General features: G+C 38.5%; 6 protein-coding genes across 6 annotated transcripts; 2 read left to right on the top strand and 4 right to left on the bottom strand.

The window, feature by feature from the left end:
* Positions 1–2,621: 2,621 nt before the first annotated feature.
* Positions 2,622–8,877, bottom strand: LOC145493129 (uncharacterized). Its single transcript, XM_081472527.1, has 4 exons — positions 8,257–8,877; positions 5,124–5,162; positions 4,565–4,661; positions 2,622–3,911 (listed from the first exon to the last, which is right to left on the bottom strand). The coding sequence occupies exons 1-4, from the start codon at positions 8,324–8,326 to the stop codon at positions 3,479–3,481; spliced, it is 639 nt and encodes a 212-aa protein (XP_081328653.1). The 5' UTR covers positions 8,327–8,877; the 3' UTR covers positions 2,622–3,478.
* A 2,478-nt stretch (positions 8,878–11,355) lies between these two features.
* LOC145491888 (uncharacterized) lies at positions 11,356–34,928 on the bottom strand. The gene is made up of 7 exons (XM_081471171.1): positions 34,691–34,928; positions 25,666–25,784; positions 24,507–24,536; positions 23,846–23,951; positions 13,495–13,588; positions 11,780–12,019; positions 11,356–11,578 (listed from the first exon to the last, which is right to left on the bottom strand). Exons 2-6 carry the CDS (start codon positions 25,742–25,744, stop codon positions 11,795–11,797), a joined length of 534 nt encoding a protein of 177 aa, XP_081327297.1. The 5' UTR covers positions 25,745–25,784; positions 34,691–34,928; the 3' UTR covers positions 11,356–11,578; positions 11,780–11,794.
* Positions 25,778–34,534, bottom strand: LOC145491887 (uncharacterized). Its single transcript, XM_081471170.1, has 6 exons — positions 34,460–34,534; positions 33,295–33,324; positions 32,646–32,751; positions 29,677–29,782; positions 28,076–28,315; positions 25,778–27,862 (listed from the first exon to the last, which is right to left on the bottom strand). The coding sequence occupies exons 1-5, from the start codon at positions 34,530–34,532 to the stop codon at positions 28,091–28,093; spliced, it is 540 nt and encodes a 179-aa protein (XP_081327296.1). The 5' UTR covers positions 34,533–34,534; the 3' UTR covers positions 25,778–27,862; positions 28,076–28,090.
* A 1,571-nt stretch (positions 34,929–36,499) lies between the features above and the next one.
* On the top strand, positions 36,500–42,820 carry LOC145493202 (uncharacterized). The gene is made up of 6 exons (XM_081472618.1): positions 36,500–36,936; positions 37,035–37,120; positions 37,922–37,951; positions 38,809–38,914; positions 39,932–40,100; positions 41,865–42,820. The coding sequence occupies exons 2-6, from the start codon at positions 37,045–37,047 to the stop codon at positions 42,096–42,098; spliced, it is 615 nt and encodes a 204-aa protein (XP_081328744.1). The 5' UTR covers positions 36,500–36,936; positions 37,035–37,044; the 3' UTR covers positions 42,099–42,820.
* A 2,657-nt stretch (positions 42,821–45,477) lies between these two features.
* LOC145492928 (uncharacterized) lies at positions 45,478–50,890 on the top strand. Its single transcript, XM_081472304.1, has 4 exons — positions 45,478–46,156; positions 47,517–47,565; positions 48,163–48,292; positions 49,499–50,890. The coding sequence occupies exons 2-4, from the start codon at positions 47,523–47,525 to the stop codon at positions 49,917–49,919; spliced, it is 594 nt and encodes a 197-aa protein (XP_081328430.1). The 5' UTR covers positions 45,478–46,156; positions 47,517–47,522; the 3' UTR covers positions 49,920–50,890.
* Positions 50,891–50,978: 88 nt separating this feature from the next.
* LOC145492927 (methyltransferase-like protein 27) lies at positions 50,979–52,997 on the bottom strand. Its single transcript, XM_081472303.1, has 2 exons — positions 52,830–52,997; positions 50,979–51,767 (listed from the first exon to the last, which is right to left on the bottom strand). The coding sequence occupies exons 1-2, from the start codon at positions 52,917–52,919 to the stop codon at positions 51,213–51,215; spliced, it is 645 nt and encodes a 214-aa protein (XP_081328429.1). The 5' UTR covers positions 52,920–52,997; the 3' UTR covers positions 50,979–51,212.
* Between the last annotated feature and the right edge of the window lie 7,951 nt (positions 52,998–60,948).

The raw sequence follows: 60,948 nt of genomic DNA, 5'->3' as shown, positions 1-60,948 counted from the left end.
ATATGTACTGACACGACAGGCGGCCCTGGCTCAGAAAACTGTCTACGTGACTTGAATATAAATGTCTGAAAGAATTGGAAAAAAAAAAAAAAAAACTACCTTGCCAACTCACCTTATGTTTGTCCCGTGTTATTTTAATGTCTCTGTGTTTCAAAATGACAGTTACACTTCCAGAATGCATGGCTTTAATTGATTTCAGAAACTTAGGACATTAAAACAAGACGGAACAAACATAGATTACTCGTTTTATTATATGACTGAGAAATTACTTCATTGTGACTGGCTGGGAGCAGGCCAATTTATCGTTAATTCTTAATTTGAACTGCAGTGCAAATTAACGCGCGTGCATTCGCAATTTTCTCAGTCATATAAGAAACGAGTAATCGTATGAAAGCTCGACGATCAATTCAGGTTTTACACTACTCGTGATATATGAAAATTCTCTCGAATTGCACTCGGCTAAAGGCTCCTGCAGTTTTGAGAGAATTTTCAAATATCACGAGTAGTGTAAAACCTGAATTGATCGAGCTTTCATACGATTATTCTTTTCCAGTATTTATTCTATTCCGCATCTTAAGTGCTTTCTCATACATTACGTCCCGATCAACTCAAAATTAGAAAACTGGTTACGTAGCCGCATGGACAATTTAAACGATATTATGGTGTATGCTAAACTAAAACAACAGTTAAGAATAAATTAGAGCTTACGATTATATTACTGTAATTCTATTTTTAATAACACAGCACTTCGGTAAAGTAGCATTAGAAGCATTGTCAAGTGCTTGTTTTCGAAGGTCAAGTTTGTTACTTGATATCTAGGAACAGGTGGTACGTATGATTAAAATTAATTTACTATAGATGGAACACACGGTAGCAGGCAGTACTGTCGAAACATGTATTTACCATGTGGCACTAAATTTTTCCGGGTTCTAATTTTTGCAATTCTTGCGGCTTTTTTGATGATCCGCAAAAAAAAGTTCCTGCAAAAAATAATTCCCGCCAAAATATACTCCACTGGCAAAATTATACATACAAACCTCACATGGAGCTTGTTGCTGCCATTTATTTAAAACGTCTCTTTCGTTCAGAAACAAAACCATAAAACGAGAAATAAAACGTTCAGAAATAAAAAAAAAAAGGTTTACCCGAAAGGATCGTCTGAAGGTACTCCATTGAGAAGAGCATTCTACATTTCCGCATAAGAACATGGCGTAATTGTGATAGCGTGACACTGATTACTAAATTACTACATCTCCACATATGGAGGTATATCTATGACAAAATTCAGTACTCGGTAATTGATATCAAATTATCCAAATTGTACATGCATCAATCAAAAGCCGAATGGCAACTAGCCGATTCTACAAATGGTCATTACGCAAACAGGCATCACGCTAAAAGGCATCACGCTAAAAGGCATCGCGCTAAAAGGCATCACGCTAGAGGGCATCACGCTAAAAGGCATCACGCTAAAAGGCATCACGCTAAAAGGCATCATGCTAAAGGGCATCACGCTAAAAGGCATCATACCAAAAGGCATCACGCAAGAAGGCATCACGCTAAAAGGCATCACGCGAAAAGACATCACGCTAAAAGGCATCACGCGAAAAGGCATCACGCGAAAAGGCATCACGCAGAAAGGCATCATGCAAAAAGGTATCACGCGAAAAGGCATCACGCAAACAGGCATCACACAAAAAGGCCTAACGCTTCTGCTTGTCTCTCTACACGTAATCTCCCTCTCGCACCATGATAAAGGAGAGGTGTGGCTGCAGTAGTGAATTCATGTTCAGGAGGTTCTTGTAACTATCGCCAATGTCATACAAAGAACGCCCGGCAATTGTCCGCCATCTTGAAAAATACTCGCTGATCTCACCAATCGGAAAGAAATGCAATCGTTTTCGATTCCATTGCTCACTTGCTGTATGAACTCTCTCAAGGCACGCCTCCTGCACTGAATTGAGACCGCGAGGAGGCAGATACGGAATGTCTTGGTCAAAAACTCTTTGAGAAGGCTGTTATCTTACAAGACACGAGAAAGAAGAGTTAGCACCGGATTCCATATAATTTTTGTAACGGTGCCTTTCTGGGTGATGCCTTTTCGTGTGATGCCTTTAAGCGTGATGCCTTTTCGCTTGATACCTTTTTGCGTGATACCTTTAATTTCGATGCCTTTTCGCGTGATGCCCTTCAGTGTGATGCCTTTTCTCGTGATGCATTTAAGCGTGATGCCTTTTCGCGTGATGCCCTTCAGCGTGATGCCTTTTACGCGTGATGCATTCAAGCGTGATGCCTTTTCGCGTGATGCTCTTCAGCGTGATGCCTTTTCAGTTTTGTGCAGCTTAATTAGAAAATGCGAAAACGTTGTAATAATAATTAAATACGACTTCCCGAAATTCGCAAAAATTAGTTCCAAGCAAGAAAAACCAGTCTTTTACAATGGCAAAAATTAGTTCCCGCAAAATGCCAAAAATCGCCGATTCGCGAAAATAAACTCCCGCAAAATGTTTTTGTTACACGGCAAAACTGTAAAGCCTTGTTCTTTTTTTAAAACAGATGGTAGCTTTAAACAAAGCAAATTTTTGATTATAATCGATGTAAGGAATTGTTACACAACGTACAGTTAAAAGTGCGGGGATAGGGAATAGGGGATTCTCGTTTGGAAGTTTCAATGGATATCATGCTCTCTCCTGCTCTCTCCTTCTACGACCCTTCTACATTTAAGCTCCAGAGTGTTTCTGTTTTATCTATTTTAATTTCGCCAAGTCTACTCCATGAGGGTCTTTATTTTTTACTTTTTTTACTTTAAAACTGCACTACAGTGTATAATTATTATTGTTATTGTTATTATTGTTATTGATATTATTATTGATATTATTATTATTATTATTAGCATTAGTATTATTATCATTATAAAGCGTCACGATTGCGAAAGCCCGGCCAACACGAGCAATTTTTATGTGACAATTCTTATTTGCTTGTGTAGACGAAGAAAATTGACAAATTTTTATGCGCATGGTAAATGTATTCGCTGAAAAGCTGGTGTGTTGGACGACTCATGACATAAAATGTGTGGCCACTAAGCAGCCCCGCCTTGTTTCTGCGTATATGTGCTGTCCAAAGACAGTGCTGGTGCACTGAACTTTGAACTGCTGACAGAAAAAAAAATTGCTGTCCCATTTACGCTACCAAAATGTCACATAAAAATTGTCATATAAAAATTGCTCGTGCAGACCAGGCTAAAACTTTATTTATATTATATATATGTACATACACTAGGAATTTACAGTGTATAAAATATCTTACATGATAACCAGTTAACATTTATGTTACATGATCGATTGAACCTTTATTTATCCATTCCTTTTTCTCGATGGCAAAGATCCGATCTTATGTAAATTTGTTCATAACTTCATAACTGTTTCTTTTATTAAGTCCCATTTTTACACCTGCTCCAAGAATGCGGCAACACCAATCTTCATTCTTGTGAACTTGTATGTACGCTCGACGGACCTATACTTAAATCAACTTCATTGTCGTTATTACAGTTCCCCGAAGGTGACGTAACATTTGCTCCCGTTTGCTCTTCAGCACTGCCATTACTGTCTTGCACAATTGCGTCCACACTGGAGTTTCTTATCTCTAACACATCTTCATCATCGAGGCTGTAATTTCGTGGTGTGTTCACAGTAGCGTTTGCTTCAATAATATTACTTCGACTCTCTGTGGAGGGGATTATTCTTGTATTTCTTATTTCCAGTATGACACCGTTATCAATAATCAAACTCTCTGGGGTTGTATTAGTGTTCTGTTGACTTTCACGCGCTTCATTCATCGCCATCTCGTAAGAAGGTAAGAAAGGAAACTGGTTCGCTAACTGAGATTCCGGGTCACTGCGGACAGACCGTGAGCTGAAAAGCAAGAAGTCAGAAAATTACTGGTAACTGAAGCGCAACGAAGATATCAGTTTAGCTCAAAAGTTTGAAGATTTAAATTTATTCTCATTTAACTATGCACTTCTGGAATGACGCAACAAAAGACACTGATATTCTCAGGGTGAGCGCGAGTGCTTTGTAATGGGGCTGATAATGGGATTTTTAAATTGTCCCTACAACTATTAAACCGTCCTCTACAAATAAAGAGTGATTTCCCATATCTTTTTTTTATGAAGTTGGTCATAATTTTGATCGGCGTTCTTTTCCAGTAAACTCCGGAAATATAGTGTCCTAGTTTCCATTAGATTTTATTTTGACCTTTCCTTGTGCGATGACATGGCAAACTCCTGTTTCGAACTCCACAACAACAACAACAACAACAACAACAACAACAACAACTGTAGCCGTCGCAGCGCAGTTTTATCTAAATCGGATTTGACATTACGAGGACTTTACATGAAGTATAAGGTATGTAAGAAACTTTGTAACCCGGATGTACGCACATGGTTTTGGTCGTGCAGGATTTTAGTTTTGAAAACCTGACTGGACTTGTGGAATAAATTATGGTACTAAAGTTATAAATGTTGTTGAGTTAAAGTATCGGCAACAAGAGTGTGAGAGATACTTACCCGAACACTGCGTCCCATCCTTTACATGCAAAGAACACAAAGACAAGAAACTGAATGGCGAAGACAACTCCTAGCACGATTACAATCGTAAAAGCAGCTGAAATTAAAAAAAAACAAAACAAAAAAAAATTCTTCCTTAAAAATTAATGTTAAAACTAGCGAAACAATTGGGCAGCACACTGCTGACATGTCATGCAAAAGATTGCATATTCTTTTAACGTTTTTTTGGCTTTTGAATACGAATACGTTAACATAGCAAAGGGGTCGTGGCAAGCGGGACGGCGGCTCGTCATCGCTACATTCTTCTTCCTTGACTCCACAGATCGTACCCTACTACAGTTGGAGAATTTCATTTTATGCCAAGAATTAACAGTACTCTTTTGTGACTATTTTCGGTTTTTAGTTTTTATGATTCACGTGTTGACTTTAAATTGATATATTGAGGTTAAATAGGATATTCAGGACTGTTAGTCAAGGATTGAGGCTGTAACCTTGTCTACAAATAACAGCTTAATACTACTAGTTAAATATAACATTTTCGGTCCAAATCTTGACTTACTGTTGTGCCCTTCTTTGCCATCTGAATGACTAACGTAATCTTAAACAAAAGAAAACGCATGGATCGTTACTAATGTATAAAAGGTATAAAAAAACCTCAAGCACTCTATAATTAGACCTGTGAATAAGTTTATTCTGACGTATTTTTAGTGCCATTGCGTTATGTCGTCATGATCATTCAAAGTACATGACACGGCTAGTTTTAGAGACATTGTCACAACTCAATGTTCATCGTAGAGGTTGGTACGAGATCTACAGATTCTGTGTCATTTTCAACAGGAGCGTATTCAAAGGAGAGTTTCTACAAATTAAAATTGAAAACTCGACTAGCGCAATGAGATATTGATACAGCAGACTAACGTGTAGCAGTGCGTCCTGAAATAGAAACTTACTAGCTTTCCTGCCGACCAACAACACGATGCCCCCCCCCCCACCCCCCGTGTCGCAGCGACATATATTTTAACTGGAAGGAAGAATTTCATCTCATGTTTTAAGGGCTGTTTTACTGACGAATTTCCGTCTTTTATTTCGTAAAAAGTGCTCAGTCGCGAGCCACAAAGGCTGCTTATTCCGAAAGTAACGAACGGTCATTGCATTCGGAAGTTTAGGGTACACTGTTTAGCAACAAATAAAGCAATGCCGGTCAGCAAAGTAGATGTTTGAGACGCCAGTGGCTTACTTTTAAGTCATATCAATTCAAAACGGCTCTTAATACATTTCGTATTTCTTTAAAGGTATCTTCAACCCACTAAGCCCGCCCAAGTTGATGATATTAGACAAGATATAAGGCTCAGTGTACGCACTGATTATCCACCGTTCTCCTATAGCTACCTAATTTCCATGGTGTATCGCTAAACTTGACTGCTTAATATATGAAATCCTATTCATAACAGAACTAAAAGCATCACTCAACTTGCAGTCTGAATCGATCCGCGCGAAGTTATTCACTGATGATTAGTACATTTTTAAATTTCGCGCATGTTGGATAGTCCAGTTCTTACCCTCTCTCTGTCACGCAACGCCACGCTCTCAGAGAGAGATACCCATGCGCAGACAATCCACCGTAGGAAAAAAGATGGCGGCTGAACAATTTACCACAATACCTTGCGAAGAGCGAACCTAACACAGCCTATAAGGCATAAAGAAAGCCACATTTTACAATATTTGTCCGTGTACTAAGGACATTGTGTAGCCTAGGTTCGAAGATTTTGTTACTTTTCTGTACGTTTTTATGAACGTTGTTAAGGTGTCCGTGCGCTAAGAACTATGGGTAAATGTACCAGTCGCACTCTTTTTTCCTACGGAGGATTGTCCCTAGACCCTCTCTCTCCGAGAGCGTAGTGTTGCGTGATAGAGAGAGGGCCAGAATTGGACTAGCATATTGGAATGCAATCCACTTCAAACTCAACTCTTACATAACAACTTCGACCTTGACATTAACGACCTCAGTCATGAGAATGGTGCTTGATGCCAGTCGAAACGTTGACTGAAATTTCTTTTAATCTCTCTCGTCATATGGCTAAATGCTAACAAATATTCAAATCCTCTGGCTAAAAGATTCTACTGGTCAAAATAACACAGGTATTTTGGAGAAGAAGGATGGAAGTATTCAAATTTGATTTTGTGACCAGATTTCAACAAATCAAATTGCCGTTATGGTTAAATTTTGGAAATGTAAGTAATCAGTTTTCTTTTTTGTCGAAAGAGTTCGTTGTCAGTTTTCTCCAGTTTTAGCGTTTTTTTTTCTTTCTATTATAAAAGAACAAAGCAAAGTTTTGAGCAAGCACTTAGCCAAAGTAATTAAAACAGATTACTGTACTCATCAGCCGGAATACTGCCCGGCTTAAATTCTTTTTGCCTTTTCCGTGCATTTCTTTCAATCTTAGTAATGAGAATTTAGGACAGATCAAGACAATACATCTTCTACTTCGCGACTGTTTCTTATTCGCGCCAGCCGTCTTTTGTCAATGTACTTAAAATGTAAGAAAAAAAAAGAAAAACTTAATTAAGAAAACGGTGGGATTGTAAAGCAATGTATTGATAATGTAAGGTAAAAAAAAAGTCAATTAAGATAACGGTGGGACTGTGAGGCTGGTGCAACTTGTGGTATTACAGTTACAGCTTGCGAACGCAGACAGATTTTCGTCTTCATGAAACAACAGACGAAAATCGTTCTGTATTCGCAACTTATATTGGTTACAATTCGTCTCATTATCTTGCTTGATCAATAGAGAAATGCCTGAAAATATTGTAAACATTGAATACTCAATTTGTAAATTGTGAGTTTTTTTTTTTAAACGTGCCTCGCAAGAGCGAATTAAAGACACCGTGTTTACGTTAGTTATCAGTCATCTTGTTAGAGCAGTATTGTAGATTATCACAGGGGATTTTTAGAACAAGGTCTGAATATTATTAAAATTTAACACTGAAATTGTAAACAGTTCAAAGCGCTGAAAGACACAGTGAAAATGACTACATCCATGTCAATAGTGGGTTTTTTAACGCGCTCTACGCGTGCGAATTAAAAAGACCGCGTTTTTCGTTAGTTATCAGTTGCCTGTTCCGGGCCAAGGTTGTGATTATGTGTCTTTTAAACCAAGTTGTACAGGGATTAAATTAGATCAGGACCATAGCTTGCATTGTTTCATCTATTGTTTTGTGAGCCAGAAACCGAGCTTGAAATCGTGTAAATAAGGCAGCCATTAACAAGCTAAAGCTCTAATTAGCATACCATCGATGAAATAAAAAAATAGGTTTCTAAGGCGCGAAACAATGTCCGCTCGTCGTTGCTCCCAGGAGGAGAGTAATTCAACAAGCACGCAATGGGGCAAACACGAAATAACAAGAAAATGTTTTTCAGCCCTCGAACACTTACAAACTTAAGAAACACGATTTATGTTCTAAAAGTTTTACAAGTGGCAGGTTGGCAATGAAATGAAAAGATACGTTATGTAATCGATCACACAGCTAGCATGTCCAAAATCACATGACTGAAACTAAAGTTTTTAGTTAAGAGGTTTTCTTAAGGATTTCCATGTGACATTCTTAAGTTGAAAATAAACTTCCGAAAATAAATTTCACATAAATGTTTGTCCGCAAAATAATGTAAACTGTGCTCTGATTTTCTGACTTACCTCCATGAGCCGTGGAACAGAATAACGCCAAAAACACGAACGTCCAACTTGCAATGACACCGAAGTTCATACTGAGCTCTTACCAAGAGAAAATGTTAACAGAAAACACCGTTGGCTACTGATATTAACGTAACACGAATGCTCTCAAGAACGAAGAGTTTGTACACATTTGAAGTCTTTGGAGGACTGTTATTGCGGCAGAAATGAATCAATATCACGGCTCGGTGCCTGGTCATGCAATATCGTCTGTTACATGTAAATTTCGAAACATCGTCTCGAGTTGGTTGTTGTGGCTACTGTGGAGCCCCTCGTAAAAACACGCAAATGTTTCGCGGGCACGTGTTTAATTTGCACGTGTTTTGAAGCCTATTTGTGTGAGATATTTCAAGCATGAATAGCTGTCATGCAATTATCAAACTACTCGGCTTGGAAATATCCTTCACTGTGTAAGATATTGCTCAGTTGCTGTCTGCGATTTCATCGGAGCTTGCGGTAGTTCACAATTTTCCTGAGTCATAATTCTACGTATGCACAAATTTCATTAGCCAATCAGGAGTCGAAATATAGGAAACGGTTTTTCCTGAAGTACTATAATAATTATCAGTCATTGTCAAGTGATTCCAATATAATTGCCTTTTCGTTTTCAGCAATCGTGCTTTAGACTAAATACATATAGAGTGGACTTGTTAGCTTGTGTGACGGATTAACACATTCTCTAATCTTGGTGTTGTCTTCCAATTCTACAGACACTGAAAATGACAGATAAGATACCTACAGCGCTGATTAATGCTTCCAAACATTGACGTCAATTTGTTTTGTAATTCAAATCTGCCTACAGATACAAAACCTCTTTATATATTCCAGTAGTTGCGTGGCTGGTCATAATGAAAGCGATTCTGTTGACATGCAATATCACTTTAAGTAGTACATAAAACTGTGGGAACGATCCGTCTCCGTGATCAAAATTTTAAAAAGGAGCTTAAAACATATCTAAAAGACGTTAAAACTGAATTTTCGACCGCCTTCTGCGGCGTTCTGCAGAGAAATGTACTCTGCAAGAGCCATGGAATGCAAATGTGTAGCTAAGACGACCTAAGACGTCATTGTTCGGTTGCCCCTTTAAGTAGCTAGTACTTTTCATTCTATGCGTGAGTCGGTTATGACCAGGCCTAGGAGATCTAGAGTCAGAGGGTTGGCAGACATTTTATATTGTCATGTCCGTGACCGTGATTTTTTTTTTCAAGGCTGCTCGTGTAGTTAACTAAGCACCTTATAGTTTGTCACTGTTGTTAGTGATGTTGACTCTTGATTTTAAGTATCATCCGATGATGTTGCTATTTTACGCTGAACTGCTTCGCGCATCAAATAATATAAGTGTAATTTCAATGTCAAGTGCGTGACCCCAAAAGTATCTCTTTGTTCTTTTCCTTCACCATATGTAACAAAAAGTTTCTTTTTTTATATCCATTTTATAACGCTAATGTAAGAATAGGTATAAAATTTCATGTTGCTAATGTTCATTCGAAAAAGACTGCAGAGATTGATACAATCCCATACTAAGGGACTGTGCAATAATTACCTGGGGGGGGGGGGGGAGGCTGGGAACTGGGTGAAATATGCCCCAAAACTAAGTCATACCCCCTATCATTAAGCAAAAGTTAATGTCAACCCCCCCCTCACATAATGATAATATTAAGGCTAGCCCTCCCCCCTTGAAAAAAGTCTCCTCCCATTGATTCCCTCATACCTAGTTTACTTGTTGGAGTTCTTCCTCCGGTACAAACATCACTTCAAATGACTCTTCGACGTAGGTCGAAGTGTCATTTGAAGAGTCATCAGAATCACTGGACTCTGAGCTTGTGTCGTGTTCGCATGAGTTGGGAGATTCCTCATCTTCTACAGCATCTCTGGCACTAAGGTTCTCGCGTGCGTGGGTAAGAACTCGATCAATCAACTCAGCCTTGCTTCCACTTATCTCAAGACCTTTTTGCTCTAGATACATTTTCAGCCGCTTGTTGGTAAGCGCTTTTACATCTTTTTCAATTGTCCAAGAAATAAGCCGAAGAGTGTTCTTTTCTCTTATTCTTTTTTTGGCAGTCCCTAACTTTTTGGCTTTAAATCAGCTCAACCCAAACAAAAGATGCGAAACAGGAATATAAACATAGAAGTTTAAATGCAATGGTAATATAGCAAGATCTTAACCACCCGGCAGATGCAACAAACGGCCAGTTTTCAGTGGCAAGTGAATATTTCTCATAAGTTTACTCTAAGCAGTCAATTTAATACGTACAGGCAACCTCAGTCAGAAATTACTTTTTTTAAACGGCGAGGCTTGCGTTTCCAGCTATTTAAGGACAGTTTTTATGCAATCCTGCTTTCAGATCACATCAGCGTAATCCCCAGGCAGGAGAGAAGTCCCTCACCCGGGGATAAAGCTGATCTAGGAGGCGAGGGGAGGGGGCCCGCAGGGGGGGAGGGGGGGAGAGATGACAGACATTTCAGGCTATCAGGTCGCAATGTTTGTTCATTATGCATGGTAGGTGGGTTGTAAATGGATGAAAATGATCCCTGGTAAAAGCAATCGGAGCAAAACTAGTTCCGCCATCAAATAACGTACTACATAAGCTGAAATTGTTACTGTACCAAAGTTAGAACCAATCAATCATAGTTGTTTTACCCCTTGACTTTTACATGTGCATCGTTCCCTGGAGGGGGGGGGGGGGCACTCCCATATGAAATGGTCGGGGATGCTCGTCGTTTCGCTTAGGGTATAAATCAAGGATTCTGGTCTCACTCAGTTAGGGTGTTCATGATGAAACGTCACCATTTTTAGCCGTCGAAGTATATTTTAGGATTGAAATGGGAGAAATAATAAGAAAACGCTGTCCGTTCTGTAGTTGTAAGTGGTATACTTTACGACGTTCGAGCCACACAGTGATTGATTTGCTGGAGGGGTCTAAATACTGGTTAAATGGAAGTTGATTGTAGAGGAATACCAGAAAAATGGCAGCCTATTACCAATGAACAGAAAGGAAACTCTTTCGTTAAATGCTTTATTGTGCAAAATTGTGACTTGTACATAATACAATGTAAACATAACCTAAGGAAGGTCAGACATTACACCAAAAACTGAAGAAAATTCTGCTCTTAAAAAAACCTACATAAAAAAGTTATGCATTCAATGTTGAAAATCAATATGTTGCTTTGATTTAAAGTTTTCGTCCGCCAAAATTTTTCATTCTACAGTACTTGTCTCAAAGCAAATTGTGTAGCATTAAATGAAATACGCAAACATCCTTTATGTCAATGCAAAAGGAAAACCCTACAAATAAAAAAATAAAGATAGGTCCATCAATCAATCAATCAATCAATCAATCAATCAATCAATCAATCAATCAGCCAGCCAGCCAGCCAGCCAGCCAGTCAGTCAGTCAGTCAGTCAGTCAGTCAGTCAGTCAGTCAGTCGGTCAGTCAGTCAATTAATCAATCTGTTGGAATAAAAGTAGGCTTGCATCAAGTTTACCTTGCGAGAACCACTCTACATCGGCGTTTCACAGTCTTTAGCCACATCCAGCCCAGAATTCATGCTAGTACTTTGGTAAGCAGGATTTTGGAAGGAACTCAGGGGCCTGTTTTTGAGTTCTGTCTCGCTGGCGTCCTCTTGACCGTTCTCCTTACCCTGTTTGTCCTTGTTGTTGTTTTGTTTGCCACGTTCCTTGGTGTCGTCCAAAGACTGATTAAATCCATTGCTTGGCTCACTTAGCTGTGGAAGGCGAAAAGCGCAATTGAATAAGCCAATTCCGAGTTGCCTTAAGCCTCTCCAGCAAAGCGAGGCCAGATGTAACACCATTCATATCAAAATGAGTTAAATTTGCATGTGCAGCGTGAATGAAATCTCATTTCCATATGTAAGGATGGGCACCAAGACTCGCTTTGAGAAAGAGGCTAAAGGTAGTTCGGAAACAGCCTATTCTGTGACCTAGGTTAAATCTGCATAGGAACCAAGTGGCCCATCAGGCCGGAGCTTATCCCGGTTTCTGTAGCATGAAGCGACTAGGAGGACTAGGAGTATGTTTGCTGAGCACAGCCACTGACCACTTGTTTACATTTTGCCTCATTAGCATAGGAATTTGTCTAGGGAAGGCATCACGCTGGATATAAATTAACTACACAGAAGTAAAGAGCTTGTAGAATTTAGTACTTGGTGAAAATTTTAGCTTTCTCGGGGTAATATCGAAGGAAATGCCGGCTTTCAAAACCGGCAAAGCTGGGTAGCAAAAGTGCAAACGAGCACATATATTCTTTGAATTGTAAAAGTTTGAGCTTTAAAACCTGCGTCACACAGAAAGTATTTAATACATTGGGCTACATGTATATTACAAAAGACAGTTTGCGGAACTCATCTAAGATTTGTGCTGCTTTGTAGGCGACATTTGTAATTCATCAAACTGGTGTTTGAGCCTTTTGCGCACAAGAGTGCCAAAATACGACTTGAAATCAAGAAATCCCTGAAGTTTATCTTAAAAATACCGAGTAATATTTGCATGCGAAGTTCACCCGTCACTTAGAAAGGTGGATGTTGAAGTAATTTTTTTTTCATGTTGAAGTAACATTGCAGGAAATCATTTAGACATCAAGGCCATGCAGGGTGGGTGAAGAGGAACACTTGTTTAAGGCAATGCTTATCGCACGAACGGGGTCTCGGTTTCGGATTAATCACCACGTTTCAAATTCGAGCAAACTTACCAATGAAGCAATGAGGCAAGGATGACAAATTTATGAATGAAGTGTGTTTTGTTTAAGGTATTACTGATCGATGGGTGCCATAGACCTTATGCAAAAATTGCTGCCATTGATCTCTGTTGCGTGGTCAAGTTTCCTCAACCACGTATGATACAGCATCAAAAGAAATAAAATAATATAATTTCCAGAAAATGTAAGTGTTTTTACGTTAACGATGGCAAAGTTTTAAATCGTTTAAATTTAGGAAATTTGTATGAAAAAAATTACTCTGCTCTGACTAGCCTCGTTTTCATGTTTTTAACATAATGTATGTCCCTGTAATTTCCAGTCAGATAGGAATATGGCTTTAAAACAAAATTATATATTTCTGTTGACAAACACTTCTTCCCAGTGGCAAAAATTAATGGCAGCCATTTTTGCATTGGGCCTATTCCACTGAATTTATTGCATCATTTGCATGATATATGCGACATCTTGTAAGCCAAGCTATCTCACCTTGAGCTGTTCATACTGTGCCGGCATGTTCTCTCCATTCTGCTTGCCAGAATACATGCTCTCATATCTGACATCCATGTCCTCTGTAATTTCACTGGAAAATTTAACACATTTACAGACTTAATGAAATGTCCGTAGATCCTGAATTTACAGACTTTGGTACTTATTCTGCTTAAAAACAGTATGTCTGTAAATTTATTTTACAAACATTTTGTTTAGTTTTCAGTTCTGTTCATTTCAAAATGTTTGTAAAATGTTTCTAAATTGTAGCAGCTAGAGTAAGAGGATGGGACTCATAATTAACAGACTTAACAAAATCTTCTAAGAATGTTTGTAAATTTACCACTTACAAAGATTTTACAGGTTTAGCCTGATCATGTAAAATCTCTGTAAATTGACATACTCGGGGCACCATAAAATCTCTGTAAATTGACATACTCGGGGCACCATAAAATCTCTGCAAAATCTCTGTAAATTGATATACTCGGGGCACCATAAAATCTCTGTAAATTGACATCCTCGGGGCATCGTAAAATCTCTGCAAATTGACATACTCGGGGCATCATAAAATCTCTGCAAATTCTCTGTAAATCGACATTCTCGGGGCACCATAAAATCTCTGTAAATTGACATACTCGGGGCACCGTAAAATCTCTGTAAATTGACATACTCGGGGCATCATAAAATCTCTGCAAATTCTCTGTAAATCGACATACTCGGGGCGCCATAAAATCCCTGTAAATTGACATACTCGGGGCACGGTAAAATCGTTGTAAATTGACGTACTCGGGGCACCATAAAATCTCTGTAAATTGAGATACTCGGGGCACGGTAAAATCTCTGTAAATTGACATACTCGGGGCATCATAAAATCTCTGCAAATTCTCTGTAAATCGACATACTCGGGGCACCATAAAATCTCTGTAAATTGACATACTCGGGGCACCATAAAATCTCTGCAAAATCTTTGTAAATTGACATAATCGGGGCACCATAAAATCTCTGTAAATTGACATACTCGGGGCACCATAAAATCTCTGTAAATTGACATACTCGGGGCATCATAAAATCTCTGCAAATTCTCTGTAAATCGACATTCTCGGGGCACCATAAAATCTCTGTAAATTGACATAATCGGGGCACCATAAAATCTCTGTAAATTGACATACTCGGGGCACGGTAAAATCTTTGTAAATTGACATACTCGGGGCACCATAAAATCTCTGCAAAATCTTTGTAAATTGACATAATCGGGGCACCATAAAATCTCTGTAAATTGACATACTCGGGGCATCATAAAATCTCTGCAAATTCTCTGTAAATCGACATACTCGGGGCACCATAAAATCTCTGTAAATTGACATACTCGGGGCACCATAAAATCTCTGCAAAATCTCTGTAAATTGACATAATCGGAGCACCATAAAATCTCTATAAATTGACATACTCGGGGCATCAAAAAGAAAGCATATTTTGGTCCAGGGACTATGTAAATTCCCCTCCTTAAAATTCCGAAGCCAGGTATCATCAATCAACTACAAATCTGAGCGGACCAAACTCTGGTCAGTTGGGGTGCATCGCAAAGAACGGCGAGTGAAAAAATAGGGGAGAAGTGCGGCGAGAGAAAGCGAAAGAACGCCCTTGGGCAAACTTTACAAAAGGTCCTTCCTAAAGGGACCCGTAACATGACCGCCGGCTCGTGGATCTTAGTTGTCAGCAGATGTGTTGAGAAATAATTCTTGCCAAAACGACAAACGAACGCTAGATCGTTGACTGGAGATGCTCCTTGCGCGAAGGGTGCTAAAACTCGACAGGACGGTATCGACCGGCAAATCAAGACGTTCTTGCTCGAAGTAAAGCTACGGCAGTCTTCGACGAAAAATCGGGCAAAGATAAATGATTAAGTATGATAAATATGATATCCGTGAAAAGAAGCAACATACTGTACCTGTAAATAGTTGGAATCAAACAGCCGGGCCCTAATAACACAACATAAAGTACGCTTCATAAACACATTTGAAAGAAAGAAAGGTCCGGAGACCGAGGAGATAGCGGTAAATGTACAAATGTCACGGACCGTATTAGTCGTGTAGGTCCGTCAATCCCATTTTACACTGACCGCCATATCGCATTTCTCCTTTGCGTAAGTAACGCTCGAATGTTGACATATCCTGTCAAAATTAACCAATCAGAGGGTATACCAGAACGAAGGTTGATTAAGTTTTTAAATACAATCGGCCATATATCGATCAACTGACTAGTTTGATTTGCACGAATTTAAAGCTTATCTCAATTTGTTCAGTAATTTCCCAAAGCTTGCGACCACCCGGGTAATACGTAGCAAAATATGATTCATCTCACGAGAACTGTGAGATGGAAGGAAGTGCGGGCTCATTTTTCGGAACAGCGGCTAATGTGATAACCGAGTGTGTCACTGATGTTCTTACTACATCTTGGGGTCATCTTGTCATGTCTGGTGTGATCAATTCCTGAACAGATGCATGGCAACATGGAATCTATCTGTTTTATATAATAAAGAAACCAAAAAAAAAAAAAAAAAAATGTTGATGGTGTCATCTATTCTTGAAATGTAGGTCTGTCCTTCCTAATTGATCATAAGTAAGAATCAATATTATTGGAATGTGAGAATAATTTGAAAGATGATCTGCGATGTCACTTAATTGTATCCCTCAGCCAAATCAATATAATGGTATTGCTGTCAATTAAAATGTACCTTGCTCCATGCAAGATATTCGACAATTATCTAGACGACTAAATATTGTAAATAAAGTACTATACATATACATTTGGTCTTCAATACTGATTTAGAAAATTTAATGGATTGTTGGACTGGCCATCTGCACTGTTGAGCAGTTTGACAGTACATGCACTTGTCATTGTGATTTACATGCATCTTGTTTTGTTACGACTGTTGGGCATTTATGTAGCAGTAATAACACTGTTTTCTTTCTTTCTTTCTTTCTTTCTTTCTTTCTTTCAGTTGTAGAATGAAAGAGTAACATTACAAGAACTGTGAAAATACTATCAAGCTTCAGGAGGCTATTCCATTGTTGTAAATGTATATTATATTTATGTATGTGTATATAGCACTAATTGTATTTGACGTCACTACATGTGGATAGTTAGGAATAAATCATTTAATGAATGGTTAAGCATTAAGAAAGCTCCATTTGAGTCACTCAGATGACACAAATATTAAGCCAAATTATTTTTTTACATGTTAATTGAGTGTATGCACTGCACATATGTACAATCTGGAAGCATTTTCAATTTATGGTGGACCTTCCTAAATATGAAGAGCAAAGGGCCAGAGGTGAGTGTCCATATTATGGAGGTGTCCATATTATAGAGGTACAGATTATAATAATTCTAGTTTTTCTGGGACCAAATAAGCTGTCCTTATTGTGGAGGTGTCCGTAGTGAGAGGTTAAAGTGTATTTTACAGTTATGCAAACATGTTTTGCATCTGTTTCTGACCTACAGGTAGTTACAACCACTATTTTGACCCCCTTCTGAATTGTCACACACGCTGCAATTAAAAGGATCTTCTCCCTTAGCAACCATGAGCACCTTTGAGAAGTACCAGCTAATCTAATTGTTTATAAATTATTTTTAAGCTCTTGAAAGCAGCCATTAAAGGAGTGTGCAATATTTTCATCATTCAAATGAGAGATTTGCAGGTTTCAATCTGAAACTTGTACATGTAGTTACCTTACCTGTTAATCCAAGAATCTCTTCCATGTATCAAAGGCAATTATTTTCAGGATATTTACAACTGCTGGGAATACCGCAAATGAACATTTTCATGCCCCAGGCTTTTAACGCTAAAAACTCGCACAAGAGAGTGACCATTTACATGTACATGTCCCAGGCTTTATGCTAAACGTTCACATAAAAGACCAGGTTATATTGTTTTAATCCCTGGTTGTATATAAGAGCTCTTTTGTGAATTCTTGAGATGGCTGCAGGGAGAGCTTTGACAGTATTATTGATTGCTGATATCTTAGATTGAATTTTTCTTATTGCTATGATACATATATCTTGAGACAAGTGTTTTAAATCGGCTGTTATTAAGACTGTAGTGTCAACAATAGTAGTATTAGTAATGGTTTTGTACAGTAGTGTAAAAAAATGAACATCAAGGTGGACTTATTAGTTTAATAGATTATTTCTTTAGAGCAGTTTTCAATTGAGTGTCGAATTAAGTAATCAAAGAATACCTTTAGGTTTGGTTTTGGTTTTGGTTTAAGTATGATGAACGAGACTGGCCGTGTAGTCTAATTGGTAAGTAATTAGTTGTGTTTTGGTTTTACAACACTCAGTTGAAAACCGCTGTAATATACCAGGCGGTGTTGGACACGATTCACGTGACAGTATTCGACCAATCATATGTCGTCTCAGCCGGAGCAATGGCGGACACATTTTTCGTTGCGAACGGAGAGTAGGTTGTCATTTCTCGACCGATATCTGCATTCATCATGAGAATCAAACGAACCTTTTCTAGGAGCTGCTAGTGTAATATCTAGACCAGTTGTTTGCCAAGCCTCAAGTGCAGGTAAGCAATTTTTGCATCAGAACTAGTCAATGGAAATCATGCTATGTTGAAAACGTTTGTTTACCACACGCGCCTGACATGGATATTCGTTTGGTCGTTTGCAGGGTAACAGGGATCAGTATTGTGAATTTTTTTTTGCATGAAACTTTAGTTCGAGAGTTGAGCTTTAAGAAAAGTCCGGCGGGCCCAGGCGGGCCCCGGCAGGTATATTTTACAGGGTGCAGGGTGCAGGTTGCAGGTTGAAATTTAATTATAACTGAAAAACCGCTGGCACTAAAAATAATTGATAACCTATATACTCGTCGGGGGTTCTTACATAAAGTAGTTCGCCTCTTTCACGTAGTGAAAACGCGCTGTTATTAATATTTAGGCCTTCTTTGGCAATCTTCTAACTTGTTACGCCGTATACAGAAACTAGAGACTTCGTACGCTTCCCAACATGTTTGTGATCGCACTTGGTTTGAGCGATGTTCCCATGTCCATCGAAAACACGATCGATCCGCTATAAGTACTTATCGATCGACACGCAGAGACTGGTGAAATCTCTTCAAAGCCATCTGGATGGCCGCTCCACAGATGTCTCCATCGATTCCAGATTTGGCTCGAGTCTTCCCTCAACAACAGAAGATTGCCATCACAAATGAAGCAAATAAATAAAGAAATGAAATAATATAAGTCTTAAGACTTTAACCGACGGAATATACTGGCACAAGCTCAATGTGCTTTCATTTTGGTACTCACAGGGAAGAAACCAAATTCAGCAGATATTTCAGATGATATTTCAGATGTTTCTTCAAAAACAATAATTCATTGCAGGCTTAAAATCATTGAAATACACTCTCCTCCCATCGCTTCAGTCGGTTTGGCACTTACGTGGAAGCCACCTTTCTGAGCGACTGTAAACAGCGTTATGTAACAGTCACGGTAATTCTACCAACTGTACGTTCTTTCAAGTGCCAGCGGTTTTCCAGTTATAATTACATTTCAACCTACAACCTGCACCCTGCACCCTGCAAAATATACCTGCCGGGCGGGCCCCGCCGTTTTAACGGTCAAAATCGGACTTGAAGTTGGGGTATTTTCCTTGATGTGTCGGATGTTCGCGGTATTTCGCAGGAGTGATTGTGTGATTTCTACCCTTGGTATTTTGTGGCTCGGCTTGTTCCCTTTACATCTTAATGTTTTCTTGTTATGTTTTTTTTTTTTTGTAGTGCGTATGTCATCCGTTTGTTTGGCCGATGTTCAAGATTTTTGAATCCTGCTTTGGATGCTAGTCCATTAAAGATATCATCTCATTTACAGTGAATTTTCACTATCATGATCACTGCCTGTCTTGAATTGTTATCTCTAACAGAAATTTACTACTCTTGGATCGGATGTTATTGTTCAGTCGTCTGTGACTGATTATTTTTGATCTCCCACTTCTTTATGCTTGTTTTCCTTTGAATGTTGGTAGTAGTGGGAGACTATACATCAATAAATAATAAGTGTTTCAAGTGTATAGTTACGCATAATTGTCAACCCACCTGGAGCAGAACCAGCCAATGTGTTTGAAGCAAATGCTGAATTACCCACTGGTATTTTAAAAGACTATGGGCTTGGAATTAACTTTGCTATATTTCCTAAGAACTAAATTTATCCACTTACACTGTAGTGATCTAACAAGGAAAGCTACAGCATGCTGCTGTTTAGGATATCAAATTTAGAATGGAATAGACCAAAACAGAATACATAATGACATAATGCAAGTGACTACTTAGAAAGCTGCATGGCAATCCCAAGTTTTAAGAGCTACTGCAAGTGTTCAATATAGTGCATCTGCTTGTATCTTAAAAAATGTTGTTACAGTTTAGTTATCTCAGTGAAAGCATCTCACTATAGATGATCTAGGATACAGCTACATGCTAGATTATTCTGAATTCAGTTGGTCACAGTCATTACGAGTCAACACGAGGTAGTGCTGTGGAGACTGTTTTTGGCAAAATATTTAACAGCCAATGTAGGAAATGTTAATATTGGTACATGATCACTGTGTTGTTGACCACAGGACTTGCAGTAAATGATAAATTTTAAACTGATAGATATTTCAAATGACCTGCATAGCACTGTTCTGGGTAAGGAGCTCCCTTTAGTTTACACAAGTTACATTGAACCTTAAACTTCAGCACAGTTGTGATATGAGGACATGCAATTCAGTCATTGCTAATTGACCATGCCTATCATTCACAGTCTTCCAGTTTACTAATTTATAAGTGAACTTAATGTTGGCTGCTGTTTCCAGAATATGGTTTTTGTGCTATTTTGCTGGTTTTTTTGTTGTGCTTGTCAGTACTTTGCAAATATTCAGTTTAAAAAACATACTTAGGAATTGAATTATTATTTTACAAGTAAATGTAAATCATTGTTTTTTTTTTCACATCTTCCATCTGCAATTTTAGTTGCAACCACTTTAAATAGCATGAGGTATATTATTTGTCCAAAGCATTCATTTCATGTAACTCAACCGAGTCTTCTTTCCATTGAGCCTGATTTCCCTTTTACATGGCCCCACATGTACTGAGAACCCAAGAATGGACACTTGGAGCAGATACAAGTTACATCCAACACCTAAGCACTAGGCAAAGAGAAATCTCAAACTCTCATCAGTTTGAACATTGATATTGCTAGTGGCAATGTCTGAGGCAAAGTCATTTGTAGACCTTTTACTTTAAACACATTCAAGAAGTTGAACAAGACCAAAATCGTGTTATCCCATTGTCTACAAAATAGATCCACACAGTACATATTTAATCTTGGATTTGTAAGTTGAACAAGAATTTGCTGGAAGTGTGACCTGGTACACGGGACGAATACAAATATTTTTTACCACTTACATTGAAGCAAAACATACTCTACTTCTCCCATTAAGCTTCTAGTTTTTTAATTCCATTTATTGCAAATTATTTTTGTTATTTTGAAAGAGCCATAGCTCATTAGCAAGTTGTTTATGGTTCCTTTTGGTTAATAAGGAAATACAGCGGGACTCGATTAATCAAGTTTTCAAGGACAAAACATTGCTTTGATTTCAAATTATTCAACCCTTTTCTTCGTAGGTTTTACTTCTCAGCTCTCTTATCGTCGAACGAAAACCAAATATCTCTCAACAACCATGTTGTTGGCCTGCGATACACTGATACACTTCACACACACACAAGTCGAGATATCTAAGAAGGAAAGTGCCGAAGGTAGGTTCAATTCCGGCAAGTTAAGATCGAATTCGAAGAGGTCAGAAACGGAAATAATTTATCTTTCAACCGTAGAGATTCGACGAACCGCGAAGCTTCGATTCCTAAAATCATCTGTTTAGCACTGAAAATGGTGGCTTTGTAAATCGAGCAGAAGTCATCTAGAGCTATTACTTGGCCTGCGGAACACTTCATATGGATGTCATTCCAGATTTCTTTCAGCATCGGATGCGAACGAACCTCCTATAAGTCATATTTTCACATCACCATCAGCGCGTAGAGATGTTTGCCGTTCAGCGATCAGATGAAAATGAGCTCCAGGCAAAATTTCTCCCGGCATGCTTTGCGAGTCGTGTCCAACACCGCCTGCTAATATACCTTCATTTATGGAATGATATTACCAAATTACACTGCTGTCAATTATCTTAGGAACATCGAAGGAAACCAAAATTTTCTGAGAGTTAAAAGGTCACGCCACCAGTTTGATCCAGTTTGTTTGTGTTTATATCTTCTTTCTTAGTTTAGTTTTTAAATTTTATAGTCTAGTTTTTCAATTTTCAATTTTATAGTCTAGTTTTTGTACTTTTATTGAATAGATAATATATTTAAATTTTACATTTTAATTTTAGCAAACACGTTCACATTCAAACGAGCCCCAGGCTCACTGGTGAAATGTGTCTAAATAAAGTACTTACTCCCAAGGTCCTTTCATTTGTATGTCATAATTTTGATATGTGCAGCGTAAATCTCAATTGTTAGTTGCACAACTTTGAACTTCAGAATTTATTGGTTATTGAAAGGCACAAAGGTTATTTTATTTTGTGTAAACCTGCTACAGTCCTTATTTTGCTGTTTGTAAACCTCTCGTTGTAAGAAGTGTCATAAGATAATGTTCTGGTTCTCAATACCTTCCTATTTTATTTGCTGATTTTACAGACATTATGTGTACTTTTGTTTGACCTGCTGTGTAGTTTATTTGTCTACATTGTACTAAGATTTAACGCAATATTCTGTTTGCTTTTTACAGAGATTTTATTGAGATTATGTCTTACGGCTTTTGTAACCGTTCCTTTTGTACAGGCTGATTTTGCAGAGAAAATGTGGAAATTTTGCAGAGATTTACACCAATAAAATGCTTACATCTTACAGACATTATGTGTACTTTTGTGTGACATTGTGTGCAGTTTATTTGTGTAGATTTTAATAACACTTTATGATATTATTTTAACTTAAACTTTACAGACATAATACGAAGATTTTATGTTTTCGATTTTACAGAGATTTTTCTCCTGCCCTTTTTACAGAGAAAATGTGGACATTTTACAGAGATTTCTTTAAATGCCATAAAATCTCTAAATTTTACGAAACATTTACAAGAAAAATAGCAACATTTCGTGGACATTTTATGCGATCTGACCGCGAAACATGTACTAAAATTTACAGAGTTTTAACAGAGATTACAAAATCTCTGTAAGTGTGCAAATTTACAGACAATGAAATTTACAAAGGAAATGTTGACATTTTACAGAGTTTTAACGAAGTCTGTAAATGGCTCAAATTTTCCAGTGCTAAAGCGTAATCCCTTCTACCCCTGAAGACAGAAAAACTCTTTTGTCAATCAGGTTCTCGATAAAAAGGCTTGTAACACACGTTTCTGGCTAACTGATAGCTTAACCTTAGGACCTACAGGTAAACCCATAACCCCATCGTGCAGGGTACAGGGGAGGGAGGGAGGTTGGATGAAACCTCTCCTCTGGGATATGCAATGATGCTAAATAAATTTGTCACTAAATAGATAACTTTACCTCATTCATAGACAAGGAACAGCAAAAATTTATTTAGCAAGAGGCAGAAAGGTTGTAAGTTCAGTAGGGATTTTTGCGGAACCCATTTTATTCTGCTGCGAGAAATTCCATTTTTACAACAACAAAAATGTGGAGTAACACGTCCAGAAAATGAATTTAAGTATAATAGTACAGTGAGAAAAATTTTACCAGTAGTTATGAAGTTTCCATTGGTGTTTTTCGGGGTAAATAGTCGTGTATAGTTTGGGACGATCAGCTTAGCATTAACTTCCAAATTGTATGGGTGGTGATTTAAAAGAGATAACACCGTTTGGAAAAGGTTTAAGCATCTTGTGGTGTGTTATCGGAGCTCTCTGTTTCCTTCTTTCATTTAGTCTTTAGTATTCAGTCCCCTCGCCCTCGTCCTCTCGTCCCCTCTTACGTTTGAAAATAAAATAACAAATAAATCACTTTAATTAAGTATCGAAGTGTTTTAGCACAACTGTACTAATTGGGGACACTGAAACAAGTAAACATATATTTTTAACTGAAAAGAAACTTGTTAAAAATCCCAAGTGGTGGGAAGCTGACCAGTTGGCCATTTACAAAGCGTAGAGGAATGGAATCTGGGACCACCAAACACAAATCCATCTACTAGGCAGGGTGGAGGATTTGACCTCGGGACCTCCAGATCAAAAATAGAGCGCCTTGAACCACTAGGCCACTCTGCCTCCGTTTGGAAACACTTCAAACTATTTTACACATACCAGGATACACGTGTGCGTCTAAACATCATTAAGGCTGCCACAATGCTGACCAGCAGAAACACGCTACAGATCACCAGAAATGCAATGCTCAGACTCAACAACGTCTCTGTAAAACAAATTTAAAAAATGAAGAAATAGTCATACGAAGTCCTGCAGTAAAATAAAAGAAAGAAAAGTGACCTTGTAATTGGTAATATTTAGACAGGGATAGAGTTCATTTAGACTTGCCGTATGTCGACCTCATGAGTTTCAGGGTAGAATATCTAAGCGAGAGAAGCGAGCTGCGAGGTTTTAGGCCGCGAAGGACTTTTCTGAAAGGATAGAGCTCGTGTTCATAGCGGAGTGCTCGTTTTAGGAAAAAGTACAAAGGCTTCTTTTTTGTTTGTCTACTTTTCTTTGAGTCCCAAATAAGGTGTCTATTTCTCATAAGCCGTTCCTTGTTGCCAGCCTTTGAATACTGATTTCTCTGCCTGCTGGTATACCCTTCGCTAAATTTTGAGTACCAGTTTTAAAAATTAGTCGGTGAGACGTTGAGATTTTCGAGGCAAAATGTTTTACAGGCTGCACAGTATGGAGACCTTGGGAAACAGAGTGGATGCTGACTTCATTTTTGTTCACTAGTGCGGTGGAGAAACACAATAAAAGTTAGAGTGAGACCTACCATCTTCTTCTTTTCCGATGATGTACCGACCTTCAGTAAGAAAACAACAAGTCATTGTATTAGCCACTTACAGTATAAGAAATACACGAGCAGGAATTTTTTGGAATAGACGACATGGACTAACTGAGTTATAACGTGGCAGGAATACAGCTAGAATACATAGACTACACGTCAGTTGCTAGTTTTACTTTCATTATCTCACAGAGAACATGAAAGGACACTGAGCTGGAATTTCAAAGCATGAAGGAGTTTTACTGATTTTGGCAAGAATAATTGGCTGGCCTGTCAGTGCAATACTAAAGTAACAAAATTGGCAAGCATAACTGCCTGTTATGAGCGTCCGTACAGAACTTTCTAACAATATAGAAAATAGTTGCCTTGTAAAGACCTGTACACAGGTACGAACTGTTCGAACTGCTTTTTTTCTTTCAGACAGAGTTTTTCCCAATAAGCTAGTATAAACGACAACTGATGTTAGATTCGCTTTGCATGTCGGCCACGCAGCACATGGACATCGGCGGAAATATTCTCATGCTGATATAGATACAGCTATTTAAAAATTTAGCTTCGGTGTTGTTTTGCATGTTTCGAACTGTCAACTTCTTAGAAAGCGACAAAAATTACAATTCATCATCTTATGAGGAAAAGGTGTTCTAGAACTGGAGATCTTTATTTGAGATAACCAATATTGACTGTAGTGGAAACTTATCAGGATATTTGTGAGGCAGGTACAGAAGTTGAATAATTAAAATTATTCACATGTCGTTCCCCATGTTCTTGAATCCTTTGCCATTCTATTTAGGTCGGTGAGGATCCGAGTCTCTTTACCGCCTTCACGGAGGCGTTTGAAACCCTTTTTAGTGTTATCATACGATTATTATATATAGTATACACTGACAGTAATAAAAGGTTCGTTAGTTCTAAAGATTTAACTCGCCTTCTGACACTCGTTTTGCCCATGTTTTGTCTAATTACAGCGAAAGAACGATGAACCTATTGTGGTCAGTAATGTTTATTCATAAATGCCTGTCTGTAAAAGGAAAATGTCTGACTGATAAAGACACAAACTTCTGAATTCCCAAGTTGTTTAGCCGGAAGCTTACTTTTAAAGGTTTGTAAAACCTTGTTTAGAAGAAAGAAAACAACAAGAACCAAATACCTGCAAATACACTTGGAGCAAAAGATAAGGCTATAGCGACACAAAGTCCAACAGCTTTGAAGTTGATCTTCATGCCCATTGCGCTTGATGAGAGTTACTTGTCTTCGACAGCGGGATGCCTGAACGAAACAAGAAGTCACGAGGAAATAAATCTCTTATTCGAAGATAGTGTCGTCTTTTTTCCACAAACGTTTCTTAGGGGGAAAGAAACTCAAAGAAAGGAATAGATTGCTCTGAAACATTCAAACATTAGACAATATTCCTTTCTATGACATTGTTCCGATGAAGCGAGGGTCTTAGAAAAGCGCCAATAAATTTTCTGCGTAACTGGTTAAATTCCCTTGAGTACCAAGCTGTTTAGTCTGAACACGTGACAGATGAAGCATCAGAGAGATTTTTAACAGGTATTAAAACTAACAGAAAAGTTAATTTTGTTTTGTTTTATCTTTGATCCTTTTGCCTTGCATTTATGCTACCATTTAACAAATTGACGTCAGTTTTTCATGCATCTGTCCTGTTATTGATCATGAATTTCGTCATAACATTGTCAAAGTAGTTGTGGATCCATGACGCGATAGCAGAGTGGATTTGACAATGCTATGACGAAATTCATTGTCAATAACTGGACAGACGCATGAAAAACTGACGTCAATTTGTTTTTTACGATAACTTATATCAAATTGTCCGCTCTCGCTCGCTGACGCATCGCATAAGTTATAAATTCATGTGTCTGACTGCTTATTGACAATGAAAATTAGCCAGTGAGCGCGCGAGAATTCTGCAGTTATCGTAAAATATAAATGTGATGTTTGTTACAACTCAATATTGACTCAAAGCAGTTTACGGTCAAAACCTTTCAGTTTACTTTTTGAAGCTTCTGTCAAATTGACTCAACTTTCCAGGGTCCAATACAACAGGAAAAAAAAAATTGAAAAAATAAAGGTTTTTTAGCATTCCACTAAGCGTGGCTCTTCTATGCTAAGACCTATATATACAGTAATAAAAGAGGGGAACGCTTTGATATTTCCTGTTTGCTCGTAGAAGGATTATCTTTTAAACAGTTAGGTTAAATTTAAGTTTATGCATGACTTAAGTTCGCAATATTGGAAACAGCAGATAAACTGTAGCTGCTATTAACTTTTCTCCTTTCTACACATACGCTAAAATGGCATAAATTATCCGAAAAGCTATTGCATCTATCTAGAAGTCTAGTGTACAGAGCTTTTCCATTCAGGGGCCAACAGCCATAAAACTTTGTTGGAATAAGATTGTATTTGGTAAAGAGCTCAACACAAACAGGATTGATTTACTGGACACGAACATGGTCGCCATTTCGTCCTTTTGGTGCATCAATATGGCTGCTGGGACGTCATGTGAAAACGTTCTATTTTTATACATTGCTGATCTCTCCTTTTGTTTAGGAAGGTTTCTCGAGGGAGGAGAGGGATAGAACATGTCACATTCGCCTGCCAGCTAGGACAATCTGAAAGCATCCTCTCCCCACTCCTCTCAAAAAATCACCGGTCAAGAGTGGAATTACAAAAATGCCAGGTATTTTGAGAAACGAACAACAATATTATGTTAATAAAATGTTCTTAAACGGTTGAAACTCTTTATTCCTAATATCTTTCTGTTGACTCGTTGTTGAAACTGGCGAATATCTCGTATTTAATCCCTACATTCATGTATGATTTGTCTGTTTTTCCTTTTTTTTTTACTTCCAGTTGTTTAATTTTCTCTCATTCAATGTGGTTTAATTAGTCAATGTCCTTTCTGTAGTTGTAAGTGGTATACTTTACGACGCTCGAGCCACACACTGATTGATTTGCTCGAGGGGTTTAAATACTGGTTAAATGGAAGTTGATTGCAGAGGAATACCAGAAAAATGGCAGCCTATTACCAATGAACAGAAAGGAAACTCTTTCGTTAAATGCTTTATTGTGCAAAACTGTGACTTGTACATAGTAAACATAACCTAAGGAAGGTCAGACATCATACCAAAAACTGAAGAAAATTCTGCTCTTAAAAAAACTTACAAAAGAAAGTTATACATTCAATGTTGAAAATCAATATGTTGCTTTGATTTAAAGGTTTAGTCCGGCAGAATTTTTTATTCTACAGTACTTGTCTCAAAGCAAATTGTGTGGTATTAAATGAAATACGTAAACATCTTTTATGCCAATGCAAAAGGAAAACCCTGCAAATAAAAAAATAAAGATAAGTATATCAATTAGTCAATCAATCAATCAATCAATCAATCAATCAATCAATCAATCAATCAATCAATCAGCCAGCCAGCCAGCCAGTCAGCCAGTCAGTCAGTCAGTCAGTCAGTCAGTCAGTCAGTCAGTCAGTCAGTCAGTCAATTAATCAATCTGTTGGAATAAAAGTAGGGTTGCATCAAGTTTACCTTGCGAGAACCACTCTACATCGGCGTTTCACAGTCTTTAGCTACATCCAGCCCAGAATTCATGCTAGTACTTTGGTAAGCAGAATTCTGGAAGGAACTCAGTGGCCTGTTTTTGAGTTCTGTCTCGCTGGCGTCCTCTTGACCGTTCTCCTTACCCTGTTTGTCCTTGTTGTTGTTTTGTTTGCCACGTTCCTTGGTGTTGTCCAAAGACTGATAAAATCCATTACTTGGCTCACTTAGCTGTGGAAGGCGAAAAGTGCAATTGAATAAGCCAAATCCGAGTTGCCTTAAGCCTGTCCATCAAAGCGAGGCCAGATGCAACACCATTCATATTTACACATGTTTACATTTTGACTCATTAGCATGGGAATTTGCGTAGAGGAGGCATCATGCTGGATATAAATTAACCACACAGAAATAAAGAGCTTGCAGAATTTAGTAGTTGGAGAAAGTTTTTGCTTTCTCGGGGTAGTATCGAAGGAAATGCCGGCTTTCAAAACCGGCAAAGCTGGGTAGCAAAAGTTCAAACGAGTACATATATCCTTTGAATTGTAAATGTTTGAGCTTTAAAACCTGGGTCACACAGAAAGTATTTAATACATTGGGCTACATGTATATTACAAAAGACAGTTTGCGGGACTCCTCTAAGATTTGTACTGCTTTGTAGGCGACATTTGTAACTTATCAAACTAGTGTTTGAGCCTTTTGCGCACAAGAGTGCCAAAATACGACTTGAAATCAAGAAATCCCTGACGTTTATCTTAAAAATACTGAGTAATATTTGCATGCGAAGTTCGCCCGTCACTTAGAAAGGTGGATGTTGAAGTAATTTCTTTTCATGTTGAAGTAACATTGCAGGAAATCATTTAAACATCAAGGCCATGCAGATACGTTCTTCGAAAGAGTGACGGTAATCCGGGATACATTTGAGATCGGTCAACGTTAACCGAGTGTTTTCTTTCTTTCTTTATTTTGTGTTTATCTAATCCTAGATTAGCCTAACCTGAGGCCGCAGGTGAAGAAAAACACTTGTCTAAGGCAATGCTTAGCGCACGAACGGGGCCTCGGTTTCGGATTAATCACCACGTTTCAAATTCGAGCAAACTCACCAATGAAGCAATGAGGCAAGGATGACAAGTTTATGAATGAAGTGAGTTTTGTTTAAGGTATTACTGATCGATGGAGGCCATAGACCTTATGCAACAATTGCTGCCATTGATCTCTGTTACGTGGTAACGTTTCCTCAACCACGTATGATACAGCGTCAAAAGAAATGAAATAATATACTTTCCAGAAAATGTAAGTGTTTTTACGTTAACGATGGCAAAGTTTTAAAACATTTAAATTGAAGACATTTGTATGAAAAAAATTACTATGCTCTGACTAGCCTCGTTTTCATGTTTTTAACGTAATATATGTCCCTGTAATTTCCAGTCAGATAGGAATATGGCTTTAAAACAAAAATATATATTTCTGTTGACAAACACTTCTTCTCGGTGACAAAAATTAATGGCAGCCATTTTTGCATTGGGCCTATTCCACTGAATTTATTGCATCATTTGCATGATATAAGCGACATCTTGTAAGCCAAGCTATCTCACCTTGAGCTGTTCATACTGTGCCGGCATGTTCTCTCCATTCTGCTTGCCAGAATACATGCTTTCATACCTAACATCCAAGTCCTCTAAAGCGTAATCCATACTACCCCTGAAGACAGAAAAACTCTTTTGTCAATCAGGCTCTCGATAAAAAGGCTTGTAACACACGTTTCTGGCTAAATGATAGCTTAACCTTAGGACGTACGGGTAAACCCATAATCGGCTCATCGTGCAGGGTACGGGGGGTGGGGGAGGGAGGTTGAATGAAACCCCTCCTCTGGGATATGCAATTTCGCTAAATATATTTGTCGCTAAATAGATAAATTTCCCTTATTCATAGACAAGGAACAGCAAAAACTTATTTAGCAAGAGGCAGAAAGGTTGTAAGTTCAGTAGGGGTTTTTGCGGAACCCATTTTATTCTGCTGCGAGAAATTCCATTTTTACAACAACAAAAATGTGGAGCACGGTGATACTTCCAGAAAATGAATTTAAATATAATAGTACAGTGAGAAAAATTTGATCAGTCGGTATGAAGTTTCCATGGTTGTTTTTCGGGGTAAATAGTCGTGTATAGTTTGGGATGATCAGCTTAGCATTAACTTTCAAATTGTATGGGTGGTTATTTATAAGAGATTACACTTTGTTTGGAAAAGGTTTAAGGATCTTGTGGTGTGTTATCGGTGCTCTCTGCTTCTTTCTTTCATTTTTCTTTAGTATCCAGTCCCCTCGTCCCCTCTTACGTTTGAAAATAAAATAACAAAAAAAAACACTTTAATGAAGTATCGAAGTGTTTTAGCACAACTGAGGCCCCATTAGGGTTTTTAGGGATACGGGATATTTCGTGGAAAAATTATAGGGATATGGGATATTTAGAAAAGAGATAGTGGGATATCGAACGTCAAAGTTTCCTTTTTTGACAGAATAAAACAGGTTAATTGAACAATATGAAAGACGCCGCGAAAAGTAAAAAAAAGTACTTGCAAATGCGAATTAATGTATTTCCCCATGAAATATTGACAATGTTACCACTCCCCCCCCACCCCCGACATATTTTTACCCAGAAAAACCCTCCCCTCCCCCACCTGGCTTTCTTCAATTTCCCGCCACTTTTGACACTTTCACTCGTGGGCATCAACCTCACAGTTGGCCTTATCATTCGATCATGGCGGCGTTGAAAGTTGACAAAGTTCTTCACGAAGAAACTGCTTGTATTTACAAAGCAGACGAAAAGCCAGCAATGAAATGGTCATTTTTGACCAAAATCGAAAATCATCTTAAGTCAATGATCTTAAGCCAGCATTCCTTAACGTTCTTGACTTGTCTTCACTTACTACCCTTGTTGTGGAGAATCTTTTTGCTGAAATGCGAGAGGGAAATGACATGCCGTTGGTTCTGCAGTTCTCACACAGACTTTCTTCAACCTTGAGAGGACATTTGAAGCGAAGTACTCAGTGTGGCTTCAATTACTTTACTAGCTCCTCGTCGTATTACACTAAACAGAAGGGATTCCTCCCTTTTTCGAGGCTCCCTACAATGCCCAAGCCATCAACAAACAGTGCAGTCACCACCCAGCAGCTGGCAGAGATGAGAAAATGGCGGGAGGAATTTGGCCAGAGTGTACGACAAGTTACCGTGAGAAACAAGTCAACAAAGGATAACCCCGGCACCCTACCAATCAACTGTTATGTTGAAAAACCAACTCAGCCTCGACCTGTAGACTTTGCCCACTTAGAAACAACCAATCAACAAAGTCTGGCAGATTCTTCAGTTCCTCCATTATTTAAGAAGCAATCCTTTGTGATCATTAAGCCTGGTTATCAGTCAACGTTTCTACTCCAAGCCCATTTTACGTGGGTAGATGCACAAAGAACGTATCTTCTTCGGAAAGGCAGTTTGAAGTGGCTGTTTACACGAAAGAATTATTGTTACCCTTCCATTTTCATGATTCGCAAGTGCTTTACACAATAGATATGATTGGCATTTTAGCAGAAGTCTCGAGTCCTACTCTCGAAGACGACCTCGTTGTATTCAATGAAGAGGAATACTTCAATTATGTAGTTCAGTGCTAGGATTATGGAGATCCACTTACTGCCAGGGAGACTGCGGAAGAATTGTCTATTGAGGCTTCAGAAATGGAAGAGGGACAAATTCAGCAAGGAGCTAGGGCTTCAACCACAAGATCTGGGAGAAAGTCAAGGCGCCCAGAGGAAACAGCTTTCTTATTCTATGACTAAATAGCAACACTGAACATAGTTTACCCCCAGCAACTGCACCATTATTCTCCTCTGAGTAGAATACAGATTAATACAAGTACATGACGTAAAAACTTGATCGCCGTGCATCTACCCAGCTTGTCAGGTCAGGGAAATAGTTGTAGTGATACACAATACAAAATTGTGTTCTTGCTTCAGTTCAAAGACAATTCCCACCTTAAACAGGATGCTGCGTAAAAGCATTCCACCAAAAAAACATTGTAATCATCCTTCAAACCCTATTTGCACTCGATTTCTATTTTAAAGTATGAAACCGCACCCGAAAATGTGTTTTACATTATTTGGTAATCAGACTTATCACATGCAGTGACGTCATCAGTATTAACTTGAATTATAGGGATACAAACTACAGCAATTAATGGGATACGGGATATTTGGGACAAAAATTAATGGTATAAGGGATATTCAGACCCCCCCTAATGGGGCCTCACAACTGTACTAATTGGGGACACTGAAACAAGTAAACATATATTTTTAATTGAAAAGAAACTTGTTAAAAATCCTAACTGGTGGGAGGCTGACCAGCTGACTATTTACAAAGCGTAGAGGAATTGAATCTGGGACCACCAAACACAAGTCCATCTACTGGCAGGGTGGAGGATTTGACCTCGGGACCTCCAGACCAAAAATAGAGCACCTTAAACCACTAGGCCACTCTGCCTCCGTTTGGAAACACTTCAAACTATTCTACACATACCAAGATACACGTGTGCGTCTAAACATCATCAAGGTTGCCACAATGCTGACCAGCAGAAACAAGCTACAGATCATCAGAAATGCAATGCTCAGACTCAACAACGTCTCTGTAAAACAAATTTAAAAACTGAAGGAATAGTCATAAGAACAAAGTCCAGCAGTAAAATAAGAGAAGGAAAAGTGACCTTGTAATTGGTAATATTTAGACAGGGAAAGAGTTCACTTGCCGCAAGTCGACCTCATGAGTTTCAGGGTAGAATAGCTAAGCGAGAGAAGCGAGCTGAGAGGTTTTAGGCCGCGAAGGACTTTTCTGAAAGTCTAGAGTTCATGGTGGAGTGCTCGTTTTAGGAAAAATACAAAGCCTTTTTTGTTTGTCTACTTTTCTTTGAGTGCCAAATAAGGTGTCTATTTTTCATAAGCCGTTCCTTGTTGCCAGCCTTTGAATACTGATTCCTCTGCATGCTGGTATACCTTTTGCTAAATTTTGAGTACCAGTTTCAAAAATTAGTTGGTGAGGCATTGAGATTTTCGAGGCAAAATGTTTTACAGGCTGCACAGTATGGAGACCTTGGGAAACAGAGTGGATACTTGCTTCTTTTTTATGCACTAGTGCGATGGAGAAACACAATACAATTTAGAGTGGAACCTACCATCTTCTTCTTTTCCGATGATGTACCGACCTTCACAAAGAAAACAACAAGTCAATGATTAGCCACTTACAGTATAAGAAATACATGAGCTGGAATTTTTTGGAATAGACGTCATGGACTAACTGAGTAATAACGTGGCAGGAATACAGCTAGAATACATAGACTACACGTCAGTTGCAAGTTTTACTTTCATTATCTCACAGAGAACATGAAACGACACTGAGCTGGAATTTCAAAGCATGAAGGAGTTTTATGGTTTTGGCACGAACAGTCTGTAATGCTAAAGTAACAAAATTAGCGAATATCGAACTGCCTGTTGTGAGCGTTCGTACAGAACTGCCTACAAATAGGGAAAATCGTTGCCCTGGAAAGACATGTACACAGGTACAAACTGTTCGAACTGCTTTTTTTTCTTTCAGGCAGAGTTTTTACCAATAAGCTAGTATAACTGACAACTGATGTTAGATTTGGCTGGCATGTCGGCCACGCAACACATGGATATCGGTGGAAATTTTCTCATGCTGATATAGGTACAGCTATTTAAAAATTTAGCGACGGTGTTGTTTTGCACGTTTTGAACTGTCAACTCCTTAGAAAGCGACAAAAATTACAATTGATCATTTTATGAGAAAAAGGTGTTATAGAACTAGAGATCTTTATTTGAGATAATCAATATTGACTGTACTGGAAACTTATCAGGATATTTGTGAGGCAGGTAAAGAATTTGGATAAGAATAGCAAAAATTATTTATATTTCGTTCTCCATGTTCTTGAATCCGTTGCCATTCTATTTAGGTCGGTGAGGATCCAATTTGATCCGGTCCGAGTCTCTTTACTGCCTTCACGGAGGCGTTTGAAACCGTTTTTAGTGTTATCATACGATTATTATATATAATACACACTGACAGTAATAAAAGGTTCGTTAGTTCTAAAGATTTAACTCGCCTTCTGACACTCGTTTTGCCCATGTTTTGTCTAATTACAGCGAAAGAACGATGAACCTATTGTGGTCAGTAATGTTTATTCATAAATGCCTGTCTGTAAAAGGAAAATGTCTGACTGATAAAGAAACCAACTACTGAATTCCCAAGTTGTTCAATGAAGCTTACTTGTATAGGTTTGTAAAACCTTCTTTAGAAGAAAGAACACAACAAGAACCAAATACCTGCAAATACACTTGGAGCAAAAGATAAAGCTATAGCGACACAAAGTCCAACAGCTTCGAAGTTGATCTTCATTCCGCTTGATAAAAGTTAGTTGTCTTCGACAACGGGATGTCTGAACGAAACAAGAAGTCACGAGGAAATAAATCTCTTATTCGAAGATGGTGTCGTCTTTTTTCCACAAACGTTTCTTACGGGGGAAGAAAACTCAAAATAAGGAGTGGATTGCTCACAAACATTCAAACATTAGACAATATTCCTTTCTATGATATTGTTCCGATGAAGAGAGGGTCTTAAAAAAGCGCCAATAAATTTTCTGCATAACTGGTTAAATTCCCTTGAACACCAAGCTGTTTAGTCTGAACACGTACGCGACAGATGAAGCATCAGAGAGATATTTTGACAGGTATTGAAATTAACAGAAAAGTTAATTTTGTTTTGCTTTATCTTTGATCCTTTTGCCTTGCATTTATGCCACGATTTAACAAATTGACGTCAGTTTTTCATGCGTCTGTCCCGTTATTGATCATGAATTTCGTCATAACATTGTCAAAGTAGTTGTGGATCCATGACGCGATAGCAGAGTGGATTTGACAATGCCATGACGAAATTCATTGTCAATAACAGGAAAGACGCATAAAATAATGACGTCAATTTGTTTTTTACGATAACTTATATCAAATTGTCCGCTCTCGCTCTCTGACGCATCGCATAAATTATAATTTATGTGTCTGTCCGCTTATTGACAATGAAAATTAGGCAATGAGCACGCGAGAATTTCTGCAAGGACGTTTGTTAAAACTCAAAATTGAGTCAATACAGTTTACAGTCAAACCTTTCAGTTTACTTTTTGAAGCTTCTGTCAAATTGACTCGACTTCCCAGGGTTCAATACAACAGGAATGGACAATAAATGAAGAGAACGCTTTGATATTTCCTGTTTGCTCGTAGTATTATTATCTTTTATACAGTTAGGTTAAATTAAAGTTTATGCGTGACTTAATATTGGATATAGCAGATAAATTGATTGCTGCTATTGACTTCCCTCCTTTCTACACATGCGCTAAAATGACATAAATTATCTGAAAAGTTATTGCATCCATCTAGAATTCTAGTGTACAGAGCATTTCCACTTAGGGGTCAACAGCCATAAACATTTGTTGGAATAAGATTGTGTTTAGTATAGAGTTCAACTCAAACAGGAGTGGTTTACGACACCAACGTGGTCGCAGTTTCGTTCCTTTCGTACATCAATACGGCTGCTGTGACGTCATGTGAAACGTTCTATTTTTCATGAATTGCTGATCTCTTCTTTGGGTTAGGAAGGTTTCTTGAGGGAGGAGAGTGACAGAATATGTCACATTCGCCTGCCTGCTATGACAATCTGAAAGCACCCCCACCCCCATTCCCCTTAAAAAATCACCGGCCAAGAGTGGAATTACAAAAATGCCAGGCATTTTGAGAAACGAAAAATAATATTATATTAGTCCGTATATTAATAAAATGTTCTTAAACGATAGAAGTGTTTATTCATAACATCCTTCTGTTGACTCGTTGTTGTAACTCTGACCTAACTCTTTGAACATCTCATATTTAATCACTACATTCGTGCATGGATTGTCTGTTTTTCCTTTCTTTTTTTACTTCCAATTATTTAATTTTCTCTCATTCAATGAGGTTCAAGTCGTCATTGTCAGAAATGTGCCGAGTCTGCTCTGGTCTGAAATAGCTGGATATTAATTTTTTAGGGTGAGAGGTTGTATAAGTATGAGTTATTCGGATAGCTCCCGTTAGATTTGAAGAGGTTGACCACTTTAATTATCAAAGGTTGCGAAATCGTTACAACATGTATTTGTAGTTGTAGGAGGAATTTGTTGGCATTGAATCCTTGGTTTACATGGTGACAGGCCTATGTCACCGTCAAAGGAACTGTGTCAAGCTATAACAAGTCATTTTTTTGTCATTGGTATAAAATTCTCTCAAACTGTAAGGGAAACCATAAAACTAATGATTATAGTACGTGCTAAGGACTGCAAAATTTAATTGGTCTTTGTGGCAGAAAGACAACAAAGAAGCTACAATGAACCGAACATACAATAATGATTAGGAATGAGACGGTTTATGAACGACCGGACTTGAAAACATTGGCCACTGTTTTCAAAATAGCTCTTTTAATCTCACTCTGAGGGGGAACACCAAAGAAATCTGAAACAATTCATAGCGAGCTCGAACATTCTCGCCACCAACTCCGCTTGAATTCCCGGATTATGCCTTCATTATCTGCGCTTCATGGACCGCGAAAAATATGTAAAATCACATGAATTTCTTTTGTGTGGCCCACTGAATCTGTTGCCTTTTGGGATTAATTAACTCTCAAGGTACATGTTATTACAAGACATTTTTGTTTGTGTTATTTACAACAAGAATTTAAGCTTGCTTTCATGTCCTGTGGAGTTAACGGCTAGATAGCCATTCCAATCGTAAGTTTCGACGAAATCATCTTTTCCTCCGATTTAAGCTTCCATTCGAACAGGATCGGTTTTCACACCGCGTGTCTTTCATTCTTTTGATACTTCAGGCAAATTAAGATGAAGAAATTGTCTTTCGGAGTCATTTGGTTTGGTTTGTTGTGTAGTTTCTGGTTGCCCAGCGTTCAAGGAGCAGGTAAGTCTGTGGTCAGTTACTTAACTTGTAAAGCATTTTAAGGAACACACCACAAATGTGTAGTTTACACGTTTTACGACAAAGTCCTTGCCAACCCACAGAGAACATATATGTGCCAATATAGACGCCGTGTTGACGAATGTTTGCCGCATTTTCGATCACAATTTACATTTGTTCGCACGAACTTCCATTCCTTTGGAATAAAAACAATTATTCAAGCAGAAAATTCTCAGTTAACCTAAATCGCCTTCACTCCAAATGAAAAAAAAGATCGAATCATTGTGCCTTGATCCACGACACTAAATTTCTATCAGCTTCGCTGAAATATTATTGAAAAATTATTCCTCTGTAGCAAGAGGTAACTGGATTTTTAATGTGCTAATGCTTTTGTGTTTCAATGTACGACGGTGGATAGGTTAATCAGTAGAATGGTGAACTAAGCAAATCCAAACACTTTTTTACCTTGGAAAGTTACGGTGAGAGTGTATTTAAAATGCTCCAAACAGGAAGTATTGAAAGCTGCAGCTTTAGATATTCCTCGTTTTGTAGTTTTGTGTGCATGAATCCTTTAGAAACCACCATTATATCCTGATAGCAGCCTAATGGATGCAGAAATATTGAGCCATGTGTTGTATTCAGTAAGAGTCAAGAGTATATACAGTTGCTATTTGGTACAATCTAAGTACAATAACAGAGTTTTATTTCCAACCATTTATCAAGTCCTTAGCAAATTTGTCAAGTTCAATTTTTCCCGTTGTGTGTGATTAATATATATATATATATATTTATATCTCTTTGCAGGAGAGTACATCATAAACGAGGAATATGATGGTATGTTGAAAGAACAGAACAATTTTATTGAAAGTCCTCGCCTTTCGTTGAGTAATCGAACCCTGTATCGGGCCATGAATTCATGAGCTTTTTTAATTACGCAAAATTAGATCCACACTACTTCGGAGCCTACTATGAAACCAATTGGAAACTTGCGCGAGGTATATCTCTCGTATTTCATCTCAAAAAATTGAGGAAGAGTCATAACTAACGATAATTCGAAGATCGTTCATTAGCGAAAACTTGAGTTAAAACTTAAAGTCTTTATGTTATATATAATATTTCATGTTAACACGTGCCAAGTGTATATGCTGTATGAACCAACCACCTTTGTTCAAACTCCTAAGCTCCTGCCCTCAGAACGTGCAACTTCAGGAAAACGTGTAAACACTGTTGTATAAACCAGAAGTTTCTGGCTATATAATTTTGACAACACATGCCAAACTCCCAAGAACCCGATAATATTGTTTCTGCGATTTATGTACTTTTAAAACAACTAAATGGCTGAACACCTATTAACACGCTTTAAATGATTCAATGCCGCAAGTCATGCAATGCGGGTCTACCCAAACCTAGATTCATTATATGCCAGAACTAGCTACGGATTCAGGAAGTTGCTCTAGCTAAGCTGCATCTTCGTTTAGTGAAGTACGTCTACCAAGAAATGCATCTTTGTCATTTTACCTGGATGCTTATACTAACTAACCATTTATCTTTCAAATATCAAATATGAAATATCAAATTTGTAAATGCTTCTAACCGTAAATTCACACCAAACCAACATTGCTGAGACCCCTGATCACCCTCAAGAATAATAGCAATGTTAACTGGATTATCAATACACGTATTTTTTTCAGCCATCCTTGTAAGGTGTGCCATTGCATTCCTTGTGTTGGCAATAATCTTCTTGATTCTCTTGATTATAACGTCAGTGTGTGTCTACAGAAGAATCGACGAAGACAGGTGAGCCATCCAGAGTAGTGCAGTGATTGTTAATCGTTGCATGTTGCATTTTGAATGTTCAATGTTGCATTTTGCATGTTGAACGTCTATTGCATGTTGCATGTTAAATGCTTCATGTTGCACATTTGACTAATTCTGAGGCAGGGGCAGATTTAGGGGAAGGGTGGATTGTGTGGCTAGCCGACCCTTTTTGAAGAAGCAAAAAGTAAACGAATTGAAATAAATTGTGAATATTGTAGCAGAAATGAAGGGGAACACTCAGGACAGCTACCTCAATGTTATCTCTACTTTGTGGCATGCCTAGTATTTGTGGTTTAACAGTTCTAAATAAGGTTCCAATTCTCAAATTGAAACATTTTTGGGGCATGCCCCATTACTTCTACAATCCCAAGGCACCATCCAACACCACTTGACTGAGTGAAAAATCTTGGATCCGCCCCTGCAAGGTTTTAAACTCGCATAACAGCACTTTTTTTTTCTTTAGTCTTCTTAAAGATTGAACCATCCAGTAATGTTTCTGAAACTTCGTTCGAAACATCGGCGAAACTACAAAAACGTCATTATGCGGACGACCTCAGGCCATAGGACACTAATGGGTGATAATGTGTAATGGCTCAACTAATCAGATTGCAAAATTTGCACTAGTATACTGATAGAATTCTACTTAACAATTAGATTATGAGCTCGATATTTCTATCGCGTGATAGTTGACTCGGGCTGCACCCCCGTTAACTTTCACGCATAGAGATCGAGATCGAGAGAAAATGATCTAATTGTTGTAGTATAAATCTACTTGTCGTTCAACCCTTTATCTAAGACACCTCGAAAACGCAAAGAAGCGGCCGTCATTTTGTTAACACTCGCACACTGCTATGCTACTCACTATCTACAACAGAATAGATAGTGAGTAGCGTGGCCAATCAGTGAACGCCATTCGTGATAGAACGCTAGTAGATTTATACTTATAATAGATACTGTGATTGTGTAATTGTTTTTTTTGTTTGTCTACAATTTTAGGACGCTACAGAAGACATACCAAGTATCTTACCGCGAACGCGAAAGTGTTGGTGACATAAGCAGTCCCTTTTATGGACATAGCATTTACTCTCGCCGCACAACGAACTCCATTTACCTACCTGGGATTAATTCGGCTACAGTGATTGGCACAGATGGCAAGCCAGTGAAGGTAAAGACTTGTGTTTAGTTCATATTAGCGACATAACGACATAGATGACATAATGACATAATGACATAATAGATTGGATGAAGACATCAATGATCATCGCAGTAACATACACAACTTAAGCAGCTGTGAAATTCAAGTCTGTCACACACACACACACACAAAAAAAATTCAGGCTTCAGCGGGATTCGAAACCATGACCTCTGCGATACCGGTGAAGTGCTCTATCAACTGAGCTATCTTGCCAACTGGGAGCTAGTCACATCGTGAGTTCGTCATAATACCTGTAGATTGTGAGGAATACGAATGAATATATGAAAGATCATATACACTGCGATGATAAATGAAATCTTCATATTTTCCACCGCAGTTCACTTTGACAATTTTATGACGAAATTAATTGTTCCTGATAACAGGACAAACGCACGAAAAACTGACGTCTATTTGTCGTTATTTTTTTTTTGTAATATCAAGAAGGTGTCAGCATCGCATAAATTATTAATTCACGAGTCTGTCTGCCTACTGATAATGAAAATTAGCCAATGAGCGCGGGAGAATTTAGCAGTTGTTGTAAAATTGATTAAGGTCAGTTGTGTAATTTTTCTGCAACCCAACTGTGCGGTCTCTGCGTCCGAGAAACGTTACCTTTGTGAATTAGAGAGAATAACAACATCGTTCGACGATGTACATAGAGTGATCTGAATTAGCTTTGGTCAGTAGTGTAGCTACTGGCTAAAAAAATAAGAAAAAAAAATCGTTCTTCTTTCCTTGATGACTGAATTGCCTGTGCCGTTTATAACGGACTTAAGTAATAGCATTGGCCTGGTTTTAGTACACTCACTTCAAAACAACTCTAAGCCTATCCAAGAATTTTCAGCCATGCAAAATTGCTTGTACTATGTAAATCGATCTATTATTTACTCTTGAGGATTTTAATTTTCTATTCAGCTTACTGTTCATTGACTGTTTGCTGTATTTCCATCTCCGGTGATTGTTTCTGGCTAAAGAATAAGTGACGTCATACTAACGATAGAGCTCTGATACCAAAATAGTTTCTATTCAGCACTCGCCTTTCAACCTCATAGGCCTGGATTCAAATTTGCATAATCATCATCTTCTTGTTCATTATATTGTTGTTTTTGTTTTTCATCATCATCATCATCATCATCATCATCATCATCATCATCATCATCATCTCCTCCTCCTCCTCCTCCTTCTTCTTCTTCTTCACTCTTCATCCTGAGAAATCTACGTTTTTGTTGTTGTTTTTCATTATGTAGACGTAAACAAAATACTTCACTCAGAGGACAAAACTGAACAGAAACGACTCAACAAATTGATCAGTTAAGATAAAGACTCAACCTCTTTCCAATGGAACAAGGTTGATGAAGACGGTCTGCAGTAATATATAGACCATTGTTTCTTTCTCTCAACACCGCGTCGCAACCTTACCGTTTCGAGGTACATGGACATAGAGACAAAGACATAGCAATTTTTCTTGGAAATTCTGTCCAAGGGGGAAGAGGTGCACTGAGGTTAACGCCATGTGAAGCACCAACCCGTGAGACAAACCTAGAGCACAAAACCGGGGACTCCGTGCCCTACACTTTATGATAAGTGTGTGGGTTTCTTAACGTCCCCTGCTAACCATGTAACACTGAAGATGCAGGAGACGGGGCCCACGATTTATAGCCCTTAGCAGGAAACCACACATTTCTATTTTATATTTTACGTACAAATAAAGACATGTTTTTTTACACTTAACAGAATGCTGCTTATGAAAATGAAGCGGCAGTTATGGAAGTCGAGGTAAAAAGAGGTTCACCACCAACAGAAAAGGGTCAGAAGGATACCATGGTTAGCGAGAAAATGGCCAAATTGGAATCAACTTTCGACAACAGCGGATACGAGAGGGGAGAGAGGTCTGTGGACGACACCTCCCGCTCCAGCCGCACCTCCCGCTACACCACCACTACCATCAGTACTTCTAAACAGCTGTAGAATCAAGCACAAAGAAGCTCTGTGAAGCCCTATACTGGCAGCGCGTGTCATGTAAAGGCGTTTCTTTTGAAAAAAAAAAAACGGGCTTGGGGGAGGGACACAATAATGCTTCAGAAATGGAACGGAGTTATTGTGTATGTGATCCAGCTGGTTAATGTTGTTTTTCCAACTTTATTCCAAGTGATTGCACTTGTTACAATATATTAATATAAGAACACACATAACAAAAAAAGTAACAGCAAAGATTAAGCATGATGAACAGGTCAGACACATCACACTTAGTCAACTACAAATACATGCAATTATTTACCGGTTCAGGAATAGTCTTGGGTTACCTATTGGATAGAGATCTCGATGGGCTCCATACCCAATATTGTTCACCATGTAATAAACCATCACTGTGCCAAGCTTGGTGCTTTTACCACAAAACCCACAATTCTTATAAACCAGTGCGCGAATCTGCTGGATTATAAGGAAACAAGGCGCTTAATAGATTCGAGATTTAGTTATAAAGTGACGTTGGAGATGGGTAAATTACTTCATGGTCGGTGAGCGCGAATGATTTTTATTCACGAGTTGTGAAGAATCGGCAAACCAGCGAGTGAGCGCAGCGAACGAGTTACTGAGTTTACGATTCTTCACCACAAGCCACAAGGATATTCTCGATGATTTGTAAATTTATATTCTTTTAAACTGCAGGATACTGTTCTGAGTCCTGTTGTGTTATTGAGTCCTGTCGTATTATTCTTTTTTACGCCTTAACTTATAATGGAGTGGAATTTTTTTTCCATATACCCAATCGTACTCTTTTGGTAAGCTTTGGCAGCATATCAGGCAAGTTTGGTCAAGCCATGATTCCTATTTTGGCGAGACGTAGCCGATCCAAAACACCCATGGAGAGACCAAATGAGTCTGATATGCAGCCGAAGCGTACCAAAAAGGTGCGATTAGGTATTTACCATACCCAAATTCGGCCAGGTGACCATGACCTCGTGACTATATCAGGTCAGTGACTCGATATCGCAGGATATGCCGACAGTATACACAGCTTATGATTGGCTAGTTGAGAATTTGGGAACGGTAACAGCACACGCAAGCGCCCATACACGAGGCTTGTAGTAAACACCGGATCAATCGGTTAAGACATATGGCTGTATATTCCAGATTAAACGTACCCGTATTGCTTAAAAATTCAGTGGAAGTCTGAGTGTTTTCATTTTGTTAGATTGCGTTTACTGCAGTGAGCTGGCTTATTTAGACAGTTAAACATTTCGAAATTTCATCAACTAACAATTTAGAGCATTTCAAATGATCTGAGGAATAAGAACAAAAATGCGGTGTAGCACGAGAATTAACACTAATAACACGAACAGGCGACACGTCCTTTTGAAGAAAAAATGTCAAGTCTCATCACCTGGATAAATAAGCATTATGGTACGATCTCGTTTCTTATTAAAATCATACCCACTTTCATACCAAATTAAAGCGTGCACTATCCACAATTTAGTACTTACAGTAATATACAGGACCTCCCTTATGATGTAGGCTTGGGGGGAATGGTAACTACCAACATCAGAGTGAGGCTCGTAGGGGTCTCTGCGTAAAAATGGCCGACTTTATAATTATCGAGTTTATTTGCATATCAAGCGAAATCTCTTCATCAGTGATCAACGGACCTCATTCATGTCTTTCGTTGCACTTGTTTTGTGTCGATGTGGATAGCTGTTACTCAATCGGTTGTTGTTTTTTTTCGGGGGCATACTTTTTGTTTATAATATTCTAATTAACCACATTATGAGCTCGAAATTTCTATAAACTGAGTTGATGAGACCGAAGGCTGCATCTGCTATCACCTCATAGAAATCTCGACTCATAATATATTTTTTAGTAGAATTCTAACTGTGATGATTTCCGCTATAGCTATGGAAATCACGGGCGAAATGAATTGCATTTGAGACTTGCAGCTGCTGTAGAGTCTCAATAATTTTGAGATTCTAATCTTGTGTACCAGTGAATTTCCGCTTAATTTCAATCTTCCTAAAATTTGGAAAACAAGAAAACGTTGCCATTCTGTAAGCAACTGATTGATGGCTCGTAGTGTACGTTCATTGGCTCAGCCAATCAGATTGCAGTATTTACATTTGTATGCTAGATGAGTTCTGCTATTTTTGTTTTGTTCTGATAGACCGACATCTTTCATCCTTCATCTTTCTGTCGTCTTTCGCCATGAAAGCGTTCTTCTCTTACTTCATATATATTGATCGGGTTTCCTTCTCATGTTTCAAAAGTTGAAGGGGGCTCGGTAACATTTAGGCAGCGTCCACACTGCGCCGGAGAATTTGAAAACGCAGCTTTTTTTCTTCGGTTAGGCCTACCGTCCACTCTAATCCGTCACGAAAACGGAACTTTTCGAAAATTCCCTTCAAACCTGAGGAATTTGAAAATTCAGGCTTTGCGTTTTAGTGTGAACGGAAAACATTTTGAAAACGAAGCTTGTCGAAAACGATGACGTCACGATAATCATCCGATTTCCCTGCCCCAGTTTTCCTCAAACACAATCCGGTGATTGTTGTGTTTTTAAATTTCTCCGGCGTAGTGTGGACGCAGAACATTTGATGCGTTCTCCGGAGTGAAAATGCCGCTTTCAAATTTCTTGGGCGTAATGTGGAAGGGGCCTAATGTGGCACTGAAAATCGATCTTATACATGCATGCAGTTCATTTAAAAAAGTTCAACATGAATAAATATGAAATATTGAAAACTGTCAAAATATCAGTGTATTATGTAATAACCTAGCGCTGAAATAATTTATTCGTATTTGTTCCTCTCAATGTTTAGTCATAATAATATGAACTCAAAAAAAAAAAAAAAAATATATATATATGCGTGAGGAAAAAACGTTTAAATAAATCCTATATCGTCTAATAGCCTGGTAGCTGGCTATATAGGAGGTTTTCAAATTTATGGAGATCGTTTTTCTTCATTATTGACGTTATTGCAGGTACAAGTCAAACACTTTAATGGTCAATACACCCTGTATACTTCAATTAAAGTTATTATGCTACTTCAAAACAATTATCTGCGGAAAACGTATTGTTGACAGAAAAGCTATGCAAAGTTTGTCGCAACAGACGTGGCATTTTAATTAAACTTTGTGATGGGAATGCCGCAATTTTACGACAAATTATTTGAATTAAACCGAGAAAATAAGTAATGATGCTTCAAGGAACGTAGTTGATAGCACGCACGTAGAAAACTCGGACGATGGCCGACCAGCATAAAGACAATTCGTGTCTTTGTTCGGAAGCGGCCATATTTGGAACCTGTGGTCGTGTTCCATATTTGGAAAAATCACCTGCGGCTTTTTAAGTTGTTTTTGCTTTTGAACAACGCCGCACAGTAGTTTTCGCGTTTACAGAAAATAATTTCGTCTCATGAAAAAAAGCAATTGCTTTTGGCGTTTTCGAATCGTGTATTGGACCTTGAAGTATTGAGAAGTAGGCACGCGTTTCTGTGACGGTTACTACCGTTCCATCAGGCAAAAGAAAGTATTCCGTCATTTGTTTCGTTGTTCAGAGTTTATTCAATTACCACGCTCCCGAATGTCTTGGCACGAACTCAGTATTAGACAAATGTTATTCAGCGAGCGCGGTTGTTTAAATACAACAGGAATAATATGCTTTTAAATGATTTCAGATGAACTGCATTTGAACCGAACACTCGCGCGACGGAAAAAAAAAATCTTACTGGAATTGGGCTTTTCGTGGAGCCAGTTCGACAGTAAGGAATAATTCGACACAGGTTTTGTTGAATATAGCCAGGAAACGTGGGAACCGACCGTTGGTTTTTCTTGGATATTTTTGCTTGTGTTGTATTCAGCTGCTAAAATTTACAAACAAGGAAGTCCATTAGCGAATGTTACGACAGATCGTGTACGTTCGATTCCGCTCAGCTTCCCGAAGGAGAACTTCCCGCTTCGTTTTTGGAAGAAGACGAGAAAGGCAGCGAGGACATCGCATCACTATGTAATTTTCTCCACTGGGATTTAAAGCATTAAAGGTAAGTCGAATTTAACTTGCCACCGCTTCATTAAGAAAGTTCAGCGTCATAATATTACTAGCAATACTTGTGCATGATTCGCAAATGCCACATACATTTTTATTCTGCGAAACTGCAAAGCACATAACTGATGGAAAAGCTTATTTTACTATGCACGTGAGAATTATTTGTTACCTGCAATGATAGCGACTCTGTCATGTAAAGGACGTGGAGAAAATAATTAAGCAAAGTAAGTTGCCCGTTAATTTTAGAACATTTGTATGCGTGCAATTTAAACATATCATAACCAGTGTGGAAATCACCTCGTTAAATAACAAACGACTCTACCGTGTATATAGAAAGCAATAAAAAAAGACCTCACATAACTACATCGCTAATAAAACACGTCGTCAAACTTAAATTAGCTCATTTTCGATTCATTTAGTAACTAATGTAAGTTAAATATGTCGTGAAAGAACTGGTCCCTTTTTAATTAATTTCCAACGTCGAAACTGTGTTACACAGATCCTCGTTTTTCTCATATTCGAAATCAAAAACGTATTCGACGTTAAATTTACAAATATATGCGTTTAACCTCTAGCTTTAAAAGCTATCGATGTTTACGAAATCATTAGCAAATGTGTTTTGCATATTCTTAAGGAACCTGCCGGATGTTTCAGGCTGGATTTAGCATTAATTTTCCTTTTATTGAATTGTCTCCTTTGGCTCATAATTTCAGTCCGTGATCATCAAATGAATGTACATAGCAGAATGTACATAGAAGTAATTTCTCCTGCTTTAGCCCGGGAGAAACAAACTTCAACATAACATTTTTTTGCGACCATGCGTTTGATTATGCTACCGTGTTCATACTATGGCCTGTTGTTTAGTCGATAAAAAGTCTAAGTGAACCGCATCCAATAATATCCGTTTTTAGTAGCCGTTCTGACTTTCTGTACACATTGCCGACCTACAATGTTAGTTCGCAACCGATTTTTGGATAACCAGTTCATAGTTAGCCGAATACACAGTTCAACGTTTCACCAGTCAATCAGACATACCTTCCTTTTTTGCTCTGACTAAAACCCAGAAAACACCACCAATACGCGGTTTTATTATATGGTAAGGTGGTCGTGAGGTAACTACAAGCGCTATGATTGGTTCTTTCTTGGTCTAGATTTTGCCATACGGACCGTTTCCATGGAAATGGTTATAAGTCATGCATGTTCTGTTTTGTGCCATATAATAAATTACCTACTAACCTAGCTTGGTCGAGTCGTGCTGGGGAATCTTGGCCCTCGGTCGTTTTTGTACGGACCTTCGTTGCGCTCGGTCTGTGCTGACTATGATGTTTGATTAGGTGCTTGATCTTCTCTTGTAGGTTGGTATGGCCAATGAAACAACTATATCGCCAACAACGGAGGCAAAAGGTGACAATTTAGTTGTGTCAGCAGTTAAAAGACACTAAAGTAGGCTGCATAATGTTAACGTGTTTTAAATTTCCTTCTTTTACCCTAATATTAGCGACCCATCACCTCTTTTGAAATTAAAACGTTTGATCTGTGTGAGATGAATTATTTGAACGTACCGAGGCACTGTAGCTAGTTGTAAAGACAAGAATAGTAGATAACTGTTGAATTTTCATATTTACTTATTTGCTAGCTATAATATCCTCAGCTTAACTTTTGCTAGTTTAACAATGTTAATGAAATGGCTTGGTGGAAGATTGTAGGTTTCCATTTCAAGAGTTCAAGTTGATGGTAAATCAAGGAATTAGGTAGTAACAGATCGTATACGTTGCAATAGAGTGGTTTCAACACGGCTAACGGTTGCCTTGATCTTCGCGTTACTGATGCTCGCAACTTTGTTAAGAACTTTACGCGTGCAAGCCAAACCGTAACAAATGTTAGCGGTAATACACCCTGAAAGCCAAAGTGACTTTTATCCACAAACAGCATGGTATTCTCTTTGACTATTTCCGAACTGCTTGATGATCATGTTTGATTTTCGTTATTTTTATTCTGTAGACACAGACATTCCGTATTGGATGATCGTCATCTGGTGTGTGGCTGGAGTCCTTGTGGTCACTATGATAATAGTAGCTATTTACTACAGCTATGTCATTTGCTGCCAAAGAAGGAACCGCAAAAATAAAAGGTAAGATCGTATTTTCCCTTAATTACCATTTGGAAAAAAACAGGTCACTCGCTGAATCTTTTTATAAATTGATAACGCTTCGAAACTGCAGCAGAATTTTCTGGCGTTCGTTCTCAAACCACGCTCGCTGAATAACGCAGGGACTGATTGCACTAGAGTTCTTCGAAAACTATCACGTTTTTAATGTGACGTAAAGAAGGTGCATAAAACGTTGCTATGGAGACGGTAATCAGGCCGAAGCGAGTTGTTGAGCTCTGAACTGAAGAACATTTAACGGAAATTATGTAGTAGGCGTTCATTAAAACATCATCATCATTATCATCTGTCCTCGTAGCGCCATGGGCGCATAATTGAGTCTCTTTAAAGCTTGAACGTTCTTGTGCCACACCTTCCAGAGTTCGCCCTACGTCAGGTGTATGAATTTAAGTTGTTTCTCTGTCTTTAAAACATGATCGCAGGGATGATAGGTCTCATAACATTTTTGTGCAATGGGTCCGAGAATTAAAGCAACTTTCAGTTTCGCCTCTGGCGGACAGGGATCTGCTCTGGCGGACAGGTTTGACCAGACACCAGAGATGAGTCGTGACATCGTTATCTTCAAATGGATTACTATGGTTTGCTATTACTTAAACAGAGATTTTTAATACAGAAGAATCGAATCTCGAGGTACCCCATAGGCTTATCTCTAAATGTGCCCTTGTAATGGTAGTGAACTTCTGTTTATATTGAATTTTGTTTTTGTTCGGTGTGATTGGAAGGATGCTCACTGAAAAGGATTTTACAAATCGAAACATCACTGATCTATTAATTAGTATGAGACAAGACAGGATTTTTCGACCTGGGCAGTATATTCTTTCCCAGCCCTCCTTAACCTCACCTCTCCACCAACCATTCCCACCGCACCACCACTATCGTTTCTGACACCACATCCCCAGTATCACTACCATCACTGCACCACATCCCTAACACCTCTGCCATCACTGCACCACATCTCCAACATCACTACCATCATCATCACCGACCATCACCATCATTACCACCTCCACCGCCGCCACCGCCACCACCACCATAACTACCACCTCCAACGCCACCACTACCATCATCACCAAACTCACCGCCACCACCCCAACAATCAACGACAAAGGCAACGACAACAAGAGCATTTTAATTTTCCAATACTAATAAGGGTTCGCTGCTTTCTTTCAGGGCTTACGGTAACCATCGCGACCCAAGGCATCCAGTGGACCATTATCCACGAGGATATATAGAGCAATTGCACCACGGAGAGACGAACTCCAGAGCTATGTTCTCGCCATCGTTTGTCGATAATATGAGAATTCCACGAGCAATGGAAGTAAAGATAATAGAGTCCGTAAACAATCTGAACAATTCGCATCGCTGTCCGCCAAACAGCCCACCGTGTCATTCTCCTACTCGTCTCAGTCAAGATTTGTTAAGCGCAGACATGTTTTCCTTTCCCAAAGAGAGAATGCCGCCATCGAGACAACAGTCGTTTAGATATTCCAACATGAGCACGGAAGAGTCAAACGAGAGAATGCACAGAGAGAAGATGCTGGTTTCTGAGTTAAGAGAGAAATTACGGAATCAACATCAAATTAACGAGTAAAAAGATCAGGGAGGTAGGGAAAACATCACGCTGTACTCTTCGCCGCTTAGACAAACGGTTTTCAGCTCTCAAATGATTGAAATGATCCCGCTTAAACTGCTTGAAGTGGGACTTAGTTGAGAGGGTCTGTCTGGATCTTGTGGGCAAATCACTGGGGTTAAAAAAAAAAAACACTTCGTCCCCACTGACAGAGGGTGGTGTAGATAGTGTCCTTCACCTTCTAAACCGCCTGAACAAGTCGATCCACAGTGTTAGGAATCGTCTAGTAAGCGCGCTTTTAGTAAAACTCAATTCGTGTTTAAAGGAGGAACGAAATCATCAGAAAGAAAAGAATAATATTCTCTTCTCTGAAAACCTTAACAGCTTTTGAATTGATTAAGGTCAAATTTCATCGCCGGAAAATAGTGCAGTGCTTGTATCCCAAAGGTACAATTCCGCCATGAGAAATAAAGTAAACGTAACTACTGTTATATATCTGAGATCCCCACTAAAATATCCACTGGATACTTGCAGTGACATGCATTATGGCGGACAAAAAACAACAGCAGTGCCGTTGACGAGATACATGAATGAAAGCTTACATGCATGTAATAAGTATCTGTGTCAGGATTGAAGAGGATAGAAGAGGACTAAATAAATAAAAAGAATCAAGCCTGTTAAGATTGCGGGGACGATCAAAATCGTAAATTAGTCAGGCTAACTATTCCGAGATCTGTCATGAGTAATGTAGCGATTTTAGAGTCTCGCCAAGGTGACCTCAAGGAAAAACCTTCATTTGCAAGATTCCAAGCTGTCCCCGGGGTGCCCCCTCATTTTGCCTAAGTCGATGGGGTCCATGCAAGTAAACGACATGAAAATCTCGGAAGCTGCATTAAAAAAAAAAAAAAAAACCCTGAGCAGTGAGTACAGTCAGTCCTAAATGTAAAATTGAATGCAAACAGGATATGATTACCGGAATGATGGACTGGATCATTTCACTTCTGAGATTTTTGTCCCCAAGGTAACTACATTTTCCAAATCTACCATGTTCAGCTGGAGCAGTAAGAAAAATGCCGATGCTGATTAAAAGGATTTATTACTAAAGTATATTACCCTACATCGGAGTTAAATAAAAAAGAAGAAGAAGAAGTAAATCTGAAGATAGAATAATAAAGTTTGTTTAATAAAAGTTTTTATTCATGAAATCAACGTTGAAAGTTTTTCCTGGCTAGGGTTGATCCTGATTTGACCAAAATTCCACTTTGCCCTCCCTTATAACTTTGTACGTAGAACGAAAGAAAGAACCAGTAAGCCTTACAAAACTTGGTAAATGTACACAAAACATTTCATGCAGTCGCTCTTGCTATGGTACTGTTCCCTGCTCTGTGATACAAGCTTCCAGACTTTCTCGCGGCACAGTTGGTCCATTTTGTCTTGGTACCCGTACTCTGCTTCAAACATCACATCTTCCCTAATCGTGAAACAAACCAATCCACCCGACTTTACAACTCTCGCCATTTCGTCCATGGCCCCTTCAGCTTTCACGTGGTTTAACGTAAAAACACCAGCTGCAATGGTTGCGTCGTAGCAGTTGTCTTCCAGCTGTAAACGTCGATTGGGACCCAGTAAATCCACGTAACAATTCTTGTAAATTCCTTTCTTTTCCGCTTCTTTGAGAATATCTTCTGACGCATCTAAAGCATCAATGTTGGTGAACTTCCTCTTAACCAATGCTTCTGCAACCAGACCTGTTCCGGCACCAACATCAAGAATTCTTGAATCTTCAGAAAACTTAAATTGTTTTAGGGCGTTTGCTAATATTTTTGCGCTATTCTCGTGTCCAACGTACCCTCTGTTGACTTCTACATCCTGTCAAAAGAAAGCCGGAACATTAAAACTCCTACAATTTCCACAGGATATAAGCTTTTTTGAATAAAAGGTCCGAACGAATTCTAACATTTTGGGACATTAATGTTGTGTATTCGTTGCTGACCAGCATACACACATACTTTACATACATTGCCACATCTCGTACCGACGAAAATGGAATCTGAGAGACCACCAGCCCACCAAACTCACGCTCTGTAGGAAGTCGGCATGGGATTGCCATGAGCAGGGAGGCCTTGAATTTCTGATACCATATGAAAATTGACCTCTTTCTTGACTAACTATTACAGAAATGTACGTATTATAACGACCAACTCATGTGATGCCTTGTGTCATGCGAAACTATGATGTGCAAACCGTGATATACTGTGCGTGACAACCACAGATTGTTAACTTGCGTGACACAGGCCGCAAACCCAAGTCAAACCCATCATTTTATCCAGGTTTTATCAATGACAGGTCTATCAACGGTTTGAGATTTTTCAGTTATAGTAGTAATAATAATACTAGCCTGCGAGCAGGCTTTTCAGTGGGGAAGAAAGAGGCAAGAAGAACTGAGAATTCAGAATTTTAAGCGATGTAGGCAGGCTCTTCTTCCCCTTTCCTCTCTTTGGAAACGACACATGCCGGAATCGATACATCTTCCTTGACTTTGACAACATTAATCATGAAATAACAAAAACATGTTCTTGTTTACGATGGGATTGCGTTCATTAAATCAAACAATGAGAGAAAATCAGGCGAATATGTCATAAATATTGTTCACTGCAATGCAAATTAACACTAGTTAATGTCATCGTGAATCCATCCAACCGGTGAATAATGGCGAAATCGATTAAAAGGACAAAACAACGTTCATGAAACGCCATTCAAGGCAAAAACAAGAGGCAACGAAATTCTAAAAGTGTACAATTCGTGTAAAACAAGTCAAGATTACGTTTGTAGGTTATTTACCGCGAAGACGCCGCGATTCTAATAGTAGACTCATTTAAACAAGTACCGCATTGAAAATGTAAGCTTAATATAAGAAATGCTTTTGTTTACCTGGTCGTAATCTGGAGCTACCTCTTTGTAGAATTCCATGAGCTTGCCAAACGTTTCGTGTTTGTTATAACCACAGTTGTCTTTTTCCATCTTAGATATTAGGACGCTGATATGCACGACTACAGTTATTACACGACGAGTCGAACGACGTGGCAGAATATTAACCACTGCCGGTCGGGAACAATAACATTATTAACACATGTCCTGAATAGTGAAATACGATTGGATGCAAGAGAAATGATTGTCTACAGTAATAAAGGCAGTGTGGGTATTATCAAATTCACGCCGAAGCTGGCTGGGGATAAAAGTAAACACGATGAATCCAAATGTTGCTATTTTCATAACACATTGTGTAGACTGTGTACTCTGAGAAAAATCTCCTTGACATCACGCAAAAGAGCATTGCGTGACGCAACGTTCAAAATGTGAAAAGTGAATAAGGCATTACATAGATTATTTTCATAGAAATAACAGGACTTGGATCGTAACCTTAACAAGTGCAAAGATTTCAGAGTAGATGGAAAAGAAAAGCTGTCCAAATTGTAAATTTTGGAGTATTTCTGGTTAAAAAAACAACAACAACAACAACAAAAAACTGACATAGCGACATGTCACGTTTTAATCTTCATACCTCTCCATTTCGGTCTGAATAGGATATTTTTTTTATCTTTTTTTTTAAGGTTGGAAATTTAAATATACCCCCGTAAATAGTACCATCTGACTTCGTAGTCCGTTCTAGATAGCTTGGGATCTGCCAAACGAGAAATATTCAAGTATCCCATGATGCAACTCGGATCAACTTAATTATCAAGTCGAATAGACCTTTATATCTTGGGCGGTTTGTTGCCCTATTTCAGACCATGTGATGATACTCGCGTGTATATGAATAAATAATTTTAGGATGGATTAAAAAAAAGAAAGAAAAACAATTTTTTAGAGAATATCACGTGGTCTGTAATGGGAAAACAAACCTCCCTCTTTGGGATCTGCCGAGATAAAAAAAAAAAACGATTATTATTATTATTATCATCATCATCATCATCATTTGTTCACCATGATATTCAAGGGAAGGAATCAAGCAATAATCGCAGGCTCATTGAAAAGGAACAGCTTTGGTAGCTTTTCAAAGGAGCTCAGTCACGGCATTTTGAATTGTACAAAATTAGCTTTAAATTAAGGGACACCTGCAAATAGTAGTTTAAGATAGAAAAACACCAAAGAGATAATATCATAAAGGATCACGGAAGAATGGATAAGGATCGAGAAGATGGACACGGATTACAAATAAAGAACTTAGGCTTAACTTTTCAAGATGCACAAACCGCGACGTAGCTCCTTTGACATTGAATTTCAAACCCTAAGGCTGTTAACCAGTTGGTCCACGGCAACCTCGTTCCCATGGTCTTTCCAAGATGGCAGACACGGTGAGAATTTACACGGAGCCGACCTGGAACCGAGCTGAGGGGCCAATCACAAAAGCCCAAATTTACGCGAGGCCTGGAAGCCGGGTAGAAAGTAGCTAGCTACGGTAATTGTTTGTTGGATTAAGATTTTTAGCTAATTTATTAAACGTAGTAATTTTATGATCTACTGGTAAACAAAAAAGCGCTTATCACTTGCTAGAATTTTTTTCTGTATCATTAAATCATGGTAACGGCTTATTCATATGTCAGTCCTGAAAAAGATTTACTGTCTACACTTTTTATTGTTTCACGTACAATTTACATATTTTACATTGACTAAATAACATTACTTTACAAGAAAAAAGATGGAAAAAAACGAACACATATAGGTCAAAACCCTTTTTTAGCGTGCAACAAAAGCTCAAACACCTACTTTGAGCTGTTCCCCGAGCTACTAATTTGTCGATACCTTATATCGAGCCTTCAAAAGCCATGCCAGTTACAACGTGATTTCATTACATTTTTGTGTTACTGTTTATTGAGTACAGAATTATTACTCTTTGCGTTACTACTGTACTGGAAGGTTTTTCGTTTCCGTTAAATCTTGTTTCTGGCATAACATTTTGTGACGGTTTGTTCCTCGCGGGTGAAATTTTTTTTACCGAGCCACAACCAGTGAGAAAGGCTCCAAAGATCTCTGAAGTCTTACGTCATCAACATGATTTTCTCAGATTGGGATGCAATGCTTTCTCCCTCGCGGGGAAAATTAAGTGCGCAAACTTCTGGACTTCTATTCAGACACAGGCTTTAGCCATTCGACCGGTTTGATATGAAACTTAAAAGAAAGCGAACCCGGATGCTAATTAATTCGTGGTTTCTAAAATTAATTCATTGTCGCACAGGTCAAAAGCACATGAATTGATCGACCTCTACAGGCCACCGGTGAAAACAAAATCAATTCCACGAGGAAACTTTATGTCTTTTGATCTGTGGTCTGGGTGAGGCTGGTATCCGTGAATAATTAATGATACAACTGGTCGCTTCTGCCTTGCTGGTGCCTACTTGTTGACAAGCTATCAACTCCTCCAGCGTTCAATTAGGCAGGTTGGCAAAGCTTTCAAATAAGTACTTTGACCGGTACCCGGCACTGTTACTTTTCCGCTCTCTCGAAAAGCTGCAGATGTAGTCCTTACAGGCATCACGTGCGTTTCAAAGATTTCCTCGGTTTATCACGAAGAGATCTAGAATCGAAGCTGTTTCGCTGAAACTTTGGCTGAGATTTTATTTGTTTTAGCTGACTTCACTCATATTTTCCGCCGTGTGAAGTATTAAAGCGCAAACCTACCGTTACTCAGTTTTCATTTCTCTCCAGAATTTTAGTGTCTATTACTGTCGATCACCTTGGAGGTTATCGATATCTAAGACCTATGGAAGTCACTTCCTCAGTTTGAACACAGTTCGGCGGAAATTTCTTCGAATTATGGTTATTTTTTCACTAGTACAGGATTCGTGAATTTCTCCGTGATGTTTGACTTGCTTTCTCGATACCGTTGTTTAATTTTTAATGATACTGAAAAGACTGTTTGCCATTTAAGAAGAGTTTCTCGTGATGCCAAAGATATCCACGGTAGTTTTTCACTTACTAAGGAGTTTCAAAAGGGGCGGAAACATAAAGAAATTTCATCAGTCACTTGTGTGATTCTCTGTTCATTTAGCCAAGCATCTAGTCTGTTATTCTTTTGTAGCGAAAACCAAATTTTCCGAATGAGTCTGAGTGGTTGAAATCGCGGCCATGTTTAGTATAAAGTAATGAGGCCTTCGAGGGTTCTCATGTTTGTATTCTTAGCATTTCGTTCTAATGGTCCTCTGTTAAATATGATTGTCACGTGTTGATCAAACTAACCGGTTTTTAAAATCTTGACTGTTGGCAAGGTCGATGCAATGATTGGTCTCCCATTGTCACATGACAGTTTCACAGGACATTGTCTGCAGGCGCTGGGGATGACAATATTCAAATAAACGTTATTTTACTCGGCAGTACCATGTACAATGTCATGTATCTGGAAGGTCGTCCCAAATTTCTCAGCATTCTCTGGATTTTTGGAAACTTATTTACGAGATTCGCGATATTCTTTACAGTTTACTAATACATTAAGTCTAAATAAATGTCACGGAAACGCTATTGAGTCTCTCAATTACCCGTAATTTGTAGTCAGTTAGTCAGTCAGTCAGTCAATCAGTCAATCAGTCAGTCAGTCAGTCAGTCAGTCAATCAGTCAGTCAGTCAGTCAGTCAGTCAGTCAGTTAATCAGTCAGTCAGACAGGCAGGCAGGCAGTCAGTCAGTCAATCATTTATTTCTCTGCTGACGTAACTTCTAGCTAGGAGCTAAAAGGCTGGTTCAAAATATTCCACTATTTTGTAGCTGGAGGTCGCAATGGATTTCTTCAACTAGAGCCATTAAACGGCAAAGCGCGGAGAGGCGTTTCCTAGAGCGAATTAGCAACATTTGTTGCATGCTTTCTTCATCAAGAATAACCGAGGCCAAGAATTGCGAAATTTATTGCCGGAGTACTCTGCAAAAGGTTGCTCGGAAAAATGAATGTTCAAAACAATGCTTGGGTAATAGTCGAAGTTCATCTCTGCACTGTTTGGCGTAATTTTAATGAGTTTCAGTTTCATTTTATAGCTTAATCACATTTCTATGGCGAGACTTTTAAAACCAACACTAAATTTCTAATTCGATCGTGATGCGCGTTCATTTTTGAGCGATTTTTGTTCGAGTTTTTGGCAGTTCTTCCGTGTAACGTGAGTGAAAATAATAGTTTCACAGTGATTTTATTTACTAAATTGCTGGAAGTGTTTTGAGTGCTTTTACGTCCATAAAATGCTTTAACAAAATGCTGGCCTAATGAAAGAAAAGCTTTCGTAGGAAACCTGTTGATGCAGTTTAGCAGCCATTACAAATGGTGGAGCAAAGAAAGAAGCCGAAAACACCGACAACAAACAAGGAGCTTGCCCAATTCCTTGGCCTCGATGTTCCACGTTCCGTGCGGATTCCCTTATATGGGCCATATAGGTATGTGCGGCCCCAAAGGGTAGGGTTTTTCATCCGTTTTGATCATAAATAGGGCATCGATTTTAGCCATTTTGGTCTTAAATACGGTACGCTTAAGCACTCTAGTCTTGAATTGGGTACGTTTCTTAGAAGAAGCTACCTTTTCATCATTACCAGTAGGACTGTCAACAAAAGCCCTTTATAACTTATGTTTAGTGAAACTGTGCCAGCCGCAACGGTCATAAAGAGGGCATCAAATTTTTGGCCAGGGCATAAATAGGGTTTGGTCGTAAATATAGGGTAAGGGTTCTGGAAAGTGAGCTTCACACCCTCACCCAGCTTTTCTGAAAGTACTCCCCAATTCCACCTCGGTCAATCGTTTTCGGGCCGTTCGTCTCGGATAAGTCACCAAAATCAATTGATCGTGAAGGCTTGGGAGAAAGCCGTCCTAGAACTAGGCAAGCAAGGAGATACAATCGCAAAAGTCAAAGACAGAAAAAGAGAATCTTTTTGAGACAATAATATAGTGATAATATAGAGATAAACAATTTATACAGAGCGTCATATGAAAAAGCATCTTCTTTTACTCTGCTTTAGGCCTCTTAGTGAACAAAGATTACATGCAACGTGCCCCGTCCTAAACTTAGTATTTTACTTCCCAACCTAGTAAGCTATGGCTACTTATCAATAAGAACACAGTTCACTTTGTGACAATTAAGGAGACATAAATTAGTGAAATCAAACTTGAATTTTATTTCTTGAATTATATTTTATTTCTGCGTCTTAATTTCTTCTCAGCTTCATTTTCTGTTGAGAAGATACACATCTATGTGTGAGTTGTTAAAAATTTTATTTATGCACCTGCAAGTTCTCCAAGAAAAACTCCGCTTTGTGTTGTATTTTCCTGAGGGGGTACTCTGGAGGTATAAATAAATGCTTTACCTGACCTTACCACGAAAGTTGTGTCGGGGTATGTAGCGCGTTCGGGTAATTGAAACTATAAATCTATTTCAAACAAAAATACGAGATTTTCGATTTCCTCTTTCAGACCTGTCTAGAAAGAAATCGATACTCTATTCCAGTCTTCTGAAATTTAACATACGTTTCAAAAACACGACCTCAACTAACCAGAAACCGAGGGGGTACTCGCATAAAAATTGGGTTGGTGGGCGGCCCGCTTTCCATAACCCTTACCCTATTTAAGACCAAAATCTGCGATTTTCGCTGCCCTATTTATGACCTGACCAGAAAAAATTCAATACCCTATTTGAGATAAAAATGGAACTAATGCCTTATTTCTGGCCAAAAAAGCTAGACGACCAACCCTTTGGGGCCGCACATACCTCCTTAGCCCATATAAGGGAGTACACCCCTCCCGGATTCGGAATGGCTTTTATTGGTGTAAATAGGTGAAAAGGGCTTTAAATTTCTCTATTCTAGTGAGAGAAATTTAGTTTCCTCTTAAGGCCATACCCAAACCAGGCCAGAGCTGACAGGGTGCCTATTTCAGGCCAAGTTGATCGAAATCTGTAATCTATCTCAGTCTTATCTCAGACCAAATCGATTCGTATTCCTGCTCTTTGGCGGCGCACACAAGCTACAGAGCTTAAATTACGAAGAGGCTTCTATGGAGTATTTCCAACTATCTTCTCCGTGTTTGGAAGTGCGGTGACGAAACACTGTTTGGAGTGTTTTGAGATATTAGGAAACACAGAGCAATTCGATATAATTTCATTGAAGGTCAGCTCTCATGTGCTTCTAGCAGCGATAACTTGAACAACAGGGCGAATGTTTGGCTGTTCAAGTGGTGTTAAGTTACCTCTCCACGTTGTTTTTGCTACTTGGCCAGTAAAAACTGAAAAAACAGTTAACAAAGATTAAAAAGTTCACTCTGTGTCTGAAACAAACCTCTTCTCTTCTTGTGTTCTTCTCAAGTCAGACATAATAACTTTATTCACAAAACGAAAATAACCGGCCTAAACTTAACCTTGGAAACTGGTTCAATGGCATGGCCGCAATAACAATGACAATGGCCTTACTGTCTGTAGGTTCCCCAGGAAACCAGTTTTACTACAAAAGAACAGAACGCCAGATTTCCTACAAATCTGTGTGAATGAACGCGGGTAATTTTGTTTGTTACATCGGGTTTTGAAACACACATTTGTAAACCTCAAGTATTTTCCTCCATGCATTTCAAATTTTTGTTTTAAATTTATGCTCAATTCCACGTGGATAACAACAAAATGGCTTGCTGTAATATTTGCACTCATTCAATGGTCTGCCTTCAACTGTTCAATATTAAATTTCAAGAGACATACCCAAAACCTAAAAGTAAGATGTTTACATGTGCGAATGTAAAGTTCAAGTCCACCATGACAAATGAACACCTTTCATTTGTGACTGCATACTTCAAAATTCAATTCAGTCACTTTGGTGTTTGCAATCCTTTTTAAAGGGTCGGTCGGTTATTGATTTACTATAATCCTGATAACTTCATTAGCATTTGGGTGTATTTTAATAACGAGTTTTTCATTTGGCGCAGTCAATTAAATGCATGATTAACGTGCGGAAACTGTGAAAGAGGTTTAAAAACCACGTTATAGTTGTAACCAAACTTTCATTTTGTAGAAGGCACCAAGAAAAATTCATCTATCTTGTTTACACTCTTTAGTGCTTTGTTTGTGCTCCAGTAGGCGGAATGCTTTTAAAATAGCTTCTTTTGTTTAAAACTGAAGTTGAATAGGCCTCAATGATATAACACGATTCCTTCAAACAACAAAGCGCACGTTGTTAAATTATAATAATGGTCGACCTTTACTAACTGGTATCATAATAAAATGGGTGCAACTTCCCCCCCTTCTAAACCGGGCTAATCACAGCTTCACTCGTGCGTGCAACTTTAACTGCTCCGGCTGGCGAAGATACAGCCACAAGTTTTATTTTCGTTCAACGTAAGCTTCTTTTACGAACGCTTTCACAACTTGAGTAAACAAAAGTTCAGAGGAAATCCATTGCAATCATTTATCAGCTAACTGTTAAAAAAAAAAAAAATCCAGAACGCATTTTTTTAAAGGCAAAAATGAATTGATTCTAACGCAATCAGGTACCGAGAGCTGAGTTTTTGTATGTTGTTTCGTAAGTAAAGGCAGTGATGTTGTTGTAATATTTTCTTAGTAGCTCACGGAAATGAAAAGAAACAAAGTTGTTTTGGTTTTTCACCCCGCCGCATATTGATTTATTGCACACTACATTCAGACACTGCACCCTGATCGTTTTGTGGGTCGTCATTGATGATGACCCAGCGATAACATAAATGTAGCCTTTTTACAACACACCTTGAAAGGTCAAAACTATTTGAAAATATGGGCTAAGATTTCAAGCGATTTGAAACGCGTTGCTGGGGCAAAGAATTTGAAATCCACGGCGTTTATTACAGAGAAGTTGCCCGTGCAAACTTTGCAAAAACATCACTCGTAACCCAAGGAAAACTGAAAAGCAATTAAATTATGTATAGGAATCTGCTAAAATAAGGTCTCATTTTTGCCAAACTGATCTCGGAATCAAATATGAAGTGGGAAGTTTTGTTTTACTAAGTTGCGGACCCAGCGTGTGAAAGCTCTTAGTTCACACATGTCCCCTTCACAAAAGCACTTGTGATTT

This window comes from Orbicella franksi, chromosome 7 (assembly GCF_964199315.1).
Source record: "Orbicella franksi chromosome 7, jaOrbFran1.1, whole genome shotgun sequence".
In the NCBI taxonomy this organism is placed as follows: Eukaryota; Metazoa; Cnidaria; class Anthozoa; order Scleractinia; family Merulinidae; genus Orbicella; species Orbicella franksi.
The sequence above is the reverse complement of the archived record's forward strand: the minus strand, read 5'-3'. Positions and strand labels throughout refer to the sequence as shown.

Bases quoted from the DNA above. Each gene is read 5' to 3' on its own strand.
- LOC145493129 (XM_081472527.1), bottom strand. From the start codon at position 8,326: ATGAACTTCGGTGTCATTGCAAGTTGGACGTTCGTGTTTTTGGCGTTA. The intron at 5,163-8,256 runs GTAAGTCAGAAA...CTTTTGTTTAAG, and splicing joins CTGTTCCACGGCTCATGGAG to ATTACGTTAGTCATTCAGAT. The intron at 3,912-4,564 runs GTAAGTATCTCT...CTTGCTTTTCAG, and splicing joins GGATGGGACGCAGTGTTCGG to CTCACGGTCTGTCCGCAGTG.
- LOC145491888 (XM_081471171.1), bottom strand. From the start codon at position 25,744: ATGGGCATGAAGATCAACTTCAAAGCTGTTGGACTTTGTGTCGCTATA. The intron at 23,952-24,506 runs GTAGGTCTCACT...TTTGTTTTACAG, and splicing joins CATCGGAAAAGAAGAAGATG to AGACGTTGTTGAGTCTGAGC. The intron at 13,589-23,845 runs GTATGTGTAAAA...TAAATTTTCCAG, and splicing joins AGACGCACACGTGTATCCTG to TGAAATTACAGAGGACATGG.
- LOC145491887 (XM_081471170.1), bottom strand. From the start codon at position 34,532: ATGAAGATCAACTTCGAAGCTGTTGGACTTTGTGTCGCTATAGCTTTA. The intron at 33,325-34,459 runs GTATTTGGTTCT...TTCTTTGTGAAG, and splicing joins TGCTCCAAGTGTATTTGCAG to GTCGGTACATCATCGGAAAA. The intron at 28,316-29,676 runs GTGAGATAGCTT...CGCCTTCCACAG, and splicing joins CACAGTATGAACAGCTCAAG to CTAAGTGAGCCAAGTAATGG.
- LOC145493202 (XM_081472618.1), top strand. From the start codon at position 37,045: ATGAAGAAATTGTCTTTCGGAGTCATTTGGTTTGGTTTGTTGTGTAGT. The intron at 37,121-37,921 runs GTAAGTCTGTGG...ATCTCTTTGCAG, and splicing joins GCCCAGCGTTCAAGGAGCAG to GAGAGTACATCATAAACGAG. The intron at 38,915-39,931 runs GTGAGCCATCCA...CTACAATTTTAG, and splicing joins AGAAGAATCGACGAAGACAG to GACGCTACAGAAGACATACC.
- LOC145492928 (XM_081472304.1), top strand. From the start codon at position 47,523: ATGGCCAATGAAACAACTATATCGCCAACAACGGAGGCAAAAG. The intron at 47,566-48,162 runs GTGACAATTTAG...TTTATTCTGTAG, and splicing joins GCCAACAACGGAGGCAAAAG to ACACAGACATTCCGTATTGG. The intron at 48,293-49,498 runs GTAAGATCGTAT...GCTTTCTTTCAG, and splicing joins AGGAACCGCAAAAATAAAAG to GGCTTACGGTAACCATCGCG.
- LOC145492927 (XM_081472303.1), bottom strand. From the start codon at position 52,919: ATGGAAAAAGACAACTGTGGTTATAACAAACACGAAACGTTTGGCAAG. The intron at 51,768-52,829 runs GTAAACAAAAGC...TTCTTTTGACAG, and splicing joins TAGCTCCAGATTACGACCAG to GATGTAGAAGTCAACAGAGG.